General features: G+C 38.7%; 2 long non-coding RNA genes and 1 pseudogene across 3 annotated transcripts; 1 reads left to right on the top strand and 2 right to left on the bottom strand.

Annotated features, from left to right (window-relative positions):
* The first annotated feature begins 11,781 nt into the window (after positions 1-11,781).
* LOC105706551 (uncharacterized) lies at positions 11,782-42,298 on the top strand. Its single transcript, XR_001104850.2, has 3 exons — positions 11,782-11,918; positions 40,913-40,968; positions 42,046-42,298. It is a non-coding gene; the product is annotated as an uncharacterized LOC105706551 (long non-coding RNA).
* A 24,026-nt stretch (positions 42,299-66,324) lies between these two features.
* On the bottom strand, positions 66,325-66,464 carry LOC135275995 (U2 spliceosomal RNA; annotated as a pseudogene).
* A 1,713-nt stretch (positions 66,465-68,177) lies between these two features.
* Positions 68,178-69,853, bottom strand: LOC105706553 (uncharacterized). Of its 2 annotated transcripts, none has more exons than XR_001104852.2 (3): positions 69,770-69,853; positions 69,375-69,438; positions 68,178-68,503 (listed from the first exon to the last, which is right to left on the bottom strand). It is a non-coding gene; the product is annotated as an uncharacterized LOC105706553 (long non-coding RNA). The 2 variants fall into 2 exon arrangements; XR_010343419.1 differs by lacking the exon at positions 69,770-69,853 and adding an exon at positions 69,543-69,672.
* Positions 69,854-72,089: the final 2,236 nt, after the last annotated feature.

Raw genomic sequence — 72,089 nt, 5'->3', positions numbered from 1 at the left:
GACTTAAAGTTGGAAGGAAAGAATTCACAGCTAATTTGGAGGATAAACAGAAAAGTAGTTCAGCATAATGTGAACATTTTTCCATGTGCCACAGCAAAGGAAGGTGGATTTGGGCTATTGAAGGAGGAGAATTGCCCTTTCCACCTTAGCCTTCTTTTCTCAGAGTTAGCATTCAACCACCAAAACAGCCCCAGACCAGAGGGTTGTTCCCACACTCACAATTTATGTAGCTTTACTCCATTCATAGCAGGTAGGTATCTAGCAACACTAAGGCTTCCTACCAGTTTTTTTTTTTTTTTACAATTTCATATTATTGCTCATGATTTCCTTTTGCTACTTTTATCAGCTTCGTGTCCTGGAATTTCACTTAGCCTGGCGGACCTTCCCTCTGCCACAGCTAAAAGAGAACTCAAATAGACTTTGTGTTGGGAGTGGGACATGACCCAGCCATCTGGGGTAACATATATCCCTTCTCAAACTAATTTTTCTATGATTTTTAAAATCCTTGCTTTCAAAAGAAATGTAATCCTTATGTTTCTACCTCATTTACACTCAATTTAGGAAAGCCCTCTTTTGTAAGAGCTGTGTGATGTCCAAATAGCCTCCTTGACACACATGCTCCTTTCAAGAGCCTGTAGAAGTCTTCCCAAGTCAGAACAGATGCATTCTGACTCTAAATTGAAAATCCAATTAAACACGCAATTTAGGTGGACGCCAAAAAGTTTAGCCTTGAATTTTCAGCTAACGCCTACTAGCACAAAAGTATTTGAGAGCATTGAAATTCTATAATCTAGAAAAAGAGTCTGTGTGTGCTAACAGTTCACTTCTCCAGCATCAATCATCTCTGACCCTGCAGCAAGCCCCAGCACCAGGAAGCGATGCATTCGAATTCCATAGGTCACTTTAGCATCTAGTAACAATAGCTAAGATATGGGCTCCAGAGCATACTTTCTACATTTGAATCCTGCCTTTACATCTTAAGTTATTTGTAAATATTAAATGGGTTAAAGCAGGCAAAGTTATCGTAGTGCCTGACACAGTCACTACTCAGTCCCATTACCTGTGATTACTAGGCTTTTGCACACTGCTCTTGGTTCTTACTGGGAACAATATAAGAAACTACTGTATCCACAGAAAGACATTTCTGAAACTTTTGTAAAACTACTTTTAAAGGTACGGCTCATTTTGCCTTTTAATGTCCCGTAGAGTAAATAAGCCTTTGTTAAATTAACGTTAGATTACTCAAGCTAGAAAAACAGAAATGTGTCCTCCTGATGAGCTAATAGGCTTCCTTGAACTTTAACATCATAAACACAGATGAGTGACTGGTTTTTCATTCTTATTTTATTCTTGGCTTTGACTGTCAAAAAGTTAGGGTTTATGTTTGGTTATAGTAGCAATCCTGAGTTTAGCAATAATAATAGCTTAATAACGGCTCTTATTTATGAGAAAAGTGCTAATGTTTAAGAGAATTTTGAAATATTATTGTCTGATTTTTGCACTCCAAAATAAAAATTAAAGAGGGCAATTCCTACAAATAAATATACCTGATATTCATACGCAGGAAGTTTTTGAGTCACTTGCTTTATTCCTGTCCTGGCTCTGACCTATGTTATATTCTGATATAAACAGGAGAAAAGTATACATAGTCTAATGTTACAGATTTCAACAGCTGTTAAAATCACACAGTAATTGTTCCTTCACACTGTGTAGAGTTACACCATGGTGAATTTGCTGCTCATACACAAGGAAGGAAATCGGAATCTAGGCATTGATGAGTACTCATTAAATCAGACACACACATACAAAAAAATACTTTGATCTTCTTTTGTCTTTTACTCCAGTGCCATGTAAATTATACAGCCAAGGCTTTCTGGAAGTTTCTGATTCTCCACTGCCTCATGGACACGCACATGAATATAAAGCACACGAATGACCAGATCTGTGGCTGCACCCAGCAACTGCTTACTATGTCAGACGCCCCAGTCCAGAGGACCACAAGGAGGGCACAAATTCAAATTACAGTTCTTAGAGGTTCCAGAATGGACTTTTCATTTATTATCTAAACTGGAATCGTTTTGAGAGTAAAAGAAGGCACAATTAATAATTTTTGCCAGGACTATAGGAATAAACATATACTAGACAAATTGGGATGTACAGTCACCATACCTAACGGGCTCAGATTATTATCTACCATTGCAGTTGCTGTTGGACTGAAAAGGTTGTTGAGCCAAAATATTTCTGCACCTCCCTTTCCTTATTGATGACTTAAATTTCACCATTATGAATTCATTCCTTTGGATTAGAAGTTGTCCACCAGGGATAATTTTGCCACCAGAGAATATTTGCCTAACGATATTTTTCATGGTCACAACTGGGATGGGGGCTGTCACTGGCATCTAATGGATGGAGAACATGGATGCTGCCGAACATACTACAATACCCAGAACATTATCGAGCCCAAAGTGCCTATAGTATGGACTAAGGTTTAAAAACCCTGCTTTGGATTAAGCCGTCTCTTCTGTTGCTCCCATTTAAAGATAAATGAATATTCAGAGAATGGTAAGACAAGCCATAGTCTGGGAGAAAATATTTGCAAAAGACATATCTGAGAAAATACTATAACAGTTATCCAAAATATACAAAGAACTCTTAAAACTCAACAATAAGAAAACAACATGAATTTAAAAATCGGTAAAAGACACAAACAGACACCTGACCAATGAAGATCTATAGATGAAAAATAAGCATATGAGAAGATGCCCAACATCATATGTTATTAGGGAATTGCAAATAAAAACAACGATACCATTACACACCTATTACAACAGCCAAAATCCAGAACACTGACAGCACCAAATGCTGGCATGGATGTGGAACAACAGGAACTCTCATGCATTGCTGCCGGGAATCCAAAATGATACAGCTGCTTTGGAAGACAGTCTGGCAGTTTCTTACAAAACCAAACACTTTTACCATAGATCTAGGAATTGTACTTTTTGATATTTACCCAAAGAAGTTAAAATTTATACAAGTTTTATTTATAATTGCCAAAACTTAGAAGCAACCAAGATGTCCTTCAATAGGTAAATAGAAAAATAAACTGTGGTATACTCAGGCAATGAAATATTATTCAGTACTAAAAGGAAATGAGCTATCAAGCCATGAAAAGACATGGAGGAACATTGAGTGCATATTATTAAGTGAAGGAAGCCAATGTGAAAAGGCTACATATTGTACAATTCCATCTATATCACTTGTTTGAAGAGGCAAAATGATAGAGGCAGTAAAACGAGCAATGGTTGCCAGGGGTTAGAAGGAGGAAGTGATGAATAGGCAGAGCACAGAGGGTTTTTAAGGCAGTGAGATTATTCTGTATGATACTGTAACAGTGTGTACATACCATTATACACTTGTTAAAACCCGTAGACCATACAGCACCAAGTGAACCCTAGTGTAAATGGTAGACTTTGGGTAGTAACGATGTGCCGATGGAGGTTCATTGATTCTAACAAATGTGTCACTGTGGTGCAGGATTTTTTTTTTTTTTTTTTGACATCACTGGAACATTTTATTCCTCAGGACGCAGGTGCAGGATTTTGATAGTGGGGAGGCTGTACACCTGTGTGGGGCATATGAGAACACTGTGTGTCTTTTGCTCAATATTGTTATGAACTTAAAACTGCTTTTAAAAAAGATGCATGAAGGAAACACATAAGTCCCTCATACTTCATATCAAATGATTTTATCAAATGGTGAGAGAAAGTGATAAATGCAGGGCTGCCAAGTCAAAATATTACTGTCTTCAGATTATTGCCTATGCTGACTCTTCTATAGTAGACTGGGGGTGGTCAAGAGATGAGGGAGGTGACTGCAATTACCTCGTGCTTTGAGAGAAGTTATAAAAATCATTCATTCATTTATTCATTTTACTAACCAAATTTTATTAAGCCCTGCTGTTGGCCAGAGCCTTAGGGATTTCCCAAAGCCTCCCATTTCCATAGCAGAAAACAACCTAAAGCTTGAACTATTGAAGCCTACATCCTGACCATTCTGCTGCCCTCAGAGGCCACCATTTACCATGCAGTCACTAGACCTATGCTGGCATGATCAAAACTGTGGGTATGAACCTTAAACTCAGGCTGCAGTTTCCCCATATGTGACATGACTGGTTTTACTCAATGATTATGCATTCCAGTTATTCATCTTGTGGGTAGATGCAAACTGCAGCTACCCTGAGTTTCTGAGAGTGTGTAGAATGGGCCAAGTATGTAGGCCAGAAATGCCCTACATCCTGGATCTTGAAATGAGTGGGAGAGAAGGGAGACATTTATCTAAAGAAACATTTCCCTTAGTGTCCCATGCATGCCAATGATTGGCTTCTGTACTCTTCTCATGTCCTAACCTAAACTGTAGAGTTTGTTCTGTCCCACTAACTTCAGACCTTAGAGACATACAGGGCATATCCAAGCAACCCTAGTTACACTGATGACACCAAGACGCTATGCAGATGCCTCAGAGTGAATGTTGCTACAGAAAGACAGACTAACTGCATTGATGGTGGGATTAGCATGTGCCGAACCTTGGTGAAAGCAACTTATTTTTTTGTCTCATTCCAGGCAGCTGTGATGAGATTTTTCTGAACCCCATCCCCCAAAACAGAGAGCCTGGGTTTTCCCAAAAGTAGCATAATTTTTCCGATGTAAACAGTAGATACCACCATAATCTTTTGTCAAAGATTGCTTCAGAAGAAATAATTTTTCTGTGAAATTTCAATGAAGGAAAGAAGTAGCTCAGTGAGTATGCAAGCATATAGGAGGTGTAACTCTCTGAACCTTCCATTGCAAGTATTATTCTATGCAAAATATTATTTTTTCTTTACGATGGGTAGGCGAGATTAATAATTATTTTAGATGACACCATTAAATCATTCCTCCTATCTTTACATTTCTTCTAGTTATCCTTTCATCTCCTTTTCTTTTCTTTTTTTTTTTTTTTGAGACAGAGTTTCACTTTTGTCTCCCAGGCTAGAGTGCCATGGTGCAATCTCGGCTCACTGCAACCTCCACCTCCCAGGTTCAAGCGATTCTCCTGCCTCAGCCTCCTGAGTAGCTGGGATTACAGGTGCCTGCCACCACATCCAGCTAATTTTTGTATTTTTAGTAGAGACGGGGTTTTGCCATGTTGGCCAGCCTGGTCTCGAACTCCTGACCTCAGGTGATCCACCTGCCTCAGCCTCCCAAAGTGTTGGGATTACAGATATGAGCCACCGCACCCAGCCTATCCTTTCATCTTCTAAGTCGCTATATTTCGAAGTTTTCATTTACCTTTTGTTTCTGACTTCCGTTTCTAGTGTTTCATAATTCTTTCACTGCCTCTCTTTTGGTTCAATCTGATGCCTTTCTTATTTCATTCTCTTTACTACAACATTGTCTATGTGCACTTTTGTACTTACCTCCACTGCCTTTTTGCTCCCAGTTTTAGTGTCTAATCTTCTTTATCTCGTGTGTGTGTGTGTGTTGCCACTAGTGATCATTATTTTTACCTCTGAGGATTGTTTCTTTCTTTAAAAAAAAAAAGTTAGAATGTGAACATTTTATCTGCTCATTTGTGGTATCTTTGTTTACTTTTTGAGTCTTCCAGTTTGGATCTCTCTCTCTCTCTGCCACAAATTCTGCCCTTGAGAAACCTTTTAACAACATGCCATGATGTGTGGCCCGATCTAATTAAGAGGATAGGAAAAAACCCAGATGATAAAAACACTGGGCTGAGATTATCACCGCTAATATTTTGGTTTGTTAGAGAACTTTTTCTTTTTGTTTGCGAGGTGGAGGGCTGTCTACTGCAAACATACCTCTTTATGCCTTGATGACATGTGCATAGGAGGAGTTTCTGGAACAGACTTAATAGCCTTCAGTGACCTCTGAAGGAAATTAGTCAGTGTTGCCAAAGATATCAGAGAACTAAGCAGAAGAGTAGGAATATGGAGAGTGAGCTAAGGGATTAAGAAACAAAGAAAGAAGTGGAATGTACAATTGGTTAAGGAAAGTCTGAGTATGGATAAGAAACACAGTCTATGTCTGTGAATGTCCTAGAATCTTTGTTATATCACTTCACCTCTCACTTTGATGAATTACTAGTTACTGTAGAGAAGCCACGTTACACCATCTGCATGGGTCAAGTTTCCTTTTTAAAAATCTGACCTCAGGTTCCCAACACCTAGTCTCCTAAGGAAGAATAGCAGGAACTTGAATTTGTACTTAGGAATTAACAATTTGAAATTTTCTATCTGGGACTCTGCAGATACACCTTTTTAAAAACACACAGAAATTAGGCAGTTTCTAATAGTTTTTTAAATAGGTAGGCCACTGGCTTGGGATGGAATTGTTCTTATTTGCATTATTTATTTGGAAGAGAATTTTCTTGAACAAACTAGATTGCAAACTGGCATGTAATGTAAATTTATTGAGGGTTAGAGGTGTGTCTTTTACAACCATATATCCCCGGAGAACCTACTGCAAAGCTCTGTACATTGTTAGCACATAACAAATATTCGTTGAAACAATGCACAAAGGAATAAATACCAAATTTCAGTGAAGCTGGAAGGGACCCCGAGTGATCAGCATGTGCTTCTCCATCCAGAATGAAGTAAATGGACATGGGTACGGGAAAGCTTCTTTCTTCCCGGATTCACTTTTAATATAGGAACAGCAGGGTCAGTTCCTTGTTCTTGAGGCTTCCTGGGGATTGGAACTTACAAGCCAAATTCCCAATTTACAGAGTGCTTGGAAACATTTTGACGGGGACAAACTGTGTAAGGACAAAAGTGTATCACTTATCAATCACCTTCAGCAACCAACCCGGGCGTTCAGAACAGCCCTTGTTAAGTAACCATGTAGGCAAGGCAGCACAGGAGAGTCAAACGAAATCAAATATGAAGAGACTGAAATAATGCTTTCCGAGAATTGATATTCCCAAGTTGGCCTGCAGATTTTGGCGGACACAAAGCCATTCCCTTTCCCGTAAACTCAGGGAATACTAAACCAAAAGTCTTTCTTATTTTAGTTGATTGGGTAAAGCGGGGGTTTCTGAAAGTTAAAGGAGACAAAATGAAAAGACTTCACAAGTATTGTTAGAGAATTTACAGCAGGAACCAGCAGTTTTTCCTTCCGACTTCACAGCCTGTGACTGATGACTAACCAGTGAGTAAGCAAGTATACAGTAAGTGTAAGGAAATGATAATTATTTCTTATCAGTTCTGATAATCCTATCAGTTTAATAGTAAATAAGTGTGCTGTGTGTTGGCAAGACTCTAATTCAAAGTAGTATTTCTAGAATATGGACCTTGGGATTACTTTTAGCACATTCACCACCTGTAAGCAAGACTTTGGCCCTCTTCATGGCACAGATATTTCCTGGGCAATACCTTCCAGCACACGCTATGCACTGGAGATAAAGAAATGAAGGAAGTAGCGACTGCCTTGTGGAAGGGGGGTTTCTTCGTGCCAATACAACCTAAGGGAAGCTCAGAAATTCCATCCTCAATGGCTTTTTTTCCCCTAAAAGCATAACATATACAGTAGTTCCCCCCTTATCTGTGGTTTGTTACCTTGCCATCATTGAGGACAAAAAATATCAAATGGAGAATTCCAGAAATAAACAATCTATATATATTTTAAATTGCTCACCGTTTTGCGGTGATGAAATCTCTCACCGTTCCACTCAGCCCTGCATGGGACATGAATCATCCGTTTCTTTAGGGAATCCACATCCTTGCTGTATGTGCTACCTGGCTGTGAGTCACTTAGTAGCCGTGTTGGTGATCAGATGGACTGTCATGGTATCGCAGTGCTTGTGTTCAAGTAACTCTAATTTTTCTTAATAATGACCTCAAAGTACAAGAGTAGAGATGCTGGTATATTGTTATAATTGTTCTACTTTATTATCCATTACTGTTGATTTCTTACTGTGCCTAATTTATCAATTAAACTTTATAATAGGTATTAATGTATTGAAAAACATGGTATATGTAACATTGAGTACTATTAATATCTGCAGTTTCAGGTATCCACTGGGGGTCTTGGAACCTATTCCCCACAGATAACAGGGGACTACTGTATACTGGTTGATTTAAATAGATTTCCTTCACTCACCCTGCCACCTGATTCCACCACAGCCTTTTTGACTAGACCCCGTGATTCAGACGTGATGATGTCATGGTCTCTAACATGACAGTATTTAAAGACTTCTAAATGAGTCTATAAGTTGGCAACTGCAATTTCATGTGCATTTTTTCTTGACAAATTTTGATTAGTTAATGAAGTATAGCAATATCTAATAGCTATACAATATTTATAATACCTCCTAATTCAGCCTTATATAAAAATTTAAATTAAATCTTTAACATAGCATGTTGTGGTTACTTTGAAATATTATGTGCTGAGGTAGGGCGCTGATTTGTTTACTAAGCACTGACAAATATATTATGTTTTGTTTACTCTCAGTATCACTTTATTGCTGCCTCACTTCCTTCTATTTCAGTTATGTTTTAAAATAACTGTTCTGTACTTTAGAAATAACACGTACTGCAGAAAACTTGGAAAACAAAGAAAAACTCATAAGAAACAGGAAAATAAGTTACCCCAAATCCTGTCGCATGTGGGTGGCTTCTATTATGTTTGGCAAAGCCTTATAATGTTTTTTTCATGTATCTTATGTTGCTTGACAGAAATTATATCACATTATAGTTACAGCTTTGCACCTGTTTTTCTCTTAACAACATACTGGGGGCTGTTTTCCCATGTCAGCAAAGATTCTGTTAAATGGCTGAATAGCATCAAAGAGTATTATTCTTAAACTGCTGCATGCTGCCTTGCCATAGGTCAGCAGAAATATAGCCCCAGAAGCAGTGGTTTTATCCAGACCAAGAAGCCATTCTTTGCATTCTCGGTGGAGCATCCTCCCCTTAGGAATGCGGAGCTGATGATGCCAAGTGTGTCCTTGACCTTCTGGGCAGGATGGAGAGCTCTTCTATTTTCTCAGGCTTCTTCCTGATAAGGGTGATCAAACAGCAAAATTCAAGATTTATTACTCGGGAATCTAATTTATCTGCAGTTGTTTGGAGCTTTCATTGGTGTCCTGATCCTTTTATTCATTTGCTGCCTTATTTTAGAAACTCACCAACTGAAACCAATATCAATCAACAAAACCCCAATTTGTACCCTATTTACAATTCTGAATCAGTTTCTTTTCTGTTTACTGTTTTCTTCTTATATGATTGTTCCTATAGTGGTCAATATCAATATTTCATATTTGGCTACCACTTTATTTCGGCAAAGTGCGCCTAAAACATGTTTGTTAGTTGTTTAAAAATGTAAATCCAATGGAAAATTTACCTCACAATTTGACTGTGATGTGTACATGAAGGGATGTATTTACCTATATTTATATTGTTATATATGTAATTTTTTATAATGCAAGCTTCAATTTTTAAAAACATTTTTCTCTTGAGTGTATCAGTTATATAATTCATGACGTTATTAAATCCTGTGATTTGGCATCTTAATGCATTTTTTTTTGCCCAGGCTAGAGTACAGTGGCATGATTTGGGGCTCACTGTAACTCTGCGTCCTGGGTTCAAGCAGTTCTTCTGCCTCAGCCTCCCGAGTAGCTGGGATTACAGGTGCTCACTACCATGTCTGGCTAATTTTTGTATTTTTAGTAGAGATGGGGTTTCACCATGTTGCCCAGGCTGGTCTTGAACTCCTGACCTCAGGTGATCCACCCACCTTGGCCTCCCAAAGTGCTGGGATTACAGGTGTGAGCCACCATGCCCATCAATGCATTTTAGAGTCAAGGTTTTGGAAGTCCTAGAGAAGCTTATGATAATCAAAACAATAAATTATTTCTAAACCATGACATAAAATAATAGTAATGAACAGTTATGACATTCATGCCAGGTGTGCTCTACTTAAGCACTTTTCACATTTTCTTTCAATAAACTTCCTAAAACAACTCAAAAACAGTTACTATTATAAGCCCCATTACAGTAGATGAGGGAAACACAAGTGAGAATTTCTTAAAAGCCAAATTTTTCCCTACCTTTTTCATCTAAGAAGGTCAATATGAATCTCGGTGCTAATTGCTCCCTCCTTAAAGTTAATAATGACGCTATTAATAGCAATATGAGTCATCATTCATTGGGTGCCTATCATGAGAAGCAGGTACTTTATAAATATTATTCCTAACCCTCATGTGGTAGATTGCATTTGTAACTACAATAATCTCTCCTTTCCATATGCTCCTCTGCAATGTGACCTAGCCATTCTCACATCAAGAAGAGATTTTCTTCAATCCCTCCAATCTCTACTCCCTCAATTTCTCCACCCCTCCAATATGGGTGGGCTCTATGGCTGCTTTGACCAAGAAAATACAGCAGAAGTGGCATTATGCCAGTTTCAGGACCCAAGTCTTAAGATTTTACCTGCTTCCACTTCCCATCTCACAGAATATTTGCTATGGGGACCTAGCTACTGTGTAAGAAGTGTGACTACTCTGGGACCACCATGCTGTGAGAAACCCAAGCTACATGGAAAGGCCCAAGAGTCAGGGTCAGCAAACTATACCCTGTGGGCCAAATCTAGCTCATCAGCCTGTTTTGCATGATTCGCTGGCTAAGAATGTTGGGGCAGGGCAGCCAAAAGAATAACAACAGTCTGTGATATGTAAAAAGTATATGAAACTTAAATGAAATTTTATTGAAATTGTCACACTCATTTGTTTACTTACTGTCTGTGGCTGCTTTCGTGCTACGATGGCAGAATTGAATAGCTGTGACAGACATCATATGACCCTTGAAGCCTAAAATATTCACTCTCTGGACCTTTACAGGAAAAGTCTGCCAACTCCCACCCCTAGAGGATAAGAGGGAGAGGCCAGGAAGCAGCAAGGAGCTAATACATATAAGTATATAATATACCATACATCTCACACCCTCCACTTTCAGCCAACTCAACGATGCCATGTGGAACAGATACAAATTATCCAGCTAAGCCTTTCCCAAATTCCTTATCAACAATAGCAAAAGCAAAATAAATGGCTGTTTTAAAGCATTAAGTTTTGAGTAGTTTGTTATATAGTAAGAGATAACCGAAACACCTTACGACCACCCTACAAAGGAAGATATTGTCATCCAAATATTTAGATGAGGAAATAGAAGCTCAGAAAGATTAAGTAACTCACTTAAGTTCACACAGCTGACAAATAAGGAGCTCAGATTGTAACCCAGGTCTTTTCAGTTCCTAAGCTTTACTTGTAATACAGTAGCCCCATAATATTCAGGCTTTTCTCTACTGCAATACATTTTATGCCCATGTCAGTCTTCATTAACTCAATAAATGTGTACTGACAATTGTCATCACAGATAAGCACTGCACTAAGCTTTGTGGGGAAATAAGAGATGTAATTCAGATGAAATTTGAAAATTTTACTTAATTTTCTGCTTAGTAAAGAAGACCAACGGTTATTATAATGTGATGGTGGATGAAATATTATAAATTCAACTTTGACACATTTACTCTGAAGGTGGTGGCCTACAGAATTCCATTGTAGGTAATAAAAGTTTCAGAAAAGCTATTCATTTGATCTTTGTGTCACAGTTCTAGGACTTTTTTTTTAAGGAGCAAGTCAGCAGTCGGTGAAGAGATGACTTGAAAGCTCATCCTACCTACTCACAAAGTTAGTTACATGTCAGTGTTTTACTTTGTTTTTTTTTCATTTCAGATTAACTGTCCTCTTCCATGTTCAAACCATATGTAACTGTAACTGAATGGGAGTTAAACATCTGGAAACCATTAGGATTGAATAGCAATGAAAGGCAGGAAGCACAAAACTGTGGAAAGTGATTTTGAGCGACCAGGGTAAGGAATGTAAAGAAAACTGTTGAAGGATATTCTAGGTTGTTTGCCAGTCTTTTTCTGAGGTCATTACTGGAGATGGGTCACTCTGAAGTGAAGTCTGTCAACTATGAACACAGCTAGATGAAATACACTATGGCGAAAAATGGAGGCAACTATAGGTTTAAAAGACATTTCCTTCTTTATCAAGGGCCTTACTTAAGTGTTGGCTGCTTGAGAGCCGGAATATGTCATCTTTATAATATTTGATAGTCAGTGGTTTGTTGGGACTAGCACATACCAGCTTATAATAATTGATTAAATTTTTAGGAATTTTTGTGAGCTAATTGTTGAAATCTGCCATGGTAGGAGCATTTACACCATGGAAACTGGCAGATACAGTAAGTCAGGGCTCTTTTTTAAGACAGCCAGTTTACCAACACACTACTGAGATAGAGTCAATTAAAAATGATTAGCCAGTAGTCCAAAATTCTTTAGAGTGTATGATAAACGATAAGGCATTCATTATATTTATGCTCTTCAATAATTTTTAGTGACATGAGAAACAAATCTGGAAGCAAAATTATAGCTCCAGTTTAGTCCCCCAAAATGCTAAAACATGTAGCTATATATAGAAACATTATAAGAAAGAAAATACATCAATGTCTTCACAGTGGTTATTCTTCGGGGGGTGGATTTACAGGTAACTATTGTTTCATGCACCGTATCTTTCCAGTATTCTATAAGTATTGCTTTTTTAATTAAAAAACACATTTAAAATAATGTGCCTAAGTATTAACATGTTTAAATTTTGTGTACAAGAATGACAGCGGGAGGAATAAGGAAGAAAGTTTGGAAGAGGAAGGCTTTCTCTTCCTAACTCATTCAGTTCTGTGAGAAAGGGATTGAGGAGAAACTATTATGACTTAATTGGAGTTAGGAGTTCTGCTAGGGTCACAGAGGGAATGAGTAGAGAAGCAAAAGACAAATGAGTAGAGAGAGGCAGGAAAAGTAGCAGAGGGAATACTAAAATAGGGAACAGAAATTGTATCCCTAGCAGCTTTAAGAAGCCATGTCAGAGTCATTTCACTTTTTGCGCATCAATTTTTTCCTCTCCAGACTGTGCAGACCACACTAGAAAAAAAACACACACATTTCATTTTAATCAAGATGTTCTAAGTGAACTTCCTCTTGAGGGCAGCCAGCTCTCAGGGTGGGTGTGTGGCAGCATGCGCTCACCTGGCAAAGGGAAGTGGTGCCGGTAGACTTGGATAGAGGAATGTTTGCTGGAGAGGAAGGAAGGGAATTGTGCAAGATGAAGGTAGAGGGGTGTCATTTAGTGAGGGCGCTGGAAGAAAACTGTCCTAATTATAAAAACTCAATGGTAGTATCAAAGGGATGTTTGGGGACAAAAACAGGATTCCAGCTTTGTTTTATTTTATATGTAGATAAAGAATTGCTTCTCACAGTCACATTTCTAACTTCTACCAAGGAATTTCTGAATGTGGTCTGCATGACAAGTATGACAAGATCGCTGATTGGGTGTTACAATGAGAAAATCAGGAATTTTCATTAGATTACTCTGAAACTAAATAAATTTTGTTTAGTAATGTTTTAGACACATCTCTTAAGGTCCAGATTATTTTCTAGGATCATATTCTAAAAGAGATCTTAAAAATGTAGTAGAATTTGTTTTTGAGACAGGGTTTCATTTTGTCACCCAGGCTGGAGTGCAGTGGTGCCATCCCTGCTCACGGCAGCCTCAACCTCCTGCCTCAAGCGATCTTCCTGCCTCCGCACTCCAAGTAGCTGGTACTACAGGCATGCATCACCAAGCCCAGCTCATTTTTGTATTTTTCACAGAGACGTGGCCTCACCATTTTACTCAGGCTGGTCTGAAACTCCTGAGCTGAAGTTGTCCACCTGCCTTGGCTTTCCAAGGTGCTTAGAAATCCAGGTGTGAGCCACAGCACTCAGCCTAGGAGAATTGTTATTAGTTGTTAACTCTGACACTAATGTAGTTAGAAAGAGGTGGAAACTAATAGCTCAGTACGTTACTTTATCTGTGGGTTCCAATTATCTATACAAAGTTGTTGCTTATTTCTACAATGGTTTCATGTCTATTATAGTTATTCTCACTCATCTTGAAGAAAAAAAATCCCCTGATGTGATAAATTACAATGGTTCCAACTCACATGCTTAAAATGTAATTAAAATTAAACTTTAATCTTTTTATAAAACTTTATTTAACGCATGCCATGTGTGCCTTTTTTCAAGGAGAGCTGTATTTTTTAAATGACTTTGTAAGTCAGTCTCATATACACATGATGTGGAAGCTAATTGGTTATCTCCATTTTAATTGTATTTTTGAGATATTATAAGAAAAATATCAATGTTGCACTCCACTGGATCCCTCTTCCCAAACAGACCTGGATGAGTCTAGCTTTGCCCAAGACCGTGGACTTCCTTGCTATGTGGGGCTGGGTGCTGAGGACATCGACACATCTGTAACCAAACCAGTGAACCTCAGTGGGAGCTGAGAGCCACGTCTATGGAATGAGGGCCTCTCATTCCTTTGTTCTCGATATTTCCTGGCAACGTGTACACAAGCACATGCTTTTAACAGATGGTGGAAGGCATAATTGGGATTTTTATCATAACATATCCCTCATGCTTCCACCATGTGCCAGAGAAGCAGAGATGCATGGGCTAGCTAGCTTCATCACAGCAGGACTAAAACCCCCTACTGCACTTCAAACCTCCCAAGACCCGAGTCCCTCCACGACAGACTCAACCACTCAGTTAGATGTGGTTTTCAGTCAGAAGTACAGAGCCAACTTTGGCAGACACGTTCATGTCAGATTGCTTTTAAGATCAATTGTTAATAGGAGAGAGACTAGAGCCTAGTTTATCTGGTAAGTTGAGGCATACATCTGTGCTGCAGAGCTGAGGCCTATGGGATTGGCAGAGAGCCCTAAACTTTGTACAGACAACTGTGCCTCAAAACCCGCACAGATGAAAAGGTCTCCTTTGCTTAACCCCATAGCTATGTGCTGAGCAAGTTAAAAAGAAAGCAGGATAAGTATGGCAAAGAACTTAGCCAAAGAAGCTTAAGAGGATTAATTTTGATTTTTTGCTGTTGATGTTCAAATCTAGTGTGTGCCTTCTCAGTTCAACATTGATTACCTAGGTCTGCTTTATAAAAGCGTATATAAATGGTGCATATTTTTAAGATAAAATTAATTCTTCATAATTTGTAAGTATCTAAAGAAGTACTGTTCATAATGTTCATATGACTCTTGTGCATTTATGCAGCTTGCATCATGCAAAGAATTTGAGGAGTTTTGTGAAAAGCTGGCTGGGAATATTTCACATTTTACCCAGGATGATTGAAATCGCAGGACTGTCCTTTTGGCACGTGCCTGAGCATTGTAATCAGTGACGTTTATATTTGATGGTCAGTAGCATAAAGAAGTACCTCAGAGAGCTTGAACTCTAACATGGTGGTGGTTATTGCTGGTGGTCAGGAGCTGGGAATCAGATGGTTGGGTTCAAATTTGATACTTTCTCCTACCAGCCAAGTAACTTTGATCAACACACTCGCTTCTCTAAACCTTGATTTCCTTATTTGTAAATAGGCATGAAAATATTATCATGAGATTAGTTATATCATTATAAAATATTTAAAAATATGTAAAAGAGATCGTTATAAAATATATAAAATATCATAGGATTGTGAATTTTAAATGAAGTAATATGTGAAAGTACTTAGCATAATACCCGTTGCATAATATGTGCTAAATAAACATTAGCTATTATTTATACAAAGTGATAAACAGAACTATATAATTTTCTGGTCCCACAGCAAAGTGAAAATGTGGGACCCTTTGTTCAGAAAACAAAGCAGGAAAAGAAAGTGCTGTTAAAGCTACTTTTAAAAAGCTTTTTATTCTCTTTCGTGCTCTCTATTGGCTTGTAATGGTGGTGTTGTATTTAATTACTAGATTTATTTTTTAGAGCAATTTCAGATTTACAAAAAAAAAAAAAAAAAAAGAAAGAAACAAGAAGAAAGTGGAGTTCTCATATTACCCTCTCCAGGTTTCCACTATTATTAACATCTTGCATTAGTGTGGCACATTTGTTACACTTGACAAACCAGTATTGACACATAATTACTAACTATAGTCCATAGTTTATATTAGAGTTCACTCTTAATGTGTATAGTTCTACATGTTTTGAAAAATGCATAATGTCATGTATCTACCATTACAGTATCATACAGAATAGTTTCGCTGATCTGAAATATCCTTTGATAGCTGGCTAGTCATTTGCAGAAAACTGAAATTGGATCCCTACCTTTCACCACATACAAAAATTAACTCAAGATGAATTAAAGATTTAATTGTAAGATCTTAAACCATAAAAATCCTAGAATAAAACCTTGGAAACAACATTCTGGACATAGCTTTGGGAAAGAATTTATGACTACATCCTTGAAAGTAATTGCAAGAAAAACAAAAATTGACAAGTGGGGCCTGGTTAAACTAAAGAGCTTCTGCATAGCCAGAGAAACTATCAGCAGAGTAAACAGACAACCTGCAGAATGAGAGAAAATATTCACAAACTATGCATTCAACAAAGATCTAATATCTGGAATCTATAAGGAACTTAAAGAGTTGTACAAGAAAAAAGCAAACTACTCCATTAAAAAATGGGCAAAAGACATGAACAAACACTTGTCAAAAGATGACATACAAGTCACCAACAAACACGAAAAAATGGTTATCATCACTAATCATCAGAGAAATGCAAATCAAAATCACAGTGAGTTACCATCTCACAGCAGTCAGAATAACTATCATTAAAATGTCAAAAAACAACAGATGTTGGTGAGATTGTGGAGAAAGAAAAAGCTTATACGCTGTTAATAGGAATGTAAATTAGTTCAGACACTGTGGAAAGCAGTTTGGAGATTTTTCAAAGAACTTAAAATAGAACTATCATTGATCCAGTAATCCCATTACTGAGTATGAATGCAAAATAACACAAATTATTCTACCAAAGGGACACTTGTACTTGCATGTTCATTGTAGCACTATTCACAATAGCAAACACATAGAACCAATTTAGGCGCCCATCAATGAAGGGTTGGATAAAGGAAATGTGGTACATATACACCATGGAATACTATGCAGTCATAAAATAGAACAAAATTGCCTGGCCAACATGGTGAAACCCATCTCTACTAAAAAATTTAAAAGGCCGGGCGCGGTGGTTCACACCTGTAATCCCAGCACTTTGGGAGGCCGAGGCGGGTGGATCACGAGGTCAAGAGATCGAGACCATCCTGGCCATGGTGTAAACCCATCTCTACTAAAAATACAAAAAAATTAGCCAGATGTGGTGGCATGTGCCTGTGGTCCCAGCTACTCAAGAGATTGAGGCAGAAGAATCACTTGAACCCAGGAGATGGAGGTTGCAGTGAGCTGAGATTGCGCCACTGCACTCCAGCCTGGCAACAGAGCAAGACTCCGTCTCAAAAAAAAAAAGGAATAAAATCATGTTCTTTGCAGCAACATGGATGAAGTGGAGACCATTATCCTAAGCAAATTAAAGCAGGAACAGAAAACCAGATACCACATGTTCTCACTTATAAGTGGGAACTAAACATTGAGAATTCCTGGACATAAAGGTGACAACAATAAACACTGGGACCTATTACAGAGGTGAGGAAGGGTTGAAAAACTAATAGTTAGGTACTATTCTGTATCTGGGTGACAGGATCATTTGTACTCCAAACTTCAGTATCATGCAATAGAACCAGGTAACAAACTTGCACGTGTACCTCCTGAGTCTAAAATAAAATTTGGAGCTGGGCATGGTGGATCACACCTATAATCCTGGCACTTTGGGAGGGTGAAAGGGTGGATCACCTGAGTCCAGGAGTTTGAGACCAGCCTGGGTAACACTAGTGAAACCCCATCTCTACAAAAAATACAAAATACTTAGCTGGGCATGATGAGTGCACCTGTAGTCCCAGCTACTACAGAGGCTAAGTTGGGGAAATCACTTGAGCCCAGGAGGTGGAGGTTGCAGTAAGTCAAGATTGCACCACTGCACTGCAGCCTGGGTGACAGAGTGAGACCAAAAAAAAAAAAAAAAAGGTTGAAAAATAAAAAAAGCTACCCTGTGCTTCGCCTGTGCATCCTTTCCCCACTATTTCCTCCAACCCCTGGAAGCCACTGATCTTTTATCATTGTCTCTATAGTTTTGCCTTTTCAGATGTCATATAGTTGGAATTATATATGTTGCTTTTTCAGATTAGCTTCTTTTAATTAGCAACATGCATTTCAGCTTTCTCTTCCATGATTTTTTTATGGCTTGATAGCTTATTTTTATTGCTGAATTTCATTGTATGGATATGCCACAGTTTATTCATTCATCTACCAAAACACATCTTGGTTACTTCCAATTTTTGACAACTGTGAATAAATTTACTGTAAACATTTATGTGCAGTTTTTTTGTATGTGGGCATGTTTTTAACTCATTTTGATCTTAGCCATTCTAATAGGTATGTAGTGGTATCTTTTTTGTTTTAATCTGCAAATTTTTAATGACACATGATTGGGAACATTTTTTCATATACTATTTGCCATCTATATATCTTCTTTGCAGAGGTGTCTGTTCAGATATTTTTCTCTCTTTCTAATTGAATTGTTTGGCTTTTTTATTGTTGATATTTTTTGTTTGTTTGAGATGGAGTCTCATTCTGTTGCCAGGTTGAAGTGCAGTGGCGCAATCTCAGCTCACTGCAACCTTTGCCTCCCGGATTCAAGCAATTCTTCTGCCTCAGCCTCCCAAGTAGCTGGACTGCAGGTTCACGCCACCATGCCAAGCTAATTTTTGTGTTTTTAGTAGAGGTGGGGTTTCACCATGTTGGTCAGGATGGTCTTGATCCCTTGACCTCGTGATCTGCCCGCCTCAGCCTCCCAAAGTGTTGGGATTATAGGCGTGAGCCACCGTACCCACCCTATTGTTGAGTTTTAAGAGTTCATTGTATATCCTTTCTCAGATATATCTTTTGTAAATATTTTTATAAAAGATATATAAAAGCATATATATATAAAAGATATATAAAAGTCCTTTCTCAGATATATCTTTTGCATTTTTTTCTCAGTCTGTGCCTTGTCTTTTCATCATCTTAATGAGTTTTTCACAGAGCAGAAATTTTTTATTGTAATGAAATCTAACATCAATGTTGTCTTCTAGATGTTTTATAGTTTTACATTTAGGTTTGTGATCTATTCAAAATTAATTTTTGTATAGTATAAGGTTAGATTCTATATTCATTTTTTGCATGTGGATGTCCAATTGTTCCAGTATCATTTATTGAAAATGCTATCCTTTCCTCAGTAACTTTCCTTTGTCAAAGATCAGTTGACATTACTGTGTGGGTCTTTTTCCAGATTCTCTATTCCATTCCTGTGCTCCATGTCTATTCTTTCACCAATACCACATTGTCTTGATTACTGTAGTTTTGCAGTAACTCTTGAGGATGTATTTTGTCAGTCCTTTGACTTTGTTCTTCTTCAATATTTTGTTGGTTATTCTGGGTCTTTGGCTTCCCCATGTAAACTTCAGAATCAGTTTGTTGGTCACCACAAAGTTACTTTCTGGGCTATTTTATTGAGATTGCATTGAATCTGCAGATCAAATTGGGAAAAACTGATATTTTAACATTAAGTCTTCTTGTCCATGAACATGGAATATCTCTTCATTTACTTGTGATCTACTTTGATTTCTTTCATTAGAGTTTTGTAGTTTTCTTCAGGTACATGTGATATCTTATACATATTTTGTTAAACTTATACATAAATATTTTATGTCTTTTATTTGCTATTTAATGTTATTCTGAGTTTAAAAATTAAAATGTAACTTTTGCCATTCATCTCATATCATGCAATTCCAGTTTTACATGCAAACATAAAACATTTAAGTCATATGTAGAATCACCAGAATTACACAGTGGAAAATCTGTACAGAATGCATATTCATGAAAACAGTCCAGCTGATAAATGAGAAGTGGTGGAGATACAGGCAGTATAGTTGATCACAGAAGGATGTTAACTAACTAGAGAATAAAGAATATTTCAGTTGGAAAGGAAATAATGTTGAACTCTGGTTCAAGAAACTAGGTCCCAAAATGAAAAGTGGCCAGGGTCACATAGGTAAAAAGTGATGAGAACTCTTCTTACCTCCCAAGCAGCATTGTTGAAATTCACTATATGATATTAGTTCAGGTTTCTTATTTACTGGATTTCAGGTCTGCTGACATTCAAAATTTTATTGAACTTGACTAGATACTTCTGGGAATATTCAGATGTACACACTGTGAGTCTAAGTGGAATCCCAAAACAGTTATGACTGTCACAGATGTAGCAATTCCTTTAACCCCAAAACTTGTTGAAGGAGAGACTAAATTAAAACTAGTCACACTGACAGATTTTTAATATTATGCATCGAATCTGCTGGGAAATAAAAGAGGCCTCTTCCTTCACAGGGGAGAAAAGTGACTGGTGTGTATGTGTTCTCGGCAGTAGTTTTTGCCATCTGAGCCAGGCTCAGACAGGGAGAACATCAGATTCAGAAGAGACCTCAGAGATAAACTCATTCAGTGGCTTTTAAACTGTGTTCTAGGGATCCACACACATTTCATTACATTTGTTGTTTTACGTATTAAGTTAGAAAATGCTTACTACTCAAATGTGTTATAGATCAAAGCTTGATGTGGTGGAAATCACAGATCATGATAATCTTCAAGTGTATCATAAGGAAACGCTATATATGGTAACTTATAAAATAGGTATACTATTTTTATCTGTGCTATGTATTGGGGAGCCATACAAGACTTCATTGTATGAAAGGATTCCTTTTCACAGAAGTTAAGTTTGAAAACCATTGATCTATTCATCCCCATCCAAATAAGCCTCTAAGAACTGTTGATAGATTCATAATACATGTTCAACAAATTTCAGCCATCAGTATTTCCTACAGATAGAGAAATTGAAGCCTAGGTTGACTAAATAACTTGCCTAAACCATCCAGATATTTAGCAGCAAAGCCAGAATTGTACCTGTGTCTTGACTCCTGTATCATTTTTCTTTTCACTCTATTGCAATTGCCTCCAGATTCCATCCCCAACAAAGCAGCTAAAATGTTAAGTCTTCCAGGCACAGGCTGTATTTACTGTTCCGTTGATCTATCCCTTTTCTTAGTCCTGGACCACGCTTGGAGAGCCAGGAGGGTAAGAGAGAGAGAGAGAGAGAGAGAGAGAGACAGAGACAGAGACAGAGACAGAGAGAGATCACCAGAGGATTCACCAAGATGTTCTTATTTTGACATCTTTAACACTGAAAAGGGACAGAAAAGTGACAGTCCTGCTTTTAAATGTTTATTCCATTTGCCTTATAAAAACATTTACATGTGGAGAACATGGATCTAAATTTCGATCAAAAATGTCATCTTTCAGAGGTCCCAAAGATAGGCAATTGTTTAGATCCTAGAGGACAGGTAAGAACCCACAGCTACCATGAACGAATAATGGTGAGTTCTGACCACCATCCTCCAACTCTACAAACTGTGGCACTACATGTAAATTTAAGATATCCAGAAACCCCACTTTTGAAAACTTTGCAGCCAGTTATGCAGCGTGTTCTGAAGATATTTTCAAATCACTCCTTCTCCCTCCTTTTCCCATCCTCTATACATTGATAGATTCTTGTCTATGACTGTCTTTCTAGTCTCTGAACACCTCCAAGTTCAGGCTTAAATCAACAAATGAGTAAATGAGGAAAAAACTAAAGCCCCAAATCTCTTTACAAAGGATTAAGTGTATGATTAGAATATTACTGAAGTATCTCCATGGCAAATAATAGGAACTCAATAAACACTTGAATTAATAAATTTGTGTTTTGCATATTTTTACTGAATTTTTAAAATTTTCTACCTACATATTAAAATGATAGTTGAAAAGCACACAGATTGATACAATGAATAACTCCGTAAGCAAAGCTGCCTTTATATGGAGGTTTGGCCCATGCCCTATAACACTAGCTACTTGCTGGTGAGTTTTAGTGATGGTGATGAGTGACTTACCTGAATTCAGCCATCTTTAATCTACTCCCCCTTGGGTTAGTGTGAGACATTTTTAAGGTTGCTGGTGTGGCTTTCACTCCTTTGGCACTATGTTCTGACCTAGAGATAAAATAATTCACGGACTAAACCAAACTCAGAACCAAAACATTTTAAAAGTAGACTAGTTTAATGTGAATGCAGGAAGACCTAGACAGCCAGGCCCTTTTCTCTTGATCGCTTCCATTCCTAAGCAGCTCCTTTACCTTCTTCAAGACTCAGCTCAGGACCAACCTCCTCTAAAAAGTTTGTTCTGGTTTCTTGCTCTGTGAGTTTTGGGCCTTACCTTGTGACTGCTTCTATCAAAGAGCCTATCACTTTGTGTCTCTGCTCACTAGGCAGTTATCCCTAATGGACTGTGAACAACTAGGGGTAGGGGGTAGGAACTGTGTCTTGCATTTTTTTATTCCAAAATGTCTTCTTTTGCCAGCTATAGAGTAGATGTTCAATAAATGTTTGTTGAAATAAAAAACTGGTTCTTGCCACTAAAAATTTTAGACAATTGGTATAATATCTCAGGTTGCAATTTTCTCATGTATAATTTTAGGGATTTAGGACTTTAAGTCCCTAAAGAGTCTGTGCATCTGGAATTATATTATTATCAAAATATTCTGTAAGAATTGCTCCCCTTTTGACCTTCAAGTTCTTCTGTTTAGGAGCTCTTGAATATCTTTTGGTTCTATAGAACTGTATGTCATGCATGGTATGTTAATATTGGAGGTGGGAATGGAAAATAGCCTAGTAGTTACTAGCAAAGATGGCATTGAAGAGATTTCTTCAAAAGGAATTGTCTGAATGATTATTTTCAAAAGAAAATCATCAATTCCATATAGACCTCAAATAAGTTTTTATTTACCTTTTTAAATTCCATTTGAAGACATATCAGCTTATGGAAAGGTCTAGAAGTATTTCCTCCTCTTGACTTGGAGTTCCCAACATATCAAGTTTTAATAATATTTGACTCAGGACCACAAAACATAATTTAGCAAATATACAGTTTGTGTTCAAGACATTTGAGGAAAATAAAAAACGTGAAGAAGTAATACTAAACTTCCCCTGTTTAAATTTCTATGTTGATTCAGTGAGTGAACATTGAAAAATGTATGACTGTGAATCTAAGGATAGTAATACTTAATACAGACTCTACCATAAAACAAAACTTTGTCCAGGCTTTTATCAAAAAGATAAGGAATAACAAGTGTTAGTAAGGGTGTGGAGAAAGGGAAACATTTGTACACTGTTGGTGGGAATGTAGATTGATGCAGCAAATATGGAGGTTTCTAAAGAAACCAAAAGTAAAACTACCCTATGACCTGACAATCTCTCTTCTGGGCATATACCCAAAGGAAGTGAAATCACCGCCTCATAAAGATATCTGCACTTTCATGTTGATTGCAAAATTACTCACAATAACCAAGATAAGGAAACAACCAAAGCATCTGTCAATAGGTGAATGGAAAAACTGGTACATATAGTATGATGGAATATTATTCAGCTTTAAAAAGAAGATTCTGTTGTTTGAGACAACATGGATGAATGGAAAGGACACTATTCTAAGAGAAGTAAACCAGACCATAGGAAGAAAAATACTGCATGACCTCACTTAGATATGAAATCTTTTAAAACATTGAATAAATAGAAAAGGAGAGGATAATGGTGATTGGGGTGAGAGGACAGGGGAAATGGGCAGATGTAGGTCAAAGGGGACAAAGTTGCAGTTATATAGGATGAATTAGTGTAGAGATCTAATGAACAACATGAGGATGACAGTTAAGAATATTATATACTGGAAATTTGCTAAGAGAGATTTTAGGTACTTTTACCACCCACACACAAGTAAGTATGTGAGAGGATGGATATGTTAGTTTACTTGACTGTAGTCATCACTTCATTGTATATCAAAACATCGTGCTATACATCTTAAATATATACAATAAAGAAAGTGTTCAAACTGCCCAAGATCTAGAAGCCATCAGAGACGATTGTATATCTCACTTGCAATGAGGCCAAGTGGGAGTTCATTGTCTCATCCCATGTCTCTGTTTTGTTTTTCTGAGAATTTGGGTCTATCTGAGGCAGAGAGAAAGTGTGTGCTCTAAGGATACTAAAAGCTGGAGCTTTTGTTCTCCTAAGTAGGAAACACTCAGAAGTAGGGATGTTTGCAGGAGACAGTCCTTTCAGAACAGAGGTAAAACATTTTTCAAATTAAAAAAATAATTTGGAGGCCCATGGAAAGAAATTGCTGTTTTTAATGAACTAAGTTAGAACAGGAGGACTCTTCAACTGGTGAGAAAATAGAATTTTAAGAAAAGGGAAGAAAAATAAATGTTGTAGATATGAGGATCTTTGTTGTTAAGCAGTAGTGTGTGTGTGTGCATGTGTGTGTGTGTGTTGTTTTTTGAGCCTTACTGCTAGTTTGTAAAGATGAACTGTCCGATTATAAAGCAAACTGCAGTTTGAAATGTAAAATGACCCCATAATGAGGCCTGTATTTGCGTTTACTGCAGTCTTTCCAGGAATGTAGGCACAGGCTAATCTGTGTGTATGGGATTATGTTAGCTTCTGAGAGACTCCGGGAAAGTGTTGTCCTGTTAAAGTCATAAAGGCTCTTCTTTTTCTTCAAAGGGTATTTTTTTTTCTATGTAGAAAATCTACCAGAAAACCTTACCAAATATCAAAGGATGGCAAAAAGTGTTATCTCAGATCTTCTATTCATGTTTGGGAATTCTAATAAGCTGAATTTATGTTTTTGCTTATTTGTTTGTTTTGTTTTAAATTTTTGTGAGTACACAGTACATGTAAATATTTATAGGGTTCATGAAATATTTTGATACAGGCATACAATGCATAATAATCACATCAGGGTAAATAGGGTATCCATTGTCTTAAGCATTTATCCTTCTTTGTGTTTCAAACAATCCAATTATAGTCTTTTAGTTATTTTTAAGTGTGCAATAAATTACTGTTGATTGTAGTCACTCTGTCATGCTATCAAATACTAAATCTTAGTCATTCTATCTAATTATATTTTTGGACCCATTAACCATCCCCATTTACCCCTCAGCCCCACTTACCCCTCATCCCCACTTACCCTCATCCCCACTTAACCCTCATCCCCACTTACCCCTCATCCCCACTGCCAAACTATCCTTTCCGGCCTCTGGTAACCATCATTTTACTATCTACATGAGTTCAATTGTTTTTATTTTTAAATCCCACAGATAAGTGAGAACATGCAAAAGTTTGTCTTTCTGTGCCTGGCTTATTTCACTTAGCATAATGACCTCCATTTCCATCCATGTTGTTACAAATGACAGGATATTATTGTTTTTTATGGTGGAATTGTACTCCATCGTGTATAGGTACATCTTCTTTATTCATTCATCTGTTGAGGGATGCTTAGGTTGCCTTAAAATTTTAGCTATTGTAAACAGTGCTGCAACAAACACAGGAGTGCAGACATCTCTTCAATATAGTGATTTCCTTTCTTTTAGGTATATACCTAACAGTGCAATTGCTGGATTATATGGTAGCTCTATTTTTAGCTTTTTGAGGAACCTCCAAACTGTTCTCCATGGTGGTTGTACTAATTTACATTTCTACCAACCGTGTACAAGGGTTCCCTTTTCTCTACATCCTTGCCAACATTTGTTATTGTCTGTCTTTGAATATAAGCCATTTTAACTGAGGTAAGATGATATCTCACTGTAGTTTCAATTTGCATTTCTCTGTTGATCAGTGATGTTGAACACTTTTTCATATATCTGTTTGCCATTTGTATGTCTTCTTTTGAGAAATGTCTGTTCAGATATTTTGCCCATTTTAGAATAGGATTATTAGATTTTTTTCCCCTATAGAGTTGTTTGAACTCCCTATATATTCTGGGTATTAAGCCTTTGTTAGGGTAGCTTGCAAATATTTTCTCACATGTTGTCTTTTCACTTTGTTGATTGTTTCCTTTGCTGTATAGAAGCTTTTTAGCTTGATGGGATTTGCCATTTTTGCTTTGGTTGCCTGTGCTCATGGGGCATTACTCAAGAAATCTTTGTCCAGTTCAATGTCCAGGAGAGTTTCCCTAATTTTTTTTTAGTAGTTTCATAGTTTTAGGTCTTAGATGTAAGTCTGTAATTCATTTTGATTTGATTTATGTATAATGTGAGAGATAGGGGTCTAGTTTCATTCTTCTTGATCTGGATATTCAGTTTTCCCTGCACGTTTTTTGGAGAGACTGACCTTTCCCCAATGTATGTTCTTGGCACCTCTGTCAAAAATGAGTTAACTGTAGGTGTATAGATTTGTTTCTGGGTTCTCTATTCTGATCTGTTGGCCTATGTGTCTGTTTTATGACAGTCAGTACCATGCTGTTTTGGTTACCACAGCTCTGTAGGATTATTTGAATTCAGGGACTGTGATTGCTCCAGTTTTGTTTCTTTTGCTCAGGATGGCTTGGCTATTCTGGGTCTTTTGTGGTTCCATATAAATTTTAGGATTATTTTTTCTATTTCTGTGAAGAATGTCATTGGTATTTTGATAGGGGTTGCATTGAACCTGAAGAATGCTTTGGATGTATGGACATTTTAATAATATTGATTCTTCCAATCTATGAACATGAAATATCTTTTCATTTTTTGTGTATTCTCTTCAACTTCTTTTATCAGTGTTTTATAGTTTTCATTGTAGAGGTCTTTAACTTCTTTGGTGAAGCCAATTCTTAGGTTATCATGTTGTTTCTGAGCTCTAACAAATAATATAAGCTTGTTTACTTTGTGACAACAAAAATTTGTTTCTCTAGCTGTGTATTCATATATCAGGGCCATTGGACTTTTTTTTTTTAATAGATAAAACAGGCACAACATTTATTTTTAATTTGTGGGGCACTATTAATAAAACTAGTACATTTGTAGCACTACAATGATGTTGAAGCAGGAAATTTCCCTAAATCTTTTGTGGGCAGGAACTGGAGTGCAGGCACTGGAACTAGCTAGCTGCTTCAGCACCAGCAGAGGCAAGCTCCACTCACTCAAACCCACTGTGCTTAACCCCTTGTTGGAGGGAGCACATAGGTGAGGAGGTACAGGAACTGGGGTGAGCATTTTGGGGTGCCAGCAGGAACAAAATTTGTACTGGTTCCATGGCAGCATCTTGGGGGGTGCCCATGACCCCTGAGGCCCCAGAAGGAGTCTTACAGTCAGTGCTCTTTTAGCTTTGCCATTCATGGACAGCTTAAGTGTTAACAGCTCAGTAGAAGGTCAGTGTGACAGCCTTTTGCACCCACACCTGAGTTCTTATCTGGTGTCTAGGAGGAATGCTGCATGAATGAATTTGAAGGATGGTCAATGTGGGGGATTTTATTGCCAATGAAGGTGGCTCTCAGCAGGAAGGGAAGCTGAAGAGGGGATGGATTGGGGGAAGATAGTCTTCCTCGGGAGTCTGGCTGGAGATGGCCCAACTCCTCTCCAAAGCTGTGCCTTCAAGCTGTCCCTCTGAAGTCAAGTTGCTTCTCTCCAACTGTAGTCTCTGACATCTAGCTGCATCTCTTCTCTCTCTGCTGGCTGAGCCTGGGGTTTTTATGGGCACAGGATGGGGGGTAGGGTGGGCCATGGGTAGTTTTGGAAAAGGCAACATTCGAGTGGGAAAACAGGGATGTATGTTCTCACTTTGGGCCATGGTTCCAGGCTTGAAGGTGAGGCCCTCGCTGGGGACCCACCTTCTTCTACCCAGAGTGTCCTTGTTTCCTGTCCCTATCAATGTGAAAATTGGTTTTGATTTAAAATAATTAAATATTATTTAACAGAATCAAAAGTTTTTTATTGTTAGAAAGACTTAAAAAATAGATCCCACATTGATCTATTTTTAGGCTTGGTGGTGACAGAGCCTGGCACTTAAGGGACACTCAATATATATTTGTTGACTCATGATTGAAAAGTATCAATTTTGAGGCTAAAATGAAAACTCTACTTAGAGTATAAGAAGTTTATATAACTTAACCACTATTATGATTTTAGCTGAAAATTTCATTTTTCTTCCTTCGTTTAGATTTTCTGACCTCTGAAAAGTGGAAGACAATTTTATGTTAAAAAATATTATCTCTAGGCCAGGTGTGATGATTCATGCCTGTAATCCCAGCACTTTTAGAGGCCAAGACAGGAGGATTACTAGAGACAAGGAGTTTGAGACCAGCCTGGGCAATATAGCAAGACCCTGTCTCTACAAAATAAATAAATAAATAAATAAATAAATATATAAATAAATAAATATATAAATAAATAGCTGAGTATGGTGGCACATGCTTATAGTCCCAGTTATGCGGAGGCTGAAGTAGGAGGATCACTTGAGCTTGGAGGTCAAGGCTGCAGTGAGCTGTAATCTCTCAACTGCACTGCAGCCTGAGTGACAGAGCAAGACCCTGTCACACACACACACACACACACACAATCTCTAAAACCTCTAAAATGATGTGATATCTGGAATTAGCTTCAAAACAATGAACAAGATGAGTTACAAGTTCATCACTGTTGAAGCTGAATGATTCATACATGGGGGTGCATTATATTACTCTCTATACTTTTACATATATCTAAAACTTTGCAATACGTAAGGTTAAAAAAAGGATTTGTAAAATTGAAATGTAGTTCCTGTGTCTTTCTGAAATATTTATTTCTTATTCTGGGTCCCTTACTTAAAAGACAAATGGGGTTGGGGAGAGCATTTCCAGACTCGAAAAATTTAATAGTATTGCTTATCTCCCTAACCCTAGGCCTCCTCTTTGGGAGCTTCTGGGCAGGAATGAAGGCTTTTGGAAGCTTCCCAAGACTTATGGTTGAACTACTTACTTTTGTTCCCATTACCTTCTTTTCTGGATGGAGGAAAAGCCCTTTAGGTTCAACAATTTACAGGGGTGTGACAGGGGAGGCGGTTTTTCATTGAGAACGAGATAATGGCAGCATTCCTTGCTGGAGAAAGGAGCTGCAAGGATCTGCGTGCTATTGCCTCAGGGCACACTCCAACGACTGAAACCAGCTGTTGCTGACTGAGCTGGCTTTTAATTAATTATTTTGGTAATTGTGTTGGCAATTTTCCCTTTTCCTTAGTCTTTTAAAAAAAGCAAACACATCTAACTGTTTATGTAACTACTAGAGAAAACACAAGGCTCTTAGCAACTGACCTAGTGTACCTTGACCAAATTGTATTATATTTTGTGGGCATGGACTGTCATCTAATTTGTGAGTCTTTTTTGATCACTGATGTTTGGCTGGTAATATTTCAACAAAGGAGAGGAGATACTCGGGGGCTGTCTTTGCTCTTGGCTTGTCAGATGTTCTCACCCTGCTCCGGTATAATTGAGCCAATGTGAGTTTTAATCTTTTTTTCTGCATTAAGAAATGCTCAAATTTATATATAGAACACTGACATCCAATATATATTTAAGCAGTTCTCTCTAGGCAGCATAAAAGAAACCTAATACCTTTGTAACACTATAATGATGTAAAAATTGGTTTTGTTTGACTTAAAATGATTAAATATTTGTTAACAGAGTCAATACTTTTTTTATTGCTAGAAAGATTAAAAAAAACAAACTCTGGAGATCATTCTATCTCAAAGTTCTTACTTTATGCAGTAGAAGTTACTGATGCCTAGAAAAGCCATGTGACTTGTCCACTATCATGGTCCCTTTGAAAAAACTCAAGTTGCTTTTGCTCTCTCTGAAATGCAGCTTTACAGGGCCTGACAAGAAAATTCACTCAGCACGGCCATAGTTCAAAAGTTAGTGAGCCATAGGAGCTATGGCAGAGTAGAAAAATGAATTTGCTATCGTCTGCAGTTTTATTTTATGCAAGACACATACCATGGAGCCTCCAACTTTAGAGTTCTCAGATAGACAATGTAATGTAATGTTTCTATTACAGAAAAAAATAGAGAAAACTTAGCCATAAAAGATCTAGTTCAAAAATTCAGTTAACGTGCATTTGGGAAATCAAAAATATCCTTCTCATATTCAAAGAAAATAATTGCTGTTAAAGTCAATTTTGGGAAAGTCTGCTTTTAATAATACTTTCTTTGGAGAATAGTCACTCAAAAAAATTGAGAAAATAGATTCAGCTTCAAGTAAAATATTCTCTATCCACTATACTGATAAGACAGAAATTGGGGGCAGTGGGAGTCTTTTAGAAAAGAATCAATAAATGGAGAATATATTACCAAGTGAAATGCACCTAACATTTTATTTCTCCTGAAAGAATATTTATAAGAATTAACTTTCCTCTGTGTATGAAGTGTATATTATTTATAGCTATTTAAAGCTACTAAAAGAAAATTGAAAAAGGCAATTGAAAAGTGTTTACATTCTCTTAACCTTTTGCATTTTGACTTATTCCAGCTACTGCCACCATACATAGAACCTTTCTCATTCTAAAGGAGACACAGACCACTTTGTAGAACAAAAGTGGCTTTAAACACTTATGATCTTAGGAGAGTGGAGAAGAGAGGGGGGAGGGAAGCAAGGAGGGTAGAAGAAAGGACTCTTTTCTAACAACCTTTTAAGAGCAATATTCTTAGAAATATTTAACTCCTGTAAACTTTGCCTCACATATTTGCCAAGTGCTAAAATAAAAGAGTAAAGGAGACAGTAATAATAGTGGGCTATAAAGGTGGATGGAAGACAACAAAGATAACTCCAGGAAGGGAACAATGCCCGTGCGCTGACCCTGGGGAAGGAAGCAGGGGCATATACGTCTGGACCGTGAGTTGCAAAGCACTTGACCTTCAGTTCCTCTGTGGACGATGTAAAATAAATAGCATCCCCCTCTTCTTATTTCAATTCCAGTTAATTTAAGTGCATGAAACTTGGGAACTGGGTCATCTGTTCCCCTTACTGCTAATGAGAAATTTTGAACCGGGTTATTTCATATGTATGAGCCTGATTATCTATCAAAATGATCTCCTGAAAAAAACTGGATAGTGACATGCTGTGGATATTATTTATACATTATACTATTGACATACTGTAGTATTTTAAAGGGCCTCAGAGCTTTTTTTTTGCATGTGATCCACTGTAAGAAATACATTTTATATCACAACACACATATGCATATATGTAAATGTAAATTACTGAAATGGAAGTTTCATTTAAAAAATACTTTTCCTTACTAGGTATGATGCATTCTGATATTTTTCAATTTCACTGTATCATTTAAAAAAAATTCTGCGTTTAATCCATTACATTGATTTTACCACCCACGAAAGATTTGAGATTCAGAGTACGAGTCTGAATCACAAACATAAACAAAGCAGGGTGCTGGTTGTATTTGAGAACGATATGAAATTCAAGTATATCTTATTTGAAACAAACAAGTCTGGTAGAACCCAGAAGTTATCAAATTTGGGTTTTATTTGTCATAATATAAAACTTAAAGTTTTTCAGAATCAGGTATTTTTCCAATTAGTATGTGGCTTATGCTGTTAAAAGACGATTTGGCAGCATAGCTCTTAAATTTTAGACATTTTGCAATGAGAAGAACAGTAATTTCTCAGTTCTGGGGGGTCTTAGTATAACATTGGGGACATTGGGGCCTTAGATAAGAAAGAACATCTTCTAAATAGAGAATTGCAAGAAGATTGTTGCAGATAGACAACAATCTGGAGACAGAAAAGAGTTCTTAAAAATCACAAAATACTTACTAACACATCACACCCTTACCATTGAATTTAGTTCTCCACAGGATGGTGAATGCTTCCAAGAATCTCACAGTTAAAGCATCTTAAAGTTTTGCTTTCCAATGCCCTGCTCAATAAATGCAGGATTCCCCTCTGTGTTATTCTTTCAATTATTAAAAATATATTTATTAAACATCTACAATATGTTCAGAGATCCAGAAAGCAACAAAATTTAAAAAGCTGTCCCCAGGATGCCTACAATTAGTTAGAAGAGATAAAAGATGAGCAGCAATATCCTAAAATGGATACTCATCCCCAGTAAGTGGTGAGCTCCCTCTGTCTATTTTCTCCTGCCATAGTAACTCAGTTTCTTCTATTACTGGCTACTTCTTTATTAGACAGCTCTGGTTGTTAGAAAGTTTTTTACATTGAATTTTTCCTTCAGTGACATCAGTCCAAATTCTATTTCTGTCCTTGGTGGCCACACAGTTAAAAAAAGAAACAAATTTGGAGTAAACTCCGCTTTACCAGATATACATCAAGAGGGGAGACACGTTCCTAAGACCCCATGAAAATCAGAGTGGGATGCACCCACTGGCATCCCAGTTTGAGAAAGGGTAACTCCTGGACTGAATCCTAAAATAGAATCAGAACCATAGGCTATTTTAGTTGACAGAGACCCTTCAAAGATATTTAGTCAACTTCTATAATTCTTTAAATAGGAAAATGAGTTTGCAACCTAATCCACTGAAATATTTTCTAGGAGATGTAATTCTGATGTTAATAAGGACATCGGTGGGAAAATAGGATTCACTTTTCAGAAGTTTAATTAAGTCAACTTTGCTGCAACAGATTTTTTTACCCCTGAGGCTGATATTTGATATGGTTTAGCCCCTAAAGTAATCTTAAACATAAGACTCTGGGCTTTATGATGAAGAATTTGAGTACATAATATCCCTAAGTGAGCTGAAGTTAAGAAGAACTAGCATGAATAATAAATTGTAGTACAGGCTCTAATTTATGTAGTACATAGCTTTTCAAGCTATGGATTATTATTGTTATTATACTATATTCACTGTTCACAATGTGTGTTCACAAACCTGCTCTTTTAAAGCCTCACAATAATCTTTGAAGTAGATTTTTAAAAACATTTGTTTCACAAAAGTGAACTAAGAAAGAATTGCTCTTATACTCATGGCGAATGAGAACTGGAATAGTGTAATGATTTTCTAGTTTAACTCCTGATTTCGTAGAACCCAAGGTAGGTAAGAATTAAGCAACCTAGTAGATTTAGGACTAGAATTCAGGAATAAGGCTCTCAGGAGATCTTTTTGCCTGAGGTTCTGTACATGTTTGCCAGAATCCTGTGTGGATAATCCGTAAGTCTCATCAGATTCCTCTAAGATTCCTTTATAAATTGGACCATGTTATACCTCTTGTTATGAAAATTTGTTTTCTCACTTGGCTATAACTTGGACGTCTTTCTATGTTGATACATATGTTGCAATCTCATTGTTATTTTTGGAGGATAAAATAATTGGTACTCAGTAAGTATGCTCCAACGCATTGATACCAATTATTTGTGGCCAGTGTCAGTCTTGACTCGTCTGTGCCCATGCCATATTGGTTATTAAAGATTTTGCAAACTGATTACTAGTGCTTTCTCTGTATTCAAAAAATAAAGCAGCTGTCTCTCTCAATTCTTGAATGTAACCATATTTCTTAACAAACCTAGAGCTTGACGAAGGCTAGAACTATGTGATAAGCATGCAGATCTTCATAAGGCAAGGCAGACAGTTTGTTGTTTTTAGAGAGCAAGACTGAGGTCTTTCTATAGATGTCTAGGCCAAATGTGGAAGTTGACACTTGGCAACAACAGGTAACTTTTGTTATTTTATTTTCCACAAGAATTCTGACTGTTAGAGAACCTTCCATGGGTATTTTAATCATTTCTGCTCTTTTGAACGAATTTAAAGACATCGTAATCCTTAGTGATAGTCTCTGAGAGTTAAAGCAGGATTTCTTCCTCTGTACCGTCTTGAGTCACAATTGTACATGTGCAAACAGTTGAGCAGAATATCCTTTGATGGAGTCACCAAAATGGCTGAAAAGGACAATGATTTGATTGATGGCAAAATAAGATGTTTGTCATTTGATAGTAGAATTGGATAAGGAAATATTTTGGAATTTCCCCTCAATTTTCTCATCAAATATAGTTTTGACAGAATGAAGAATGTAAGCGTTTTTTTTTTTTTTAAACTCCTATCTTCGAGATAGAAAACTTTCACCACTCTTGTGAATTCCTAATGAATTCAGTGTTATTTAGTTTCATGTGTTGCCAACATTTATGCCTTGCAGAAAAATAAGCAACTCCATAACGTTTTAAATTAGATATTTGTGATTTTGACTTGTGTCTATCAAAATGACAGTCATAGTGCGACTTTGGACGGTTGGGATTTGTAGCACATTGGAAAATCGAAACTCTTCCTTTGCAGTAAATGTGAAACCATAATTGATGTGAGTTCCTTTTTTTTTCCTGTCATCATCAACTAACCCCCAAAATAATAATAATAATGTAACATGAGTACTGAGGAAAAGTGTCTGGTCAGGCTGGTTGAGCAGTGAATGAAGCTGATAGTGTTGGGTGGTGCAGTTGTTTTTTCCAGGGAGTCTATCATTTTAGATCTCTGACAAATGGAATTACTCTTTATTTTTCATTTACACATTGGCTCACAGCATAATACCTGCTACCATTTGATGGAAACTATTACCCAATTTAAACAAATTTACTTTAATAATCCACTTATTTCTGTAGTTATGATGTATTCAACTTATGGGCTAGAAGAAATTGAAGAAGAAACACATATATTTTCAAGGCCTAAAAGCTCCTATTATGCTATTAAGGCATAACTTGATAGGGCCTAAAAGCCCTATTTTTGTTTTATCAAGGCAAACTTTAAATTAAAAGAAAACTTATACTCATCTTAAAACAGAAAACATTCTGCTCATGGTAAGACACAGAGCAGTGTAAATTACACACATGCGTGATGACATCAGAAGTAGCTAACAACATGTCCTGACTTGAATTAATGTAGGACCAACTCTGAATGTGTTCTCATTCAAACTTCGGCATTCTGCACCAGTCTATATAATTTGGTTTGGGTTTTCTTATTTTAGGTAGTTTTATGATTATTATTATTTTAGGTACTCTTATTTAGGTACTTATTTTAGGTACAGATATTTTTATCCCCTTCCCCTCCTGCCCTTCATTCAACATGCACACAATTAAATTATAAAATTATGTATGATTGTCAAATGACAGAGAGTCTGTCTCTGGAGGTTCTGTTACACTACCCTCAATTTTCTCCTGTACCAACAAGCCTATTGACAACATCTACATATGTGCTCTTAGATACTCCTTCTTTGATCTAAGGAACTGAATCCTGTTTAAATGAAAGCAAACACCCCTAAGAGGGGTAATGTTTAAAGATTGTATCAGTCATTAACACCATAGCATAAATTGTTGAATTCAGGTAATTAGCATTTATTACAGGGCTTTTGAGGGCCTATGTCAGGCCTAGTGACCCTAAAGACATGCCCTTGAGGAGTTTTTGACTTCTGTGATTGTTTCATTTGGTAATGTTGGACAAGTTGATTCACTTTGGGGCTCAAATTTGTCATCTGTGAATTGAAGGGACTGGATTAGAGTAATGGCTTTTAAAATCTTTAGAGATTCCCAGGCTCTCCCTCTGGAAAGAAAAGGGGCTCTAACCAGTTGCAGCTCTTGGTTCACTTAATTATACCTTAGTCATTTTGAAACTTTTCTTTTGAAGATGGAGATTTTCAGCTAAAATATTAAAAATTAACAGTTCTGAAAATAACCTTTCTGGATGATTTTCAAGATTTCTTTAAAAATTGTTGCCTCCAATGACATTCCAAATTACAGAATATTTTCTGTAGTAGTCCAGTGGGACACTCTCAGGGGGCTTCTTGGCATTGGTCAGACAAAGACGTAAAGTATTTAGTCCTTTGTGTGCCAGTGTGGACGTGTAAGAGGTTAGGTTGCACCCAAGCTGAACTTGACAGTTTCTCAAATTTGCCAAAGGCTAGGCCTGGGGCTCACCAGAGCCTGGGCCACCAACTTTGTGAGGAAAAATTTCCGTCTGAGAAACTTAACAATTTCCACCAATTCTTTCACTTCAGAAATGTCATTTCTCTCTAAGAAGTGCATTTCCTGCTACTTTTCAGAAAGAAGTTTGGGGCTTCAGTAATTCCACTGGCTACATTTCAGCAGGCAAAATGTAGCTTAAAAATATGCATAAGAAAAAGGAACTTTCTACAAAATAATCTCATCTGATATGGAGAAACTTTGAATACAAATTGTAGTATGCCTTTGGCTCTTTTCCTCCAGCCCCAACTTGGAATCTTTTCTGGAGTTGTTCCAAAAAAACTCTCTTAACAATGTCAAAAGAAATGTTAGGACAGTCTTTCAACAGTCCTTTAAGATATTAGGAAGTACAAAAATCACTAACTGATTTGAACTGTCCAAAGCAGAGAAGGGCTTGTTGTTTGGCATTTTTTTATGACGTTCAGATAAAATCTCTTCTTGGATTGAGAGTACAAATGGAAAAGATTGACAGCTATCTGGAAGCTTTCAATCTTCCATTTGTACTCTCAAGGCACCTTTTCTCAAGCCTCAAACCCTATGGCCTCCTTTTTATTAGGGGCCATAGGGTTTGAGGCTTGAGAAAAGGTGCCTTAACTTCCCCCCATTAAACTCTGGACTTTAGGAGGGAAATAAAATCCAATGGGCAAATTTACAAGGCCGTCAGAGCAGCTATCCTAGTTGGGGAAAACACTTATGTTGGTAGGGAGTTGGACCTGGGAATCTTAACTCAACTGCGACAGCATGTATGGTCGGGGTTCTGAGACACAACCTCTACATTGCAGAGAAAAGATAAATATCAGTACAGAAGGAAGAGTGTCCCAGAGACTGGAGAGATGTAGGTGAGTAAAGGTAAGTAAACAGGGATGGTTAGCTTGAGGACTCAGGTAGAGATAACATGGAATTGTTCATGCCCAGCCGTCACTGATTTTTGAAACTGCTCAGCCTTGTGAGTGACTTCTCGTCAAGAAAAAGCCTAGATTTTAGGAATGTGGCGGGTGTAGATTTTATTACGTGCCATTGTCCCCAGACAGTTTTTTGTTGAAGGAGGAATTTTAAATATATCAAGTGTATTAGTACATTTTCACATTGATGATAAAGACATACCTAAGACTGGGTAATTAATATAGGAAAAGGGGATTAATCAACTTACAGTTCCACATGACTGGGGAGGCCTCACAATCATGGCAGAAGGCAAGGAGAAGTAAGTCACATCTTACATGGATGGCGGCAGACAAGAGAAGAGAGAGCTTGTACAGGGGAACTTCTCTTTTTGAAACCATCAGATCTCATGAGACTTATTCACTGTCAAGAGAACAGCATGGGAAAGACCTGCTCCCATGATTCAGTTACCTCTCACCAGGTCCCTCCCACAGCATGTGGGAATTCAACATGAGATTTGAGTGGGGACACAGCCAAACCATATCAACAGAAGACTATAGATGCCCAGTGAGTTCCAATGATAAATACTTTCCTCCAACTAGGAGGATCAGAACAAGTGTGAGGTACTTGACTAGAGTCATGGGTTGGGCACTAAGAAAAAGTCTTGCTCCAGACACCAGGCTACCCAGACAAGGACTGGCCTTTCTCTGATCTTTGTAGTCCTTCTTGGAAAGGCATCATTCATAGTGAAGGGATCGAACTTGCCTCAGACTTGGTCCTTAGTGAGGCAGTATTTATAAAACGGGTTTATTGCTAGTTGGTAAAGATGTTCAGAGGATGTACTTTGTGTCAGATGTTGTCGTTTTTTCCAGTAAGTCCAAGGTAGGCATTTGAGTGCCAGTTCTATCAGTTCTCTTTCTTTATGGCTTTTCTGCATATGAAGGCGTAAAGTGTGATGTTTTCTGTATACTTAGAATTTCTAAGAAAATAGGCTATTTTATTACAGAAAAAAGTGAAAACTACAGTATATTTGTGTTTTTAAACTAATACAATATTTTGTGTTAAATTGATTATACTGTGTATTGCACAATACTATTTTATAATTCTGCTAATGCCTAGTAATAAATCTACGACCCTGTATTGAGAGAAGACTGTTCTTGTGAAAAACCAGAAAGATAGCATCTCATAAAATGAACCTGTGCTTCCAAGTACATTATCAGTTACTTCTGGTTTTTGTGGTATCTCTAGTCAATGAAGCTGCAAAGTGAGATCATTTGGAACTTAGGGGAGGCTAGATAAGAGAGAAAGCACAACTTCAAAATACAAGACTGGTTTAATCAAGACCAAGGGACCGTGAACTGTTTGGGACTCAGAAGAAAAAAAGGAGAACTTGAAAGTGACTATAATAAATAGGCCCCAATCTGTTGTTCCAAGACTGGTTTCTACTTGATGGGAAAACTGTAGTTCCCCAAAGTAAAGACAATAAATTTGATTAAGGGATTTGCCTGGAAAAGGGAGTGTACTCTGACCTCTGGGAAAGGGTTTTGCCTCACCACATCCTATGTGTACACTGGATGAGTAATATTTATTATTGAGCCATGTGATGGAGCGACGAACAAAGGTTGTTCCTGGTCATCCTGTGTCCATCGCCACAATTGCTCCTCTTGTGGGATGTGATATATTGCTGGCCACCCTCAGCTGTTTTTGAAGCAGCAGCAATGCTATTTTGTAAATACAACTTAGAACCCCTGGGCATGTACTAAAACAGGCTTATCAAACATATTCCATGCTCACTCTCATGCTCAGTTGCAGAAGGATCTCTCAGCACTTCCCTTGCCATGGAGGCTGTGTTTTGATTGGCTGTGAATGATGTCATCATGCTGTTTACTTTTTTTAGTGAAGGCAAAGATCTGAGTGTGATGTGCATGTGCACATGGAATTAGGTAATGGGAGAAACTACCCATATTTCAAGCCATGTTGTACTCATTTACTATGAGCCTATGATATGGCAACTCAGTAACATCAGTTGTGTGTCCTTTGGTTATTTACAACTTTTGAAAGTTTCTGTTTGTCTTGGGTGCTTCTCTTGGACTATCTTTATAAGTTTAGTATTTGAGTTCTACTGTTAACAAGCTGGGTTTTTCTGCAAACATAGGGCAGTCTGCTAGGCACAATTTGAAATGAAATTTACAGATAAAATTCTACCTTGAGAAAATTTTAAGACAAGTAGGCTTTGTTTATCATTGAGAGTTGAATTGGCAGGTGTTTGCAGCTCACTTCCACAAAGAACGTGTCTGGGAAAAGAAGATATTTGACTACGTGGTATATATATAAAAAAATAGCGTGTTTCTTGAGCTTAGAGAAGATTGGATTCCTCTCTGGCATTTCTAGAGAGGTAGGAAAATGCTTGATGTTAAGTTCAAAAATAACTGATTAAACCGTAGACTTGAACGTATGCAGTACTGGTCAGTGGATGTCACTGAATAGACCAACAAATTTTCAGGAGAGATGAATCCTACCAAAATGTGTTTTGGTTGTTTTTTTCTAAGTATGATTTCACCCTGCTCTACGCCAAGTATATTCCAGAAATTTGAGTTGCACAGTCAAAATAAGAACGATAATATTTTTACAATTAGTTTTATTATAATTTGAAGGTAGAACGTCCAATAAAAAGCTAAGGACTCTAATTAAATAAAAACTAGGTGTAAGAACCCAAGAGGGCATCCTGAGGCAATGTCAGTTTTGGACATTTAGGGGTTCCTGTCCTCATTAATCCATCCACATGATAAGCCTAACAAATACGTGTTGATGCTGATGAGGGCTATTTCACATGATTTCAGCATATTCATTAGAAGCAGCTATATACCAAAACATTCCTCAAAGTTAATTCTTGGTTCATTGACAACTTTGGCTGGAACCATGGGATTTCCAGAAGTTGCATTATTGTTTCAGGCATTCAGCGTAACTCACTCACTTGCAACTGCTTTCCTGGACAGAATTCAAAATGTATGTCTAGGTCTAAGGTGAGAGAAAAATAAATAAATAAATAAACAAAATGTGTTATGCTTTTATTATAGCGCACTGATTTTCTGAAAGGCTAAATAACATTATATAGATAAATATAATTTTGAGTTCTCATTAGAATGTATATTTGACTAGAACCTATTAAACTTCTTTAGAAAAATATCTGTAGGCATTATCCAAAAATTCTCTAAAATACTTAAAATCTTGAACTTAAGAGATAAAATTGCTGTAAAATTTATTTAAATTTAGGAAGTTCTGTAAGGGGTTGTAAATCACCAAGCTGCTTTTCGCTTTGTAGAATCACAGCTTGAACAAGGCCACAGGGACCTCAGGATGATCTGTGATCCATAGCATCCACGCTGTCCTCAGACACTGCCTATGGCGGAGAACTTACCTTTCATGATAACCCTTCCAACTTTATGTGGCTTTCAGAGGAAGTTTAGTTGGTTGGCCTTGGGCAACAGATTTAACTTTTCTGGGTCTCAGTTTTTTCACTTGTCAAGGTGTTCAGCCATTTTTGAGTTCCTACTATGGGTCAAGCAATCCCAAATCCCAGATATTTTCTTTGAGGGGCTGAAGGAGGATCAAAGCAGGGTATAAATAAGCAGATAAATGAAATGAAATAATGTGCACAGAAGTTTTAGACATTAGGGGAAAAAAAAAGGTTAGCTTTCAGGGCTGGGACATAACAGTTAGAGGACACTATGGTGAGCAATTTAATAAGGTTCAAGGAATTCTGAGAACACTGAAGAGCGCTGGGAACATTAGTATTTGCTTCTTTAGCAGCTCCTTTCCCTCCAAGCTCATGAAGCTGATTTTCCTTAAAAACAGGTTAGTGGCTCTGTTCTCTGGATCAGGACTTCGCTCTAGGTTCTTCCATCCACTCCCTCCAGAGTCTCCTAGACTGTACATGCCCATGAAGGCAGGGACTCCATCTATTTTGTTCATCTTTCATCCATATCACCAAACCCAAACCTGACATGGAGCTCCCAATAAGTATTTGTTGAATAAAAAAATACATGGACCATATCCAGAAGCTAAAGGGGAGTTACTACAGGAAGTTACATAAAACGTTGACACGCTTTTCTCTTCCCTTATTAGGCCATCTGGAAACATAATTCTGGTAGCAGTGGGGACATGCGTCAAAGGGACTTGAGGTAAAAAGGCCTTGTAGAATGATATTGCAATGATTCAAGTAAGGAATGATGAGCAGGTTAAATAGAGCGATTCCAAGGATACCAGGGGGTAGCCTTGATAGCTTACTGGCCATCTGTATCCTTTATCTTCATTTGGATAAGGGTCTTGTTATTGACCATTGAAAACATCCTAACAAAAACAGCTGGAGCTATACATTTGGTAGTCACTAGGCAATGGGTGACTGCTAAAGCCAGGGATGTTACAGGGGATGCAAGGGAAGAGTAGGTTGAGAATGGAGTTCTGTGCACCTCACCTTACATTTTTGATTGCATTCAATTCCTTATTCTAGCCTATGACACAAGAGGCCCTAAAGCATCAAGATACATCTTCTGCTTAACTTCAAAGTTATTATGTGGATGAGTGAGATAATATAATGTGCTTAGCACATAGTATTAAATAAAGGCTACCTGGCATGATTATGAATAATTTCATATATAATTTATATCTAATGATGAAAATACACCAAAATATATGCTTATTTAATTTTTCTTTTTCTTGCTTTGACTCGCCCCTCACTTCTAAGCAGAATGTTCCTCCTCCTTCCCTCTCTCTCTCTCTGCCAGGGACAACTTAATCATTAGCCACAGTGTGCCCTGTGCTTAGGCTCACAGCACTTTTAGGAGCACACAAAAATGTTTTTATTTCTTTCAAAATCAGAAGAAAAAGATGAACTTTCAGGTTGAAGAAAATATTTTCATACATAATATAAGTGTATTCATCTTCATTCCAGTGTAGTAGTAAAATCTAAATTTTATTTCTTTTTTATGGAGGAAGAAGCCCACAAAAGTCAGGATGCAGACCTGCTGCCTTTCTCCTTTGAGCTGCTTTTTCTCTTTTTGTTATTCTCTCCATCTTCATCTCCTCCTTGCCCTCACCCCGCTCTTTACTATTGTAATTCCTAGTATTCTTCTACCTCTAGCATTAGTTGGCCTATCTCCATATGACTCCTTCATATTAAATAAAAAAAAAAAAACATAAAAACTAGCATTTTCCTTGCATTAGTTTTCCTTTCCTGTCTCAGCTCTTTAATTCCTCAGGTTATCAGCTTTCAGAGTGAAGACACATAATCCCTATTAGAGTGGAAGACTTAGAATCGAGGTTGAGACACACCTTCTGAAACTGCAGCCTCTTGGGAGCCTGATTCCCTGTGAAGAGCGTTGCCGCTTTGCATTTTTCACACTTGAACACAGTGAGGAAGATGAACATTAATTAGGATTATAGTGCCATGGAGGCTTACTGTGCTGTGAGAACTCACAAGAAAGAGAATGCCATTTCTTTTTTTGGATGCAATTCTGAGTGTCATGTATGTATTAGCTCTTGGGCCCAAGCCAAGATACTTTAGGGGTGATATACAATCTGTTATTTTTAGATCATATTGGATAAGGGTGTAGTCTGTTATTTTAGGTTTGTAAGAGAAGGTAGGTTTGTCTAATTTTAGATGATCAAGTTTCCTAATGTGAATCTTCCTTTAAAAAGTATTTTTGAAATGTTATCATTTATAGTTCAAGCTTAAGGAGGACTTAATGTTGGAAGCATTCCTTGGTTCAAGGGGATTTCATGCCTGGGTAATTTTCAAGTGTGATTGTTTTCTAGCTTACTTGGCTGACTTAGGATCCGTACTGCTTCTTAAATTTCACAAATAATGAGTTAAAGAAAAAAAGTATACACACCAAAAACAAACCAGTACTAAACTCTTTTCTCCAACAACCAGACTGTCCCAGGGAGATGTGTGTAAAGTAAGAAATAAAGTGGCAGAATTCCTGTTTCACAAATGACTTGAATTCTAATTATTTTTAAAATACAGATTTAAAACAAAATATTTTATGAATAACATACAGATCATTAAGACTGTAATCGTTAAACTCTAGCATATAATATAAGCCTCTAATTCACCACAAAAATTCACACTGATTACCCAGGATGATTTCCAGATGTTTACTCTCTGCTTGTAATAAAATGTTGGTAAAAATTGTAACTTAGTTGCTATTAAAAAAAAATAACAACAGCTCCACTCTGAACAGACACATGTAATGTTCACCAAGACTTTCCCCACATAGAATCACCCCCTCTCATGACAGAAATCTTTAAAAATCTCTGGCTTACTTAAACCCACTTTTAAGTAAGTGGGTTTACTTACTTGAGTAAGCCAGAGATTTTTAAAGATTTTTAAGATCACTTCACGTATATCAACTGGGTGAAAATTTCCACAGAATTCGCATAACTAGAAAATTGGTACAAGTAAATTATTGGGTTTGTATTCACAGATGTGAAGGGAATAGGAAAAAGATTAAAATGGCAGTAAAATTAAATCTTCAGGGAGAGTCAAAATATCATGGTAAAACAGGGTATGAATATTGTCTCTTTTTGTGTCAGGAATTTGAAATATAAGTTTGTGAAAATATGCGATGGATCAACTTGGAGTATGACAGTATCATGTACAGCAGCTGAAGAAGAGACTAGGAACAGAGGGTCAGGCAGGTACACAGGAAAGTAGTTCAAAGACATATCATTAGAAGTATTAAAATATATTAAAGAAGGGGATGGTAAAATAATCAAATACAGGATAATAAAGTGGAAGGGTGAGGGAAGGGGAAGGAGGTGAGATAATTTGAAAAGAGAAGAGATGAAGAGATAGAATGAGTGCACGCATGGGCGCAAGGTTCTGTAATGACCTGTTTCTCATGAAAAATGCATTATCCTAGAAAGGAGTGATTTTTCTCCTCCCTCCCACTTCTTTGATTTGTGTGTTTACAACATGATAAGCCCACTGGGATGCAGCTGAGGATTCAGAGCCTTTAGAATGATCAACCAGCCACTGCTATTCCAAAAGACATCAAATGCAACGTAATTAAATATCAATACAAGTAACATTTTTTGAGCATGCACTCTCAGAATGATGCAAGCAGCGGCCTTCCGATATACCTTAGGGTCTTGACAGAAAGCAAAAACCCAAATGAATAAAATGGTGATTTGGGGGAGAGGGACTCAAAAAAGACAAATGTAACTTAGCCCAGTAGGTCATAACTTTTTTGGGATGATAGACTTCTTTGTGAATCTGATGAAAGCCTCAGAGCTTCACCCAGGAAAACGCACATTTGTGTGTAAAATCAGAATTTTGCTTATGTCATGGAGTTCATAGATTTCCTCAAGTTCAGTTGCGGGCCCCTAGTTTAAGATCTTATAGTTAAGTGTTGAATTTAATAGATGCATAATTTTTAATAGGCTACGGTTTAAACTACATACAAATTCATTTCAGTTACAACCTTAGGAATGATTGGAATTCGTGAATTGAGCTAAAGAGGGGGGCCCAGAGGTCATCCTTCTGTGAAACCTTTAATAAAGCAACTACTTTCTCAATCCTTCAGTAGAGTTACATTTTTGGGGGTTTGTTTATAGATTTATTTACACCTTGCCATGCTCTAGAAAAATTTTGACTTATAAAAGTACATCTAATACAAAAAACAAAATAAATATTTTGGAAAATAAACATCAACCTATGTTTAGGATTGAGGAAGTTGAACTAGCAGAATTTACAGTGTCATGGTAGACATAAGTTAAAATTTTGTAACTTCCTGGTGGCTAAAGGTAAGAAGAAGTAGGCTTAATTGCCAGACTAATAACAATCCATAAAATAAAAAAAACTAATCTGGTTGTTAGATTATTGGTTAGGACACAACAGGCTGCAAGTAACAGAACACCTAACTAGGAGTGGCTTACAGGCGTTGTTAGGATGTTTTTCTAACACAGCAAGAAGTCCAGAGATAGGCAGTTGTTCAGTCATGTTATCAATGATGCAGGCTTTTTCTATCTGTCATCTCTGCTATCCTTAGGGTGTTGGTTTCCGTCATACCTGTAGCTTCATTGTTTCAAGTGAACTGCTAACTTATGGCATCATATTCATGACCAAGGCAGGGAGAAGACTAGAGAGCTCTTCTTCATCTATAGCTTTCATCAGGAAGCAATTGCCATCCTAAAAGCCCGCTTGTAGACTTCCTTCTATGTTTCATGGCCAGAACTGGATTATATGAATATCCCTGGCTACAAGAGACACTACAAAATTAGTATCTGCCATTTTGACCTTTCTAGAGAAAGGAGGGCAAAGAAAGGTCTTGGGAATGGCATTGAGTTAGTATCTTTTACAAAGGATATAAACAGTTTTTTTCTAATATTGAGCAACCTTATTCCTGGGTGTCATCAAATGAAGATACCGTGTCATACATCAGACCATGCCCTAACATCAGCCTATAGAGTAAATATAGCAGTAAGTTCATCATGTACCGTGGAGTTTCATGGTTCTCTCTGTAGGCTGATGGCTTAGACCAAGGCACAAATTGGGAGAAGGCAGGTCTACAGGAAATCCGAACAATGTATTCAAGTACACAGCCTTGTTGTGATCTAGTTTAATCCAAGGGTAACATTTAGCTTATCTAGAGTCATGTATGAACAGCAATGCCCTTGAAGCGCCTTTCCATAAATATTATTTCTCACAGCTGGACTTTGAATATGAATGGGACCACAGGGAGTTAAGGGCTGTAATCTCTAACACAAACCTACCTGGCGCACAAAAGCCTGCATTGCTGATAAGAACAGATACATAAGCTTTGACAACCAACCAGGGAGAGAGTAGGGTTAAGTGCTCCTTATAAAAATTCAGAAGCGTAACCAAGATATATACAAAAGCCTGCATTGCTGATAAGAACAGATACATAAGCTTTGACAACCAACCAGGGAGAGAGTAGGGTTAAGTGCTCCTTATAAAAATTCAGAAGCGTAACCAAGATATATACCTGTTAGACAAATGATCACTGTTGGTTTAGACTGGTGGAGGTGAGCCCCAAAAAGAGGTAATTATTCTTTCCACTATATTTCCTTAGTGTTTGTCTCTATCTCCATAATAGTACGTACAGCCCATATTTACGTAGTTTGCTGGCTATCCTCCTACTCATTTTATAGCCCCTGATCATGTGATCTTTCATATAACAGATTGGGTCTGATTTTAGAAATATTTAGAAAAAATATCCTTCTATTGAACAGTGACCAGTAGTTGCTTAGGTAATATTTGGAGGGACAACTTTGAAGAAAGACATCAATGACAATTTATTTCATTCTATTTTCAGTACTAATTATTTGACATCAAAATATTGGCAAAAAACTGCAATTACTTTTGCACCAATCTAATATCAAGAAGTATTTGAACTCTCACTGCTTGAAGACCAGATTACTGGGTGTAATAGACTAGAGGTTAAAAGCTCAAGGGAAGAAACCTATGTGCCTTCCCTTGAAGAACCTATGAACTAGTTGAACTAGAGGAACATAGAAAACTTATCTGAGAAAGAAAACAAGAACATTTATAAACACTGTTGTTTTAATAAAGGGTAATTCTACGTTTGGAAGAAAAAGGTACAATTGAATTATAATGCTTTTGTGTCCAATTCTACGTTTAGGGCATTTGCTTGATTAAAAAGGATTAAGGTTTATGACTTGCTTTATAGTTGGAGGTGTTAATAAATGAAGAGAGTTGGTGAATGGAGTTTCCCTATGTGAAATTTTTAAATGCACCTGTGAATATGTTCCTCATCATTTATACTCAAGCTACAACTTTTGCACTAATTGTTGGTTTACATTAGAAACAGAAACACGATTTGCTAATTGTTTTTATTGCTATAGACGTAAGGAGACATTTTCATTTTATTGGTGGTTTAGTAACAAATGGAAAATAACATGACACAAATTACACACTTAATTGCAGGAATAACAGGAAATGAAAGATGAATGACATGTGGCAATAACAAAAAAGCTTATTTATTCTCACAGAAAATTAAAGAATTAAGAACTGGGATGTCAGTTATCTGGGAAATATAAAATTCTGAACAAAGAATTTTACATATTATTCAGAGAGTGATTGGTGCTTTTTATATTCTTGCTATTAGATTACAAATTCTTTGAGAGCAAAGCCTGTCCTCTGGTTTTATGTTTATTCATTCAATAAACACTATGAAACTATGTGGGGGATCAAAAATAAATAAGAAATAATTTCTTTTCCTCTGTGGACCATGGTCTACTTTGGAAGAAATAATGTTTATAACAACAACAACAAAACTGTAATAGGGAATAGACTGTTCTAAATCTCACAAGGGAGAATAAAACAAGTTCCCAAGATTCTGAGAGGAAAAGAGTATCTCCAGCTGTCCCGCATCAGGAAAGGCTTCACAGCAGAGATGACATCTGAGCTGGACACTAAGGGATCAGCAGTACTTTGTCATCGGGAGATGGAAAGAAGGATGTTCTAGGGAAGAAAAATCTAAAGTGCTGATGGCAGAAAAAGCTCATATATAAAGAATAGAAAATCATCCAGTTTTCCTGGTCCACAAGAGCTCAGTGAGCAGAGAAATGAAAGATAAGGTTTAAAACATGAGTTGAGGTCATAAAAACATGGAGAGTCTGTTGGGTTTAAATTAAGGCCCTTGGATTTTGTTTGATAGATAATGAGGAGCTATTGATGGTTTTTTGAGTACCTGATAGACACTAAACATAAGTTTTTAGAGTGGATGAGGTGTCAGGTGATCCAAACCATGCTATCATTCTGTACACTCTGAAGTGCCTAACACAGTGTTAGCACATAATAACTGTACAACAATAGTTTTTAATTGGCTATAGAAAAATACATAAGCAGGAGAGCCATCAAAAAAGGCATTGAGAATGTCTGACAGCTTAGAGATAAGCCAGACACGCTCTTTTGGCACTCACTGTTCACATCTACCCCCTTCTCCACACTCTCGTGTCATAGGGGCTGGAAGGCTAACAACTACATTTCTCAGGCTCCCTTGCTGCCAAGGTTTGAGGTGAAATCCAGGAAATAAGATGCCTCCCATGAGATTTGGAGAGTGAAATGCTGGTGGAGACCATTTTTATTTCTACGCCAGTGGTAAGCCCTGGCAGAAATGCATTTTGTAGTGGACAGACTTCACAATCACTCTCTAGTGACCAGCTTCATGAATGTGAAGCAACTGTGAAATTGGCAGCAGTTTCTTGACCTCTGCGTGTTGACAATGATTTCCTGACCTCTGGTTCATAGCTTCAGGGTTATAACCTTATAACCTAACATCGGCATGATCTGTAAGTCTGACAGGACCTCTTCACGTGCATTTCTACAGCTCTTCCAATGATTTTGTAGCACCCCATTCCCTGCATTAAATTCCTTTCTACTTGAAATACCTAAACCCTTTTCTATTTCCTGCACCAAATCTTTACTGGAATAAAAGATGAGGAAACTTGCATGGCAGAGGGTGAAAGTTCTTCAGTCCCACATTGACTTGTCTTTGAATGAAAGTACTTCAAGTCCAAGGCTCTTTTATACTACAAAGGGCATCGAAGTGCCTTTCAGTCTATGTCAATGCAGGCCCTTGTCCTCCACCCTCTCCCTTACTTATCTGAAAAAACAACAACAACATTTTTTTTGGCCAATTTACAAAAATGTATATATTCATTGCAGAAAACTTCGGAAATACAGAAAATTATAAAGAAGGAAATAAAAAGCATTTGTAATTCTACTAGTGGGAGACAACTTTTTGAATCAGTAAAGATGAGGTTGAGCTGTAAGAGACCGAAAACTCAACATACAAGCAATTTACATTAAGTAGACATTTCCCAGCACAAGCAACATTGCAAAACCCTATCTCTACAACAAACAAACAAACAAACAAACAAAATCCACGAAAATTAGCCAGATGCGGTGGCATGTGCCTGTAGTCCCAGCTACTGGGAAGGCTGAGGTGTGAGGATCATCTGAGCCTGGGGGATCAAGGCTGCAGTGAGCTGTGATCATGCCACTGTGCTTCAGCCTGGGCAACAAAGCAAGATCCTGTCTCAAAAAAAAAAAAAAAAAAAAAAATTGAAGTCGAAATTTCATTCTTTGTTTCCACATAAAAAAGTTTAGGAGTAAGTAGTCCAGGGATAGTGTCTCTAAGACCATCAGGAATCCAGGCTCCTTCTCTGTTACAGTTTTGCTATTCTTGACACATATTTACACTTCATTGTCCAAGATGACTTCTTTAGCTCACTCTCTCATACTACATTCCAGCCAGGAGAAAGGGAGAAAGAAAAGTAAGAACACCTCCCTTCTCTTTAAGAAAATCACATGTGACATTTTGCTGTTTCTTTGTTCCCTGTGGTCAGACCTATTTGAAGAGAAAACTGAGAAATTCAATCTTTATTCTGAGCAGCTGTGTACTTAGGGAGAAATTGAGGTTCCCTCCTGAAGAAGAAGGTGTGAATGAACATTGGAAGATAGCACTCTCAGTCACATAACTATAACTAGCCAGTCCTTCATACAGAAGCGTGCATTTTTCTCTTTCTTGGCATCTCAGTTCCCAAAGCTACCCTCATTCCAAGTGTTAATCTTAATGTTTCTGCTGATATCATATTTTGTCACCTTGGCCTGTCGCCCTTTCCTGAAGCATTTTGCCTGGACTACTTCTATTCACATTAGTTACTTCTATTTTTATTTATTTATTTTAGAGATGGGGTCTTGCTCTGTTGTCTAGACTGGAGTGCAGTGGTGTGATCAGAGTTCACTGCAGCCTTGAAATGCTGGGCTCAAGCAATTATCTTGCCTCAGCCCAAGTAGCTAGGACTACAGATGTGCTCCACCACACCTGGCTTATTGATGATTATTACTTTTCTAGAGATGGAGTCTCACTATGTTGCCCAGGCTGATTTACAACTCCTGGTCTCAAATGATCCTCCTGCTTCAGCCTCTCAAAGTGCTGGGATTACAGGTGTCAGCCACCACACCCGGCCAGCATTAGTTATTTTAAAAATTCTCTATCAGTCCACCTGACTTTTCTCTTCTCAACTTACCTGAAATGTAACACCCCACTGAGTCCCTCAGATTAAACTTCTTTTTTTTTTTTTTTGGAGACAGTTTTGCTCCTGTTGCCCGGGCTGGAGCACAATGGTGCAATCTTGGCTCACTGCAACCCCTGCCTCCCGAATTCAAGTGATCATTCTACCTCAGCCTCTCAAGTAACTGGGATTACAGGTGCCTGCCTACAAGTGGTCATTACAGAAGTTTGATCTGGCCAGGCATGGTGACTCATGCCTGTAATCTCAGCATTTTGGGAGGCTAAGGCGGGCAGATCATTTAAGGCCAGGAGTTAGAGACCAGCCTGGCCAACATGGTGAAACCCCGTGTCTTCTAAAAATACAAAAATTTGCCAGATGTAGTGGTGCCCATCTGTAATCCCAGCTACTGGGGAGGCTGAGGCATGAGAATTGCTTGAACCCGGGAGGCGGAGGTTGCAGTGAGCCGAGATTGCGCCACTGCATTCCAGTCTGGGTGACAGAGTGAGACCGTGTCTCAAAAAAAAAAGACCGGCCGGGCGCAGTGGCTCAAGCCTGTCATCCCAGCACTTTGGGAGGCCGAGGCGGGTGGATCACGAGGTCAGGAGATCGAGACCATCCTGGTCAACATGGTGAAACCCCGTCTCTACTAATACAAAAAATTAACTTGGCATAGTGGCGCATGCCTGTAATCCCAGCTACTCAAGAGGCTGAGGCAGGAGAATTGCCTGAACCCAGGAGGCGGAGGTTGCGGTGAGCCGAGATCGCACCATTGCACTCCAGCCTGGGTATCAAGAGCGAAACTCCGTCTCAAAAAAAAAAAAAAAAAAAAACCATTTGTAAACCACCTTGACCTGTATCTAAGTCCTTTTCCAAGAAGAGCTACAGGCTGTATTGTCTCTCCTTCTCCTGACCCACCATTCTATCCTTCCTTGTAAATGTTAAGTCGTTCTTTAAACTAACACCTCCCTGAAGCATTTCCGGATTGATTGCAGCTCTCGCGCACCTCACAGGAAGTGCCAATCAATGTTCCTTCTTGTATGCCTTACCAAGGCTGCACATTACTTTCTGTTCAGTGCAAACTGTGTTTCTTCTGATTTTTAGCCAGTATTCTTTCTAGGTCCTTTAGAGTCTGAGTTTTCTCTAACCATATTCTTCTTTTATCACTTTTTTCACTCTTGCATTAAAAGCTGCTTAGGGACTACAACCTCTGACCACAGAAATATATGCAAATAGACACTTAATACAGTCTGTTGATGAATTTCTCTCATGGCTCCTTTTAGGCTAAGCAAGACTCAATGAGCATCTTCTTGCTTCTTTCTTGGAACCTATTATGGCTCTACAACATCGCAGGCTTCCCAAAGCTTGAGGATTTGAGATGCAACCATAGACAGTCGACTTCCAATGCTACTCCCTTGGAGAGATTCCCTGGCTATAAGAGTTCCTTGCTTAAATAAGGCAGAGGTGCTTTCTTAAGGAAGTCAAAGATCGTTTCAATATCTAATCTCTGTGAGTGCAATTGGACAAGGAAAGGTGTCTTTGGGGCCTGTAGCAGTTAACAACAACCTAGGTTATGCTTCTATAGTGAAAAACAGTCAAATATTAGTGGCTTTAAACAAAAAATGCTGATTTCTTGCTTATGTTACTTGGCCCTTGTGGGTTGGTGGGAGGACTTTGACATAATAGAGTTCCTGTATCAGTGACCCTCATTGTAGAGAGAAAGAGTTCTGGGCTGTCTTGCATCACTGATTCAATATTCCAGCCGGGAAGAGACCCACATCACTTCTGCTCATTGGCTAGAACTAGTCACATGGTTCTGTCCAAACAAAGAGACAAGGAATTACAATCTACCTTGTGTTTGAAAAGAAGGGGAACTGGAAATATTTAGAGAACAGCACTAATGATGTCCACAGACCCAATTGTAATGATTAACATTCACAGACTAGTATTTGACCCAGACTAACTTGAGGCAATTGCAATCAGCATTTCTAAACCTCTTTGTATTTCAATCAAAAGAAATCACTTTCAACATTTTGCTCCTAATTACTCTGTGTCCCTCTCAAATTGTTCCTACTTCAAGGTGCAATCAGTGAAATGTTTTGAGAGCCCTGGTGCAGTTTCAGGCCTGTTACAGCTTCTTTGCTAACATCTTCACCTTGGCACTTGGGTTTTCCTTGAGTGTCCTCCCCACCCGCTTCACCAGCCTCAACCTCACTCTGCCTACCTCATCACCCTGGGAGCTGCTTGCATGCATCACTGTTTTGGTGGATGGCAGCAATACACAAGGGCACCTCATTGTTGGAAAGGAACTGCCTTCCGCCTGCCAAGGACAAATGCAGACACACAAAGCAATATCAAGCAAGACTTCACATCAAAGGGAACCCTGCCTGGGCTCGCCAAGAGCAGGCTGCCTCTGTCTTTCTCTTCAGCATTGTCAGTATTCTTAGGGCTCAAGGGGACTATGGTGTCCCTGCCAGGCTGCCTCGTTCACCCAGCACTCCTGTTCACTCTGACACCAAAAGCTCAGGGCTCTTCCTGAATCTGGGCTCAATCACTTGAACAGAGCACAATGCCAAGTGTTTAAAAATGTTAGGTTATAAAGAAGGAAAAGCTCTCAGAAATATTTACTCTATAAACTCTGTATGAGTAGGAGAACAGAATGCTTTACGTTGTTCAGCGAAGCAACACATAGAAAGTTAAGAAATCCCTGCCTAAGACCTAGAAAAGCTTACCTAATGAGGAAGGAAGAATGCTCCATGAGTGGAGATTTGGGAACATCGGAGCCAACGCTGAAATTGACACTGGCTAGCCTGGGCATTCAGACTTGACTGGAGAAGTCATATGACAAACAGAAGATCCAGAGAAACTTCAAGTTCTACTTTAGCATCAACAGAAGAATTCAGATTCTGTTGCTTTCAGGAAAAGAAGACGCTTGTTTTACAAAGAGGATGAAGGAAAAATGGAAAAGAGGGACTGGCAGGGACAAAGAAGCAGACTGAAACTTTATTTTAGAAAACAGATAAGCCTATCTGTTCTGGATGCTAAAGAACTCTTCTGGAAGGATACGCTCGTCATCAAAATACAATGGAAGTTAAAAGTTTTAAAAGTCAAATATTGTGAGAGCTTGAAAGGGGAGATGGTCTTTTCCAATTTTTTTTTTTTTTTGAGTTATAAAAATCTAAGGCTCAGGAATGTCAAGGGGCTTTTTCATAATCATACAGCTGCTTAGTGACAAAGCTGTAGCTAGAACCCTGAGCTTCTGACTTTCAGGCATGGGTTGTTAAATCACAGTGTGGTGTAATCGTGCTACGTGTGGCATGTGATCCAGGAGCACAGGTCTGCAACTTCATCAAGTACAGCATTTTTAACATGGTGACTTCAACCCTTTGACTAAGATCTTCCACTGCAGCCAACCCTACTGTACTGTTCCAACAGCTTCCCAGAATGGTAGTAATTAGAGCAAAGAAAAAAAAGAGGACCCAGAGAAAATGTAACATTTCTAGTAGTGGGAGGAGGTGGAGATAATGGATTTACATAACTTTCTACTTTCAGAGTACTTCTTCATGTGACCACCGGTTATTAACCTAGGGCCCATGGAGAGAACTCAGGTGTTCCAAGACAGGAAAAAAAAATTACATCTTTTACTAAACTCTCACTGAAATGTGTCATTACCTTCATTATGAATGTAGGTAATAAACCACAACAGTATTTGCAGTACTTGGACTTTGTCACTAATAGAAATAAATGTTTTCATATTACATTAGCTGTTGCGATATCTTGAAATATCTTTACCTTTTTTTAGCACTTTGCTATAATGGTAGTTTTTAGATCTGCTGCTAGATTTCCTTAAATAGTGCTTAATCAGCACCTACATTACTATACCACAGATTTTTATAAATGTTTTGATAACAATATTTCAATATAATTGGATTATTTTATAATTCTATGTATGTATTTTAGGCGTTTGTTAAAGGCATTATTCTGAGAAGGGATCTGTAGATTTCACCTGTCGGAAGGGTCCTTGGCATGAAGGTTAGGAACTCTAACACGTGAGGGGTGAACACATGTCAGGTGGCCAATGGCTACCCGTGTCACTAGGTCTCCTGTCCCTGCACCATCATCCTGTGGGCTCAGAATGACAGGGATGCTTGCTTGTCATTCTGGGTTGGAGAGCTTCCAATATCTCTTGCCACAGACTGTGTTTGTAATTCCAGGGTGTGCCAGCCTTTGAAAGCTGACATGAGTATATTGCAAAATGTGACAGAAAAGAATCCATGGTTTGGCATTATTATTAAAATTAAGGCTGATATGGAGTTTGTAATATTTATATTAGGAGGGCTATGTTCACACATCCATGGAAGTTGACTTTTCTACAGAAACTGGCACTTTGAAGTCCAGTCAGAAGGAAGTCAGTGTTTTCAAAGATGACAAAAACTGATTTGGCGTGGTCAATACATGTTCAGACTACTATTAAGTAAGAAAAATAAAAATTTTAAATTTTAAGTCACCATTTTTACCTCTCAAATAGGCCAAGAGTTTTAAAGATGGTAATTCTCCAGACTGATAGGGTATAATAACATGGGTATTTTACTAAACTACTCACAAGACCAAGGCTTGACATAACTTTTCTAGATGGCAAATTCGACTCTGCTTTAAGTGCTTGCCTTTCATCCAGTAATTTCACTTCTAGGAATTTATTCTACAGGTAGAATTACAAAAATATTCTTTCAAAGATATTCTTCAAAGTATTATTCATAACAGTAAAAAAAATTGGAGAAACAGCATGAATGCCAACAACAAGAGCTTGGTTAAATTATGCTACATCTGTAGGATGAACTATTATGTAGCTAACTGAAAAAAATAGCCATTCTGACAATATGTAATGATATGAGGAAGTGTACAAAGATAATGTAGACTTAAAATATGACACATAAAACTGCAAGAGTAAAATAATTCTGTTTTTTAGTTGTAAAATATTCTTCGTATTTCTTTGCAATCTTATGTACATATACCTATAGAATATGTATGTGTAAAAAACTAGAAGGAAATCTATGAAAGTGTTAGGGTAGAGGCATTTTAATGATTTTATTTACTTCTTTATGTTTTTGTATCTCCTGACGTTAGAGAAAGCAGTGAGACACTGTTTTGAAAAAGATGAGCTGGTGCCACATGGACTGATGTGTTTGCTGTGCCTTCTTGTTGCTCCAGACAAAAGTTTGTTTTGCTGGTTGCTACTGAGTGTTATTTTTCTTGTAACCTTTGCTCTCTTTCCCCACCATTGGCTTCCAGATGTCTGATTTAACCAAGTTCAGGGCGCTTTACACATGTGCATTTTCCCCTTCAGCTTGAACAGAAAATTCAGAAACTGCCTTAAGCCTGCCAGCCTGAGAGAGTTAGCACCAACGTGAATGTCAACCCAAAACCTCTTGGCCTAATAAAATATAGCTCGATGGGGGAATCTGAAGCTTTTGTAAAAACTGGGACCTGAGTTTGAGACAGGGTAATATTTAAGGAGGCATCTGCCCCTTTTTCCTCTTCATCAATGACGGCTTCTGCCTAGTTGTGCTTTCTGTATGTGTGGGCCAAGAATGGAGATAAAAAATAATTCTTCTACAGCAACTTAACCTTCTGCTGATATTTGGTAGCAAGTGATAAATCTTTAACTTTCAGTAATTATTTAGCATATAGTGTATGAATTGGCTGGAAAAAATCTGTTTGAATAGATGAAGACATGTTTTCTATGGATTTTACCTTGAAAGTGAGAAATACAAAGATAATTTTCTGTTTATGAATGTTTGTTTTAGGGTTCTACTATTTGCAGTGCCATTTAGAATTTTGGAAACATTAGAGTCTATATTCCATTCCTCCTCTCTTTCTGAAACTTGGATCAGTTTTCTCCTGGGTGAAGTTTAAAATAATAAAAACTGGGAAACCATTTACTCAATGCCTCCTGTTGCATGGCAATCTAAACAAACAGGCCCCTTTCCTCTGTTAAGAACTTCCAACAAGCTTTGTGACAAATTACAAAGCTTGTGTTTAAAAAAATGATTTCCAAGCTCCCCACCCCCAACCCCATTTTAAAGCTTCCTTTAAAAAAAATAGAGGCAAAAGATTGTAGACAAGAAACTTAATTGGCTTTTTAGTGAGTCACTTCTCATGCTACTACAGGGATTAGAAAACCCTTTTGTTTGTGGTGAGGCCAGAGGGTCTGAGCTGGACACATAAATACCAAGCCAACCAAAGCCAGACAAATAATAAGAAATAATAGTAACCATCAGGGGGTCAGTATCTTCTTTGTAGCAGACACAGTGCCATGTAAGTTATCTAATCTTATAACAAACTTCCTGTGTTGGATATCTTAAATTTGCACCCCCAGGTCCTCTCTCTACTCTTCTCCATCCTGTTCTCTGCCCAGGGAGGATGACTTATTTAGACAGCAGCAAAGGGCTTGCTTACCCAAGGGCACTGGCAGGAGAGAGGAAGTAGGAGGTAAGATCAGAGTATTTTCCTGGCCCCTTCTCTGCTGGTTCCAGCAGGTTGGCCGTGTCCCTCCACCCAGAGATACAGCTCCTGCCAGGCAGCCCTTTCCATTCAACTTCCCTCCCTGCCTTCCGAGAATGGCTCCTAGATGCTTCACTCAGGTCTATGGTGGGAAGAGCTCCCTGCTGTTGCCAGCTCCATATCAAAGTGAACTCTTAGGCAATGTCTTCTCATGCAATTTACTGGGAAATCAATCAGAGACTGACCTTGCTAGACTACCTCTAGTGTCTTGTGAACATTATTTAAATTTTAAATTATTTGTCTTTTCAAAATCATGGGCTTTGGCACCAAGTCATTTTGGCCTTGAATGTAAGCTTTGTCAACATTGAACACCTGAATAAAGTATTAACCTAGCAGAGCCTCAATTTACTAAAAATTAAAGAGTAACAGTAATATCTACCTTACATAATATTGTAAGGAGAAATCAGTGAACATACGTAAAATTTTATTACAAGGTACAGCACATAAATGTAATTTTATTCATCTTTTTTCCCCTCTTTCCTCCAACTAGGGGTCAAATTTAGCTAACATTTATTGAGTGCTTATTATATGTCATGTACTAGTTTAAGCATTTTATACATATTCATTTACTTACATCAATCCTATACACCACTATTCCCTCTTTTACAGATGGAGAAACCAAGGTACAAAGAGGTTAAGAAACTTGCCCAGTGTTTGCTAGGACATAAGATGGGGGTACTAATTTACAACTAGATGGTAAACTTTTCAAGGCAAAACCAACTGTATACCAGATTTCTCTCTTTTTTCACAAGGCCTAGCAAGATGTCTTTCATACAGTAGGTGTTCAATAAGTGCTGATTGTATTCCGGGAGCAGAGGCAATTAAGCTAGGGTTGTAATAGGGAGTCAGGAGAGCCACATGGTCAAAGTAGCAGCTGCTTTCATGAAGCAGCAGTAATGCATGCCGCTCAGAATTGAATGCAAGGCCCTGGTAACTGAGGAACGGGCCGCTGCTGGAAGATATTGCAGAGAGCAGCCAGCTATCTTGGGGAGGGGTGAGGCAGGAAAGAGAACTTGAGCTGGGAGGCCAGCAATGGTGGAAGGCTCCCCAAGTGAAGCTTGAGCTCCTCTCTCAGCCATCCTCCTGGCCCTGAGGAGACAGTAAATCTCACTCCATCCTGTGGTTATACCACTGAAGCATCTTTAAAAACACTTAGTCCCAAATGATGAGCCCTTTCCTGCTGCTTTTCTTACCTGAGCCAGCAACCTCAGAGCTTTCTGGGATTTCTGTTAAAAACACCGAGATCCCAGGACTCCTTCTCTACCAACACAACTGTCTCTCACGCCAAGCATGGGACATATGGCCGAGCATCTGGGAGGGAGAAGATGGGCCAGGAGTGCTGGCAAGCGGCACATGCTTTCATTATAATGGATGTGTCACAGTAAATCATTTTGTAAATTCCCCTCCCCTCTGTGCTGCATAGCAAAACATAAAGGAAGATGAATTATCCACAGCACCACAATGCTGGTTGAATATGCCAAAGCTTGTGCCTGAGACACTTACTGACATTTCCTTAAATATCGTTTTAATATCTTGGCCAGGTCGGGCATACCAATGGCATTACAGAGCTTGCAAATCAATACCCCAGCTGTTTTGGTTTTTTAATAAAACTGAATGTGATCTATTTTAAATGATTGCCTTCCGCCCCTCTAATTTTCTACAGGGCTTTCAGAGAGCAGGACTGTGGGCAGCCTTGGAGTCAGGACTTGGCTCTGAAAGAGTAGTTGTTCCTTTTGGGGTTGGGGGTAGAAATTCAACATTTGCTGGATGACCGTCGTCATCTTTCCTAGTCCTCTAGTCTCCCAGGTCGGGTGATCTACATGATCTACACGACCAATTTGTGGTTTGCTGCTGCTTTTTAAAAATGAATTTACTGAAATGTTGCAGAAGAATCTAAAGGGCTTAGCTTCTACAAATCAAATTGATTTCTTCATTTGGGATCAGTCCAAGTGATTCATTCATAATTTTATTAGAGATCTTTTCCTAAGGAAATTCTTTGTCTCTGATTATCATCATGAAGAAAATGAAAAGAGCTTCTACCAAGAATTTGGTCATATGCATGTGACTTTTGCCCCTTGGAAAAGTGGAATATGTAAAACCGTCATCAACAGTAACCATCTTGGTTACTGGACACCCACAGTACTCAATAACTACAAGTATTCCTCATGCAAATAGAGAGGTGGCCCTGTCACATTTGGAGTCCCAATAGGCAGAAAAGTCCAATCAAAGTACCTATAAATCAGAGTTTTATAAAGATATTAGTTGACTGCTACTTATGTGGGTCATAAATGTGACACCACAATAAACAATCCAGTCTCTTTGAGGATGTGTTTGAGGACTCTTTTATAGGCTTTGAGATATCACAGTACTTCCATCAGGAAAGTCTCATCTGCTTGTGCAGTTTATTGCTTTTATTTTCTGTAGTTTATACAAAGTATCTAAGCTTTTTTTCTTCCAATATTTTTCCTGGGCTACATTAGTGCAAGTTCATGTTTTCCCTGGGCCAGCGGGACCACAAACCAGATTAAAACAAAAAGGGAGCTGGAGCCTTGGCGAGGCCCCTGGAGAGACCGCCTCCCTCTGCCTTCCCCACTGCTGACCTCTCACAAACCAGCTTCGAAGCAACTGAAATTTCTCTCTCTTTTCTTTCTTTTTTTTTTCCTGACCACAGGCAAAATCCTGTCTCCTTGGTTCTCTGAAAGTTATCCATTCCTGAATTTTACCCTTAACCACAGCGGAGGAAAGGGAATAGCTGAGGTCAGGAAATATGGAAAGAATGTTAACAATTTACCACTAAAATATACATTAAGATTATTTTCAGCAAGTGTAATCTCCACGTTGAACTTCTAAATCTAGAATTCTCCTGTCACGTGACGATATTCACATTTATGTGTGCCCCTTTAAGCCTCAATTCATCCCTTCCTGAATGAGTTCTCTGTGAAAGGTAGGACTGAGTAAAAATACACGAGTTAAATCTCCAAGCTTCCCTCCCTAGTCAACATTTGGTTGCACTGATTACAAATGTTGAAGTGGTTAGGTGAAAGTAGCTGTCTTTTGCGTGAGCTAGTACACGAGTATCGTCAGAGATTTTAATGGGCATAAAAACAGAAGTGAAAATAGACACACAGGTAATACTTTCAATCCGACAGCTAATTCTGTTATAGAAATCCGAAATCATAAATGTTTAGATGCTGTTAAGAAGAGAAGGAATGAACCAGGGTTATCTTATATCAGGTATCATCACAGAATGTTAGCATTAGAAAGCAAGAGATTCTTTTATTTAGCGTCCTCATTTTACATAGGACACAATTAACAATAATTACTATTGCCAGTGTATATGTATTTTTTTCATTTAATTATTACAAAACACTAGAATGTGTGACTTTCATTTTGCAGAGAAGAAAAGGCACGGTGAAGTAATCTGCCCAAGGCGGAGTGGTGGAGGTAGGATTCAAAGTCACACACTCTGATTCCCATTCAAACATCAAATTAGAGGCCCTCCAATTGAACTTGTTTCTCCCGGAAACCAAGGAGTCTTTGCCCTACTTTGGGGCAAGTAGATGGCTGCTAACTGCCTGGCTTTATCCACCCCTTCTTTGTGCTGCATCTCACCCTCACGCTGGCCTCAGATTGGTTTGGAGTGACTGTCATGATCCAAGATGGATCTGCCTTCCCCAAGGGCTCGGGCCAGTGCCCCCCCAGACGCACATGCTGCACTGCATCTGTCGCTAATGGGATTTCCAGATTTCTGCCTCTTCATGAGTCCCCATTTGGCAGGCTTGCATATCTGTGAATCTAATGTCTGTGTGTAGTCGTGCTCCTCAGCTGTTCTAGTTTGGCAAATAAGTGACGATGGCTGTAGCCAGGTTAAATCTGAGGGCAGACTTACTGTAAGTTTAGTTTTCTGAGTTCAACTTTTCAGGGAATGAAGCTACCTTGAGAATGTGATGTGTGATGTGATCATGATGACCCTGGACGTGTCCTAGACTCACCTTCAGTTACTAGGCACTTCATATATTGTTTCTTTGTAGGTAAACTTTCCATAGGGGGTGTAGTCCCTCTTTCCCCCTTTTTCTCTTAAGTGACATAGTATCTGGGAGATCACTGTCTTGTTTAATTTTGTCTCTCCTATATATTACTTAGCTTAGGGCATTAAGCTTTGAAAATCAACAAATGATAATGATATATGAGAAGAATAGGCCGGGCATGGTGGCTCACACCTATAATCCCAGTACTTTGGGAGGCTGAGGCAGGTGGATCACTTGAGGTCAGGAGTTCAAGACCAGCCTGCCCAACATGGCAAAACCTCGTCTCTATTAAAAAATACAAAAATCAGGTGGGTGTGGTGGTGCATGCCTGTAGTTCCAGCTACTCAGGAGGTTGAGGCAGGAGAATCACTTGAACCCAGGAGGCAGAGGTTGCAGTGAGTTGAGATTGCACCACTGCACTCCAGCGGGGGCAACAAAGCAAGACTGTCTCAAAAAAAAAAGAAAAGAAAAAGAAAAAAGAGAAGGACTAGATTGTAGTAAAGCCTTCTTTTTAAGAAATTTGCCTGTGTAGTAGACATTTGTTATTTCATGGCTATTCACAATCCATTCTATATCTGAGTAAACCCTGCTTCCTGTTAGAGTATTATCTCCTCTCATGGCATGAGCTCTTAGTACTCAGAAAGTCCAAGCACACTACCCATTTCCCACTTCGAAAGCTGAAGGGAAAAGTTTCTGTTTCATAGGGTTGTTATGAGTATATTTGATGAGTTAATTTAGAAATAACACCTAAAACATGTGGCAACTACTAGTATTAGCTCTTTTTCTTCCTCTCCTCTTCCTCCTCCTCCTCCTTCTTCTTCTTCCTCTTATTCTTCATCCTGTTCTTGTTTGCCTTCTCATTTTTGCTGTTATTAATAGTAGTATCATCCTCTGCACAGCCAGGACAAGGGTACTTGACCTATACTTGCCACTCAGATTCCTTGGAATATTGAATGTTGTATGGTTGACACAAGGACAGAAGATATAGTTAGGTTTTTTTTTTTTTTTGAGATGGAGTTTCGCTCTTGTTACCCGGGCTGGAGTGCAATGGCACGATCTCGGCTCACCGCAACCTCCGCCTCCTGGGTTCAGGCAATTCTCCTGCCTCAGCCTCCTGAGTAGCTGGGATGACAGGCACGCGCCACCATGCCCAGCTAATTTTTTGTATTTTTAGTAGAGGCGGGGTTTCACCATGTTGACCAGGTTTTTTTTTTTTTTTTTTTATTGTGAAGTATAACACAATTAAAGAAACATGCAAAGGCTACATGAAAGATTTGCAAAGAACTGAAAGCAAATGGCCATGTAGCACGATTGTCCAGTTTATTAACCAACCAAAGCCTTCTGCATGCTCTTCACCAGTCGAAACCCTCCTCTTCCCTAAGGGATAGCTTCATGGGTTTGGGACCTGTGCAGTCATACAAGGCTCCATGCTCAGAAGGATCTCATGCTTGGTTTAATGTCTGCAGTTGCCTTCTTGAAATTTTTTATAATTTTTGAGCAAGTTGCCCTGCATTTGAATTTTGCTCTGAGGCCCACAAATTATATAGCTAATTCTGCCTTCACTCTTAAGGGGACCATTATCATGACTGTTATGAGGATGATTTTCTTGCTTTTCTTTATAATTTGACCACCTGTATGCATCTGGAGCTGTTTCCTCCTAAAGGTATGCTTTCACATACTATTCCTGCTATAAAGTCAGTCAGTCAGTCCTGTGATTCCTGCTGCATAGACCCCAGATGTTCCAGTGACTGGCTCTTTCAATATTCTCCCAATACCTTCTACTTTGCTTAGGTTTGCCAGTGTTGATTTCTGTTGCTTGCAACTGAAGGAACATAACTGGTATCGTTTTTTTTTCCTAAAAGACTCTTGATAGAGAAAAAGACAGCATGTAATAATTTGTCTTTGTTTTATTCCTTTCTGCACAAAGTCTCATGAATGTTCCATAGATGTAAGATTTATTTTAAAACTAACATCCTGACAAACTTATTTTCCAGCAGAGAAAGTTGAAACTTGAAGTCGTTAATGTAGTTACTTACATTTAGAAAAACGTTATCTTTGGGACAAGCAGTGAAGCCCAAAGTGCCTGCCAATGACATTTTTTTTTCTTCTCATAAAAGTTGCCAGAAGTTGCTAGTGGATCACCACTTTCTTGGATAACTCTTCCCCATGACGTGTGGTTGAATCGGAATCCCCAAATCGCTGGCTACACATGTATCCTCAGCCTCCTGGCCTGGGGATACATGTGTAGCCAGCGATTAGTGCAGGCATAGGTGAACAGTCCAAACAAAACCAATAACGATCATCCCAAGGAGTTTTCTACCTTGAGCTATCAGGGAAGATAATTTCAGGTCTTTGGGTTGGGGCTCAGGGTGTCAAGGTATGGGGAAACCCTCCTACAGCAAACTGAACAGCACACACACACGATGGTGACAGAAGCCATGAGGCAGTAGAAGCTCTGAGGTGTTCAGGGAGTTGGTAGTTGAGATAGTGGCACAAAAGCAGAGGCAGAGAAATGCTGGCTGCCAGACTTCTCTAGAGTCTCTGGAGTTACTGTGATGTCTTAAGGGACATTTTAGTTCTCTATGAAGGTTGGCCTGACCACTGTTAAGATGTCTTCCTCTGCTTCCTTACTTCCCTGCGCATCCTAAAATAAACTTCTGACATCTGTCTCAGACTTGATCATCAGAATTGGTGTCTATAATGAAACATATGTACAAACCTTGGAACTTACTAACTGGATGTGAGACCTAAAATGAACCCTTCTCCATGCTTAGTCAACAACCATTGTTCTTTCTAACAGTGGAGCTTGTTTATGCTCAGTCCCTGCAACTCAGGGGTAAGTGAAACAGCTCAAAGCCAGAAACATCAAATGGTAACCCAATAAAGAGGACCTAGCAAGAACTACCTGTCACACTGGAGTGCTGACCTAGTGATTCTGAAATTATTTTGCTTTTCTATCTCTACTTTCCCCATTATATTTGAGGCTTCCAGAAAGCTTCCCCTGGATTGCAGCGGGCCTCCCTGCTTGCAATATTGCTCCTCTAAAGTCCATTCTCCATGGAGCAGTCAATGCAATTTTGATCAAATAAATAATAAAGTGACTGCCTATTGCTGTCAGGATGTGGCCCCAAATTCTTAGTTCACATGTGAGGTTGTTTATGATTTGGCTCTTGTTTACCTTCCCAGCCATATTCTTCCCACTTCTCCCCACCTCTGTACCATCCCTTATATTCTCTGCTCTAGACTTGAACTCACTCTTTTGCCTACTTGCCTTTTGCACAAGTATTCTTCTACCTTGACTGCCTTCTTTCACTCCTTCCCCTTGCTTTCTCCTCCTCTTCTTTAAGACCTTAGTTTAAATGTCCCTTCCTCCAGAAAATGTCCCCTGAATCCCAAAGACCAGGGTTCACAAACATATATTCTGTAGAGTTCTCTTTTTAAAAATAAAATTGCCCTTTAGCTTGTCTGTCTTTAACTTGGCTGTAAGTTTCTTTAGGATGACTGGCACATAATTGATGCACAAATGAAGGTACAAAATTAGATGAAATAACAGAATGTTTCTACTCTTGTGGCCAGACTCCAGGGCTGTGGCGTGGGTGAACAGAGATCAGAGAATTGGACTAGTAGCTGCAGCAAAATCTGAGGCCAGGAATCCCACCCACTGATTTAACAAGACCGCTAGGAAACATGAATTACTTAAGAATTGCCATCCTGATTAGTTTAGTTTAAGGCAAGCCCCCAAACCCATCCCTGTCCTTTTCTTGCATATTTTAACTGGAGGCAAATAGCAGCTCTTCTCAAATGGTCAATACTTACATGTAAGACAACTTGCCTATTTCATAATTTCTCAAAACAAAAACAAAATCAGTCCAACCAGGATGGCTGGTGAGCTGTAGTTAGAAGCTTGGCTTGGGAATCCATTGATTAAAATTGTTTGGACTGGCAGTAGAACAAAGTGAAAATGGTTAAGCAGATTCCTTAAATTCTGCTGGAACAAGAGGAAAGATAAGAAGACCAGAAATGTCACCTCCATCCAGGCCAACGTAGAAGAGCTAATAGGTGAATGACAGTATATTTTTAATCCATTATGGAATGTTGGTTTGTTTTCTTGTTTAATGACTTCCTTTCTTTAGGAGAACCTGATACAAGCAAGCAGAACTCTGGAATGCAATATCTTGAGAGCCCTTAAGTGACAATGGGATTCTGGGAAAGTCGATTCCTGGAGCCCCAGTCTCTTCATCTGCAGAATAGAAATAATGATTACAACAGAGCCTCTCCTGCCTGCTGGGAGGCATCACAGGAGACAGTGTTTTAGAAAGTCCTCTGTATATTCGAGGTAGCATTAACACCCCCTCTCCCTGCTCCCCACCAATAAGGGCCTACAAAAGAAACAAAGCCAGGGAAAGTGAGTCAGTAAGCACTGGATTTGGGAGTTTGAGTGTTTCCAAGCAGAAGTCATGAGGTCAAACTTTGTAATACTAACAAATAGGAAGAAGCACAGGAATCCCATTTCTTTGATCAATTTATTAATTAATTTTTAAAGCAAATTCTCTCTTACCAATTGTGCTACAATATTTTTGCATCCCAGACAGTTTTATACAATGTCATGTTGTGTTTCATGTTTCTTGTTCATCAATATAAAGCAGTAAGTTGGCAAAATAGTTACAGGAACTGAGGTTCCCTTTTCTATTCAGCACAGAGTGGAGATATGGAAGGAACGTTCAGGAATATATTTCTATCTGGGTCTCAAGTAAAGGTGGCCACTGGCACCAGTTAGGGCTGGACTCAGGGTAATTATGGGGTGTGCACGCAGCTCCATCCCTTTACCATAGCAGATCTGAATGATCTACCACAGCACCTTTCCCCTCCTTAGACCTGGAGATGGCCTCAGAGCCCTTCCCAACACAGTGGTAAGTGGATCAGATCACGGTGAAATGCATTCGTCACACCATGTCTAGGCACTGATCAGAAGCCATGACTCTTCATTATCAAGCTGTTAAGCAGCTATTAGGTGATGCCCTAATGCCCTACTGAGAAAAACCAGTAACTTACGGGTTTATGTCTTATTTCATTTTTTGAGCACTTATTGGTTGCACTTAATTCAAACAAAGAAAACAGGGTAGCAGAGTTAAACGAAAATGCTTGGTTTGTAATTCCAAAGTTCTTTTCTCTTCTTCCAGCCACACGGGATATTTGATCCTTTTAATGTCTTTAACTGTTGGCTTCAAACAACTGTGAAGAAGAGCAGGAAACCTGACACTTTAGCTGGATGATGTTTATACAGATGCAGCTTCTTCCTTCACATATTTGGTTAGGAGGAGCTCAATGAGCTGGAGGCTGAATCTCAGGAATGTTTAAATAAAGTGACATTGACACAGACCCTGAGCAACATTTGCAAACCCCATTCTAACCTCACTTAGAGCTGAGGTTCTTAATCTTTATTGGACATGGATTCCTTTGGCGGACTGGTTAGGTTTATGCATCCCGCTCAGAATACTGCCTTTAGATAAAACAGTAAAAGAAAATAAATTGGGTTATGAAAAGAAAATACTTTGGGCTAAAAATGCATCTGGGTATACCTTCTCCATGCTTAGTCAACCATTGTTCTTTCTAACAGTGGAGCTTGTTTATGCTCAGTCCCTGCAACTCAGGGGTGAGTGAAACAGCTCAAAGCCAGAAACATCAAATGGTAACCCAATGAAGAGGACCTAGCAAGAACTACCTGTCACACTGGTAGTTCTTAATACAGTTATTAAACTATTTTTTAAAATCTATGACAGATTTTCGTATGTTCTTCTTATTAAACATTATACAAAAAGATCGAAGTAACTTCCATAATTTTGCAGTAGTGATCAGGGCAAATATTTTGATATATCTGGGGTAACTATAATGTTATATGAAATTATCTTGATTTCTATTGGTGAGTAAGCCACAGGTACCAATAATCCTATTGTAGTTTGTTACTATATTTAAACTGATAAGAACAGATGCTACACTTGATCTTAGCCAAAAGGCTGAGAAGTGATGTTACCATATTTAAAATATAAAACTTGCTAAATTTCAGAGAGGGGTTACTCAAAATAGTGATTCCTCCCCCATCCAACTAGGCTGTAAACCCTTTGGATTATGTCCAGGGACCCCAGTAATAAACCCTGGACAAATTTGGATGTGGAGACCTCTGCGCTATCAGCATTAACATTCCCACCACTAATTCTCCATTTAGAGAATTTCTGAGGTGGCTGGTCACAGTGTAATTCCAAAACTTTGGGAGGCGGGTGGATTGCTTGAGCTTACAAGTTCGAGACCGGCCTGGGTAACATGGTGAAATCTTGTTTCTACAAAAAAAAAAAAAAAAAAAAAACTACAAAAATTAGCTGGGCGTGGTAGTGCCTGTAATCCCAGCTACTTGGGAGGCTGAGGCAGGAGAATCGCTTGAACCCGGGAGGCGGAGGTTGCAGTGAGCCAAGATCATTCCACTGCACTCCAGCCTGGGAGACAGAGCAAGACTCCGTCTCAAAAGAGAGAGACAGAGAGAGAGAAATTCCTGAGGCAAAAGTAAAGGGTCTTATATGGATTGCTTTGTTTTGGTGTGAGACTGCCCCTTCAAAATGAGGATCTTCTTTACTTTCAGAGCTTTTTTTTCAAGGGTCACATGCAGTTTAAACACGTTCTCTAGTCTAGAAACTGCACACCCTGTGGATGTGAGGAAACGGGAGCCTACCCAGGTTAAGTGACCTGACCCACATAAATAAACAGTGGGAAAGGCCATCGACAGTTTCTATTCCTGGCAAGCTGAAAAGTTAAGGTGGCCCCCAACTCTTGCTAGGGCTGACATGAACCAGAAGTTGAACCTGGGACTACAGTCTGGGACTCTGTGGTCTAGCGGGGTTGAATTCAGTTCCCACCAGCACCAGATAAGCTTAGAAATTTTTTGCAGGCTTCGGTAGGGGAGACCCTAAAGAGTGAAATGAGCCCCTAAGCCTATCTGGTGTTGGTGAGAGCTGCTCTAACAGTGTATCATCCAAATATTTGTTAGTGCTAGATGTTCTGCTTTGTGGTCGGCTTTGTACTAGATAACAAAATCACGGATGTGTGAGAGGTGTGTGTGCTTGCAGGTGGAGCTGGGTAAGAAGAGACATTTTAGGTGGGGTGCGGTGGCTCACGCCTGAATCCCAGCACTTTGGGATGCCGAGGCAGGCGGATCACCTGTGTTTAGTATACAAAATAGAGTTTTAATTTAGTAGGAGGGATTTAAGGTTTTTGGGAAATAACATCAATCGAGGGGTAGCTGTTGGGATACTCATGATTAAAATATGATCTCTGTGCTCTGACAAGGTTGCATTTAGTATCTTATTTTTGGGATTTGGCGAGAGTATGTTTATTATACAAAAGTATAATAAAGTTCAAGACCAGCCTGGCCAACATGGTGAAACCCAATCTCAACTAAAAATACAAAAATTAGCCGGGCATGGTGGTGGGTGCTTGTAATCCCAGCTACTTGAGAGGCTGAGGCAGGAGAATCACTTGAACCTGGGAGGTGGAAGTTGCAGTGAGCCGAGATTGCGCCATTGCACACCAGCCTGGCAACAAAAGTGAAACACCGTCTCAAAAAAAAAAAAAAAGACAAGACATTTTAGAAAATATTACCACTGGAGTAATGTGCCTCTGACACAATTTAAATTCACATTGTAATTTAGCTTATATTCTCTATAAGAGCATTAAAGTTGAGTCATTATTTATTTCAATTGCAATTTCACTTCTTTATTTACTCAGAGATGATCACATAAGGGCTCCCTAGCATTACTTAGTGCTAGAAAAACAGCTCCTAAGAGTGAATCAAATTAACCACCCCTTCTGAACAATGTAGAATCCAGCACACTTTGGTTCTCTCATTTGGCATTTTGGATGATGACAGTTGCAGAATTGAACTTCTAGGCATTTTGGTTTCTCCCCAGTTTAGGAGAATGCCCAGAATGCAGAAACATGAGAAGAAAGAACAAAAGAAAGATGACTTTATAAGTCTCCTTTGAAGAGCTTCACATCTATCCAATTGCTTTCTCCCCCACTAAAAAAAATCACTTCAGTAATATACGCTCAGGTAAAAATATAAACAATATAGAAGTGAACTGAGCAGAAAGTGAAAGTCCTTCTTTGCCATCCTCCGATCCCACTTCCCTCCCCAGAAGAATCTTTCCAGACCTTTTTCCTATGTGTTTATATATGTGCGTGTATATAAATACACAAAAATACATGAATGCAAGTAAGATGCACATATTTCTTTACATAAATGGGAACATATACACTATATATATTTTCCTATTACTTGCTTTTTATTTGCTAATATTTCTTGGGGATCTCTCTGTACATATAGAGCTATCTTATTTTTTTAAATTGCTACGTATTATTCTATAGTATGTATGAATGTACTGTGTTTGTTTAAGCATTTTCCTATGAATAGACATTCAGGTTGTGTGCAAGTTGGGTTTTCTGATGTGTTTGTTTTGTTGCTATTGGAAGCAGTACTCCAAATTTATTCTACCTCCTTTGAGCTGATGAAAACCAACCCTAGATGTGTTTCTTCTCTCTCTATTTCTGCAGGAAAAAGAGTGCAGATGGGAATAGGAAAGGGAGAGAATGCGATCCCTTTTCTTCCTTCTGACCACCTTCTTCCCACCTCCTACCTCCCACTTCCTTCCTGTCCACAATATACAAAAAGAGAGCTCCCTCTGCTGGGAATGCCATTCTCTTCCTCCCGCTCACCTGGTAACTGCTTTCATCCTGCAAATTGCACCTCACTCTATCTCCCCGAGGTCCCCAGCTCACCACCTGGAAGGTCAAGGGCCTTCCTTCATGCCGCTTTGGCCCTCTCTGTGTCCGACATCACATTAAAGTTACCTGTCCATACACCTGCCCCTGAGCAGAGGGAAGGAACTCACTGCATCTCCTCAGCACCTAGCACCTGATCAGCTGTGGCAGGAGCCCAGGGGCATACCTGGTGGCCTGCACTGAAGGACCTCCAAGTGAATAAATCTTCACATAGCATGCACTTGGTTTAATTACCATTAAATCCATGTTGAAGCCAACAGCATTAGATGATGAATCACCTAGATAACATCAGAGCCTCGGACAAGGTGTGCAGACTGAGAACAGGATTTCAGAAACATTAAAATAACACACATCACGCCAGCATTTGCTGGTTTCTTCTGTGGCCTTCCCCACACTCATCAGATTGGTAGGGATCACTCTGATATTGGCACCAGGCTTCTGCTGACTGAAAAAGAGCAATACCTGTTCTGCAGGTTCTATTTTTAATTTTTATTAACATTTTTACCTGTGCCCTGCTTGATCTCTCTCAGGCAGGCTGCTCTGATACAACCGGTTTAGTTATGTCCTTTCCCGGGTGCATTTCTGCCCAGAGAGAAGGCCAAATGCACAGAAGGGGTTGGAGGGAGATCCATCTGGAGTAGCCAGTGGGTCAGACCACGGGGCTAATCCTGAAACTAGACCATCAGGTATGTTGGAGATCAGCTACTCAGTACTGGAGAAAAGAGTGGCTTGGAAGAGGTGGATCTCATGTTATGGAAAGCACAACACACAATGGTTCCCTGCTGCCACCAGCTTGCTGCTCCCTAACTCAACCTGTAGAGAAATTCTGAAGAAAACTGGCAATCAGGCAAAACTTCCCACTCTGGCTTATACAGCTGAACTCTGATATCCACACAGCCGCCCCAACAGTGAGAGAAAAGGAAGAGGGATGAGGAGAGGAGGTGGTGGAAGGAGTGGTGGGGACTGGTTCTTCTTCCCACCCTTCATTCTACAGAGAAGCACATGGACACCCAGAGAGGTGAAGGGTCTGAGCCCCTCACTGCTGATTTGGTGACAGCCCTCTGAGAATTCAGCTCTCCTCCGTGCCAGTCTCCATGCTGTTCCTCTGCTCTGCGTGTTGAATAGGTACCGTAGTTATCCACACACTCTGGTGTAATCTATGTCTAGATGAGGCTTAAATGCCTGCTCCACCTGGCTTGCCGATTTCTTATATAAAATAATGGTTTTATTTGTTGGTTCCTTTATAAATGCAAATGCCCCTGGGAGAGGCAACATAGCCTTAAAGGATTTATTAAATCTTTTCTGCAAAGTAGGTGAGCAAAGTGAATTGGGGGCTAATAAGAGCTTGGGGATAGGTGTGTGTGTGTGCACGCGCACATGAGCGTGATGACCAATTTTCCAGAGGGACTACAGATGTCAAAGGGGCTGAGTTTACTTTTTGCGTAGTAACAGGTTTGGTATGAGAGCCTTTTCTCTTGAGTGCTCGTGGTCACTCTGACCACCAGGTGAGATGTGGACTTACCATAGTTCGTAACCTGGTCTGGCTGCTTCTACAGCTGTAAACTCCCACTGACCCAGATTCTTCCTGGCAGCTTACAGGAAGATGAGTGTGCGACAACCAGCAGATTAGCTCTTTAAAGTGGAAGACTGCCAGAAAGATGTGCCAGCACTCTCCTTGGCGGCAGAGGGTGGGAGAGCCTGCCTCAGGGCGAGGTGCATCCTCAGGCTCCTAAATCACCTGCGTGTGTCCCTGCCCCCTCCTCTCCTCACAGTGGATTCCTTAGGTCTTTGCCAGCTCCAAAAGCAGGGATGCCTTCAAACCCTGACAGCTGCGCTGATCTGGTGGCTCTACCTTTAATAGCTATTTCAGGTTTCTTCTAAACCTTGTCAAGTCTCCACATTTCTACTTAGTTGGAGGAACCTAGAGTGAAAAACAGTCTATATACCGTAGCCTCCATTATCTGCAGAGGTATGTTCTGAGACCCCCAGCGGGTGCCTGAAACTGCAGATAGTACAGAACTTTATACAGACTGTATAGTTTTTTCTATACATACCTACGATAAAGTTTAATTTACACATTAGGCACAGAAAGAGATTGGCAGCAATAACTAAAAATGAAATAGAACAATCGTAACAATACACTCTAACAAAATGTATGTGTATGTGGTCTCTCTCTTTCTCAAAATATCTTATCATGCTGTCTGCAGGTAACTGAAATCTCAGAAAGCAAAACTGTGGATTACGGGGGTCGGGGAGGAACTACTGTCCTACACACACTATAGCAGCTACAAATGCTAGGAAGATTGTTTAAAGAAGCCTGCCCCACCCCAGCACTTCCTTTTCGAGTTCCCTTGTAAGGATGCATAAAGGAAAGTAATGCATCCAAAGCCCACTGAGCTCCTTGGGGAGAGGAGCTATGAATGCCCAGATTCTGTGGTTTTACACCGGCATTTAATAATACCACTGACAGCTAGACTTTCTCCTCCCTAACAGAATTTGATTGCATGAATCACCCAAAGGTCTTTTCTGTAATAGAATTTTTTAAAAAGTCAATGAAAGTGGAAAACATCATAGTCTTCCAGTAATGACTGACAACAGGCAAGGTTCTGCTAAAACTGGGGGAGAGTACATTTCCTATGGGACATGGAGAATTCTTCCTTCCTCTCTGGAAAGTCGCAAAGACTGGAGAGGTAATGGGAAGCACAAAGGCGAGTTTGACTACTGAAATTTAATAAGGCCTGACATTTCTATGCCTAATCCTCATATATATTCCATTATGGTGATTTTCAAGACAGGCCACCTAAATGAGGCTGTCTTATGCATAC

Source organism: Aotus nancymaae, unplaced genomic scaffold, assembly GCF_030222135.1.
Source record: "Aotus nancymaae isolate 86718 unplaced genomic scaffold, 86718_ANA_hifiasm-v0.15.2.pri h1tg000019l, whole genome shotgun sequence".
NCBI classification, from domain to species: domain Eukaryota; kingdom Metazoa; phylum Chordata; class Mammalia; order Primates; family Aotidae; genus Aotus; species Aotus nancymaae.
The sequence above is the reverse complement of the archived record's forward strand: the minus strand, read 5'-3'. Positions and strand labels throughout refer to the sequence as shown.